The 58194-nt window shown below is 49.8% G+C and overlaps 1 long non-coding RNA gene and 6 gene segments (V, D, J or C); all 7 read left to right on the top strand.

Annotated features, from left to right (window-relative positions):
- The first annotated feature begins 843 nt into the window (after positions 1 to 843).
- On the top strand, positions 844 to 1747 carry LOC119050714 (immunoglobulin lambda variable 5-45-like). The segment is given in 2 exon segments: positions 844 to 928; positions 1046 to 1747. Coding segments are annotated over 2 exon segments (546 nt in total).
- A 2006-nt stretch (positions 1748 to 3753) lies between these two features.
- LOC119064877 (probable non-functional immunoglobulin lambda variable 11-55) lies at positions 3754 to 6732 on the top strand. The segment is given in 2 exon segments: positions 3754 to 3859; positions 5774 to 6732. Coding segments are annotated over 2 exon segments (516 nt in total).
- A 7190-nt stretch (positions 6733 to 13922) lies between these two features.
- LOC128627637 (immunoglobulin lambda variable 8-61-like) lies at positions 13923 to 14474 on the top strand. The segment is given in 2 exon segments: positions 13923 to 14036; positions 14140 to 14474. Coding segments are annotated over 2 exon segments (366 nt in total).
- Positions 14475 to 22982: 8508 nt separating this feature from the next.
- On the top strand, positions 22983 to 46033 carry LOC128627633 (probable non-functional immunoglobulin lambda variable 5-48). The segment is given in 2 exon segments: positions 22983 to 23041; positions 45654 to 46033. Coding segments are annotated over 2 exon segments (426 nt in total).
- Positions 36060 to 36888, top strand: LOC128627635 (immunoglobulin lambda variable 8-61-like). The segment is given in 2 exon segments: positions 36060 to 36133; positions 36238 to 36888. Coding segments are annotated over 2 exon segments (384 nt in total).
- On the top strand, positions 41388 to 41983 carry LOC119050721 (immunoglobulin lambda variable 1-40-like). The segment is given in 2 exon segments: positions 41388 to 41499; positions 41607 to 41983. Coding segments are annotated over 2 exon segments (420 nt in total).
- A 3409-nt stretch (positions 46034 to 49442) lies between the features above and the next one.
- Positions 49443 to 52266, top strand: LOC128627639 (uncharacterized). Its single transcript, XR_008391887.1, has 4 exons — positions 49443 to 50448; positions 50814 to 50921; positions 51453 to 51569; positions 52013 to 52266. It is a non-coding gene; the product is annotated as an uncharacterized LOC128627639 (long non-coding RNA).
- The last annotated feature ends 5928 nt before the right edge of the window (positions 52267 to 58194 follow it).

Genomic DNA, 58194 nt, shown 5'->3' with positions numbered 1-58194 from the left:
GAGTGTGAAGCCTTCGAAAGCCATTACTGTTGCCCATCACTTAGTCACATCAGATCTATGGAAACTGTACCTGCATCACGTGACTGAGCCGTTTGTTGGTTATTCCTCTGCACCGGACCCTGTGTGTGCTCCTGCCAGGTTCTCTGCGCAGCCCTTATGAGCCTTCAAATCAGACGAGTGGTCCCCTCATCTTTGACACTGGACATCAAGGTCACTGTACATTTACTTTTGCAATATCAAACTGGGGGGGGGTGAGAAACCAAATTAATTTGTCATTTAGGTACAAGTTTGCCCCTCCCACAGTTGTGGATTCCTGGGAGTGAGATGCACCACTAACCAGTACAGTGTATCAGCATCATGGTATCTGGGAACCAGACCCTGGATGTGTGAATAGAGTCAGTGACCTGCTGAGCTGCAGAAACCAGCTGGGCTCTCAGGGTTTTGGTCCAGAAAGACATGTGTACCTTGTGACCATTAGGGGGCACTGTGGGGCTGCCCTGTTGGGCTGCCCTGTTGGGCCTACTCAGTTGCTCAGGAAGGACCATTCACTAACAGGAACCTGGGAATGGGGGCTGGGCCCTGTGTTCACAGATGGGGACTTCACCACTGGGACCTCTCTGGTTTTATATGGTCCCCAAGCTGGGAACTTGTGTTTTCTCAGCAAGTACTTCCCCTGCAGGGCTCACTCAATGGGTAAAGCAAACCCTTCACACCCTCAGTCTGGGTGTGAGCTGAGCTCCAGCACCAGGGCTCAGGGAGGGGCTGGGCAGCCCCTGGATGGACACACATTTGCATACGCAGCCCCTCCCCTGGCAGGGGGTGGGGAAGAAAAGGAGGCCTGGGCAGCCCAGCCCCACTGTGGGCTGAGGGGCTGTGTGCACCATGGCCTGGACCCCTCTCCTCCTCGTGCTCCTCTCTCACTGCACAGGTAGGGACAGGCCTCAGGGACACAGGGAGCTGCTAAGGTTACTCCCCGCTGACTCAGAATTTTTAGAGAATTTTTCTGTTTCTCATCCAAAATAACCATGAATGTTTGTGTCTGCAGGTTCCCTCTCCCAGGCTGTGCTGACTCAGCCGCCCTCCCTCTCTGCATCTCCTGGAGCCACAGTCAGACTCACCTGCACCCTCAGGAGTGACATCAATGTTGGCAGCTACTACATCAACTGGTACCAGCAGAAGCCAGGGAGCCCTCCCAAGTTCCTCTTGTGGTATAAATCAGACTCAGACAAGGGCCAGGGCTCCGGGGTCCCCAGCCGCTTCTCTGGATCCAAAGACACCTCGGCCAATGCAGGGCTCCTGACCATCTCTGGGCTGCAGCCTGAGGACGAGGTCGACTATTACTGTGGGATCTGGCACAGTAGTGCTCCTCACAGTGACTCACACACATGGGGAAGTGGGACAAAAACCTTAGCCTACCAGAGTTTTCTTTCAAGACAATTTAACATTTTTTGTATGCACGAACATAATTTGTGTGTATATAAATATACTCGGAGGTACCGTCTGGTTTATGATGGGTCTACTCCCAGTTTTCCATCCCACTTCTAGAGTCTCAGGGACACGGAGGCCAAACTGAACACACAGTGGTCACGGTGACACTGATATATGCTAGTACCTACGCATCTGCAGTAAAAGAAAACATCGATAAAAATATTTTTGTGTACTTTTCAATTTCACTGTGACACTTAATATTCCATATGACTCTAAATAAACCCCATTCCTCCATCCCTGGTGCTGCTTATAAAAACTGCTTCTTACTTCCCCCTGATTTGAGAGAGAAGCAGCACCTGCTTTTTCAACAAATAAATCCACGTCTGACTGCTTCTTGGCTTGTGCCCTCTAGTGAGCTCTTTGGGAAGGACCTCAGTGGTGCCTGCAGTGACGGCCGCCCTGGTCGCGCCTGACTCTGATTCTCCATTTCTCTCACTGACACTGGCATGCAGTGACACCTCTCTGTCTGTATTATTAAGTCCTGTGTCCTACTCTGATTCACGCCACCAATTCTGACTGAAAATCAGCAGATAGTTCCCATGTACTAATATTCCTGCCTGTGAACTAAAAGAACCTTGAATTCATATTTTGTTATTTAGATATTTCAATTACCTCATAAGAAATGTATGGCATTTATAAAGCAGAGACAGCCTGGCCTGGAAGCAGAGAGAATTCAGAAGGGCCTCGCCCATCAGATGTCATCGGTGCTGAGACATGGAAGAATGTGTAGGCTCAGCCACAGGGTCACAGTTTAAAGAGTACAAAGTGGCCCATTGAACCACACTTTTAAGTTCCTCACAGATTTCAATAGTATGGTGGTTATTTGTAGTGTGCTCTTCAGAGGTATATGTTTAGTAATATTTTACTTGAATCTATTAATAAATTTGCCTACTTAGCATCTGTATTCCAAAATCGCTGCCTCTCTGAACCACATGTGCAGTGTCCCTGAGCCGTGAAATAGACCGTCTTGGGTTGTAACCTATTTTCTAGGTTTGGGAATTCTAATTGTAAAAAAGAAAAAATGTCTCCATAATTTACAAGATAATCACGGGAATTTCTAATATATTAGGTGTGTTTCAATTGTGTATTTAACACTCGATTGATGTTTTCAATGCCCTGAGAATTTCTATAAGGCAGGTAAACCCCTTTATTTATCTAATTTACACATACAAACTTTTGTTAATAAAGGATACACTGCTATAATCCAGAAAAAAGAATCAGTTGCCCAACCATGGAATAGGCCACCTTACTGTGAAACAGTGGATTCTACATCAGTAGACATTTACATTATCATCCGTATGTTTGCATATGTTGCATTTTCCTCCTTCTCTGAACTTCCTTGGCATAGACATGTATGAGCTCTCCATGGTATTTGAAAACCCTTTGTCAGTAGAGAATTAGACACACTGGTTCCCTTCCTGGGCACCTAAAGACAGTCATTCACTGCAGGTGATTTGGAAAAAGGACGGACCCAACCACACACGCGGTCAGGTCCCCATTGCTCACTGTCTTCCCTTTTCCAACTGGGAGTTCACTCCTGCTGGCTTCCTGTGCCCGGTTCCCCCACTCCCACTCCCAGCCTCTGCAAACACCAACCCATTCTCTGTGTCTGTGAGGTTTTCATTTGTTTGTTAGTTTGTTTGGTTTGGTTTGGTGGTGAGTCTTTTTCATTTTTTGTTTTGTGTTATTGGCTTTGTTTTAATTCAAAGCTCCTTGGACATGGGCTGCATGTATCTTTTTGACGTAGTGTTTTCCTTGCTTCAGATAAATCCCAGAAGTGGATGATCTGCATCATACGTTAGCCCATTTTTAGGCATCAGAGCACGGGTGTGTGACTAGAAAGAGCGACCTGGTAAGAAGCAGGAACCAGCTGGAGTCCCAGGACTTTGGGGCATGGGGAGGTATGTGCCCTATGACCAGGAAGAGAGGCTGTACAACTGTCCTGAGCCCCCCTCTCAGCTGCTCACTGAGGACCATTTATTTACTCAGTGGAGCTTGGGTCTCAGAGTGTGTGGTTTGTGCTTCCAGATGGGGACTCAGCAGTTGTTCTTACTCTGACCTCGTAGAGCTTCCAACACAGGGACCTTAGTGTGGTCTGAGCAGGCGCTTCCCCCCTCCCCCTGGTTCTCCCAAAGGGTGAAACCAAACTCCACCCCCCTCTGTCTGGGGTGTGAGCTGAGCTCCAGCACCAGGGCTCAGGGAGGGGCTGGGCAGTCCCTGGGTGGACACACATTTGCATGGACAGCCCCTCCCCTGGCAGAGGGTGGGGAGAAAAGGAGGCCTGGGCAGCCCAGCCCCACTGTGGGCTCAGGGGCTGTGAGCACCATGGCCTGGACCCCTCTCCTCCTCGTACTCCTCTCTCACTGCACAGGTAGGGATGGACGTGGGACACCTGGGAATCCTCCAATATTACCCTTTTTTGCCCAGAATCTTGATAAACTTTACCATGGTGTCTCAGGCCACCAGGGAAGAATCGCATACAAGGAGAGAACCTGGTCCTGCACAGGAGAAACAGGCCTCCAAGTACAGTCACTGCTCTGGACTTGAACCTGATCTGAAAGGAGTTTGTGGAAGAGACAGCACATCAGTGCTGGGCCTGTGGTATTAAATGAAAACATTTTGTGTGAACATGAATGTGTACACTTATCTGTACATATTCATAAATATATGCATATGTAATAAATATGTGTGTACCTGCATACAAATATGTGTACATATACATTAATGCAGTAAGTCAATTTTTAAAGTATATACTTTTAACTGAATAAATGAATAAACGCATTGACTCACTATATCGATGAACAAAAGATCCATATTTTTCTAGTGGATTGCTTTTGTCTCTGACCTGGAATTTCTTTACTGTGCAATCTGAGAGGTAAAGGACAAAAAATGAGTGGAGAAGTGACTTTGCAGGTGAGAACTCCAGTGAAGGCAAGACTGGAAGGGATGGAGGAGGGAGAGCCATCATGGACAGGGCTGCTCCCGGGAAGGGGAGAGAAGGAGGGATGGGGCAGGAAGAGCTCCGACCACAGCCCAGGTCTGGGAAGGGCTCAGGCAGGCTGAGTGCCTGCAAGTCTCCTGCAGGTGGGGGCCCTTAGAGGACACTGCTTCCAGCAGGAAAGGCTGATCCCTGTGCTCTCAGCTGCCCCTCTTGGCCTGGAACCACAATGAGGCTGTGGCACTGCAGGTGGCCTCTGCTGCCCTGCAGGGTCTCTGGGAAGGAGGTCTGAGTGGTGCACTTCCAGGGCCACCACCAGGGCCTGTGCTGCTGTGTCCCACCCACAGGACAGGGGCTGTGCCCTCCTCCTAACATGGGCTCCTGCAAACATGGGGATAATTCATGCCTTGCCCTAGGTACATGCTTGGGGGGCAGGCTTTGTAAGACGGCTACTGTCTTCCCAGTTGACTCCTGTGGGAGACATCGGAAAGCCCTGAGGCTCAAGGAATCCTCTGGAGCCCCCCTCCTCTGCTGCAGGGTCCCAGGGTCCTCCTGCTGCAGTGATCAGGGCTGTGGCCTGGCCTCAGTCCCATATCCATTCTGCTCTCTTTCCTGACGTGACCTCACACTAAGGCAGTTGTCAGGCTCTCCTGGGTCTGACATGTGTGCCCAAATCCATGGTGGTCACACCAGGATTGCGCCTGCATCATTCCCTGTAAGGATGACTCTTGACCCCTGTACCAATGACTGTAATGTGCTGGAAACACAGGAGCCAAGCAGACGGTAAAAACTAGACTTGGGATCAACGTGAAAGAGGAGCAGTTTAGCTGGGGACCAGCAGAGGGCGCCATGAGACCATCTCTGCCAAACAGGAGCTCCTGGCTAGGCAGCCCTCCAGTGACAGGAGACCTCAGTGCTGGACACTTCGATTCCTGTGAGGACAGTATGGGGACTGTCTTCTCTGGACCCGTATCAGCTCCATGCACATGGCCTTCCATGTGCTCCCAAGAAAACTTACTCCCAGACTTACGCAGGGGGAAATGAATGTGTCAGTCTGGCTTCCCACAGCAAGAGCTCACACCCTGTGGGGGAACCTGGGAAAGAGGCAGGGGATGGGGACTCATTTGCATAAGCAGCCCCTCCTCCATGGGGCCAGCTGGGAGGGGATAAGAGGGGCCTGGGAAGCCCAGCCCCAGCTGTGTGGACTGAGGAGCAGCCTGCTCACCATGGCCTGGGCCCCTGTGCTCCTGGTGTTGCTCTGTCACTGCACAGGTAGGGACGGGACCCAGAGACCCACAGCACCTGCACCCTGACCTTCTGTTGAATCCATCTTGTCTGTTTCTGCAGGTTCCCTCTCCCAGTCTGTGCTGACTCAGCCGCCCTCTGTGTCTGCATCTCCTGGAGCCACTGCCAGACTCACCTGCACCCTCAGCAGAGACCTCAGTGTTGGTAGTAAATACATGTACTGGTACCAGCAGAAGCCAGGGAGCGCTCCCAGGTATTTTCTGTACTACTACTCAGACTCGAACAACAAGTTGGGACCTGGGGTCCCCAGTCGAGTCTCTGGATCCAAAGACACCTCAGCCAACGCAGCACATTTGGTCATCTCGGGGCTGCAGCCTGAGGACGAGGCCGACTATTACTGTGCTGCATGGGACAGCAGTGATACTTACACGGTGCTCCAGAGTCATGGGGAAGTGAGACAGAAACCTCCCTGTGCTCTTTCTGCCTGTGGTTGTCACTGCTTATCTGCCTGGGACCAAGTCGAACTCAGGTGGCATTTGTTGTCACTTTTCAGTGAGCAACTCTTTTCCTAATACCCATGTCTGCACAACTATTTTCCTATTGTCCGTAGTTAAAAATTTTATTTTTCCATTGTTAATATCTTTTCAGCCTGCTCATGTCTACACAGGCCTAAGTTAGGTCTCAGGGCTGCGTAATCCTACAGGGGCATGATAGACAAGGAAGGAGGGGGTTGAACTCACCTGTGCTCACCAGGTATGGGCCTTAATCAAAGGCGTGTGTGGGCTGCAGGCTTCTGGTGCATCATGGGGTTGAGCGTGTCCCAGGTGCACCTCCCGGGACACTGCTGCCCCCATGAGAGAGTGAGTTCCCATTCCGTCTGCCTGCGCCCACTGCGGCCTGTTTCTGGGACCGCGTCTCTCCTCCTGGGTCTCAGGGGAAGCAGGTTTCTCCAGCTCCAGAGATTCTGAGCTAACAGAGTGTCATCCACACTGGAATATGATTGTGTGTGACCTCTCTGTGCTCACCAGGACATCAGCCAAAGGCTGCCTCAGGTCCTGCCCAGGTGGCTCAGTTGGTGGAGCATCATCTTGTGCCACCTGCTACTCACAAGGCTCGAGAGAGCTTAGCAGGACTGTGGATCTGCAGAACCCACTGCTGCAAATTTCTCCAATAAAGCCTCATTGGGCGGCATCCCAGGACATTGGGGAGTTTGCATTTGTAGGTGGTGCCAAATGAGGATGATCACACCTCTGGATTCTGACTTTGGGAAGCTGGTACCAGCTGAGCCTTTCTGAGGATGGGAGGTACCTTTCTTGTCTTGGAGACACTGTGTTGGCAGCAACTGACACGGATCATGTGGTGATGAGCTTGCGTCCAGTATCACAGGATTCCCGCCCCCTTAGTAATGCTGGGAGACACTGGATAAAGAGTAGCTTTGACATCTTTACTGCTCCATATGATTAGAAACACCTTTTGGGTTTTTAATTTACAAAAACATTGTCAGAACCCTTTTCTGCCTTCCTCAGTCTCCCAGCTGGAGCAGTGAATGGTTCAGGGGATCCCTGGAGAATGTGGGGGTGAAGCCTGTGTAGCAGGTCTTGACCAAAACCCCAACACCACCCTCAGAGTGGCTTTTAACTGGATGTCATTTTGTGTGACATACACACTTGGAAGGGTAGTCAGTGCTTTAAAAAACATGACTCCATCACGGGCACCAATAGGCAAAGCCCAAGGAAGGAGAGAGTCTTAGAAGACAGACAGGGGTGGGGTTCAGGGAGCCACACCCCTGTCAGGTGGATCCACAGCCCCTCACAGGGGCCACTCTGAGTCTCTATGAGCCACTGGTCTGTGTGCACGTTTAGGATCCACCTCCTTTTGTTTTAAGCTTTAACCTCTCTCTCACGTCAAGAGAGGGATTCTGTTGAAATAACTTGACATTGTTGTGAAATCTAAGATTCCAGACCCTCAAGGTTTTGCAGGCAAATAAACCTCACCATGGTGCAGACAATCAGTACTACGATAAGACAACAAGAAACTCTCACGGCCATGAGAACCCCTTAGTTTCTTGTGGTACCTGTGAAATGCAGTGAAAAGGTGTTTCCTGTGACTTACTCAGAGGGAAGTCTTGAAGCTTCAAAAGAATACAATGTGCACCTTTGAAGGTAGTAAGTGAGAGTGGACATGACTGTACAGAAAAATGTATAAATGTTTTTATATTAAAGTATATATAATTCATATTAAAAGCATTGTTACCATAGGCATTGATTAGGTAAAGGCACTGGGGAGGCATCTGTGTTGACATTCTGCACATGAGTGGAATATGAGTCTCTCCCACAGTAGGGCCTGGAGAAGGTGTGGTGAGTGAACAAATAGGCACTGTGGGCAGTGAGGGAGGCTTCAGCTGGGCCCCTGGGGACGTCAGTGTCATCATACTGAACACTCTTGTAGCAACTTCAATGCTTCTGCACATCCCCGTGATCCAACCCTGTCCCGATGCAGGCCACATGTGGAGCGAGGGACCTGTTCTCCCTGGTGGACCACTCAGGGGCTGAGGGGACCTGGCTGCATCCTGGGAGGGAAGTGCTGTGACCGTCTCATGTGGATGCTGTCAGAGGGGTGGGCAATAAGTATCCAGATCTCGCTTCTGAATGATTCTGGTCTCTTAATGGAGACGTCTCCTGTGACTGATGATCAGTGGACCGAGGCCCCGTGGCAGGTGACGATGGGACAATTGAAGAGGTTTATGGCACTGGGACACCTTGGTGGGAAGTAAAGTGTGAGGAGAGAGAGAAGAGCCAGTCACCTCCGGCCCTGAAATACCAAGTGTGCAGGGGTCTGCATGCCCTCGGTCCCTCTGTTCTCTGAGTGGAGGACGCGTTCACTCTGAGGGCTCAGGCACCTATATGGTGTCAACAATGTAATTATATAAATGGAAGGAGGAGCAGGAAGAAGACCTTGTGCTGAGGAGGTCATGTGTTTAGAGTAAGGAGTGAGGGGTGGGGACACCTGCAGCACAGCCAAGAGCCCAAAGAGGTGAGAAGCCCCTGCCTAGTGTGGGGTGGGTGGGGTGCCAGGCAGGACTGCAGTCCAAGCCTCACTCTCTCTCTGCTAAGCTCCTGCTTCTCCATTCCAGTCCTGAGTGAGTCTGGACTCTGAAACAGCAGGGGGCGCTGTGGGCCCATCCCTGAAGGTCTGTGGGGGGGTCTCAGCTGGAAACCAGGCCAAGAGCCCAGTGCCCTTTGCTCTGTGCTCCCTGGGGACCACCAGCTGTGACCCCCCAGGGTCCCTCCCATCTCCAACCAGAGAGTCTCCCACAGGCCCACCCCCTTTCAGCTTTCACCAGTTTTATCCCCAGGGGCCCAGGAGGAGGAAACAATTTGCATGAAGGGTCCTCTCTGCCCTCCCAGGAGGGGAGAAGATAAGACACTTTGTGCCCTTCTCTTCCTCGTGGGCTCAGAAGCAGAGTGTGGGCACCTCCACCATGGCCTGGACCCCTCTCCTCCTCGCCCTCCTTGCTCACTGCTCAGGTGACTGACTGAAGGGAACTGGAGTAGTGACTATGGGACACACCTGGGTTACTTTTTCCTCTCTGACTGAGAACACGCTGTAGGAAATAACCTCATCTCACGTCTGTGTGTCTCCACTCTTCTGTTCCAGGGTCCTGGGCGCAGTCTGGGCTGACACAGGAAGCTTCGGTATCAGGGTCTGTGGGACAGAAGGTCACCCTCACCTGCACTGGAAACAGCTACAGTATTGCAATTTTTGGTGCAGCCTGGTACCAACAGGTTCCTGGTGCTGCCCCCAAAACTGTGGTGCTTGGAAGTACTCGGCCCTCAGGGATCCCAGATCGGTTCTCAGGCTCCAAGTCCGGCAGCACAGCCTCTCTGACCATCACGGGCCTGCAGCCCGAGGATGAGGCTGATTATTACTGTTCCACATTAGACTATAGTAGGAATCACACTGTGCTCCAGCCCCATAGGGAACTGAGACAAAAACCTGCCCTGTTCCCATGATCAACCCATCGTGCCTGTGACAGATGAAGGAGGTGATGTGGCAGCCCCTAGGCAGGGGTGTCCGACATTTTGGCATCTCTGGGCAACACTGGAAGAGGTGGAGTTGTCTTGGGCTGCACATTAAATACATTGAGACACGTAATCACACACACAAAATCTCATAACATTGTAAGTACATATATGATTTTTGTTGGGCCACATTCATAGCCATCCTGGCCGCATGCAGCCCACAGGCCCAGGTTGGAAGCCTCTGCCCAGAATGTCTGACTCCAAGGGTCTGACTTTGTGAGCAAAAACCCACCTAGAGAGTTGGTGGCAGCTGATTCTCCTCATAATGTTCTTCATAACTTTATTAAGATATAACTTGCATTCCATAAGTTTCACCAGTTCATTCATACAATACAACATCATTTAGCATATTTACAGAGTGGTATTACCATCCCATGTTCTAATTTTAGGACATTCTCATTATCTCTCAGAGAAAGTCCCCACCATCAGTAGTCACCCCTCATCACACCTCCATTGGTGCCAAGCCACTCCCGACCCACTTTCTGCATTTACACGTTCCCTCTCCCAGACACTCATATAGACGGAAGCAGAAAATTGGTGGTCCTCGTTGACTGTCTTGTGTCCTTTACAATTCTTTCGAACCATGTGCTTGAGGTCTCATCTGTACCGGGGCATGGGTCAGTATCCTTGTTTTTGGTCAAATAATACCACAATGACTGAGCAGGCTGGTGTTTGTTGTCCGTCACCTGCTGATGGGCATGGAGTTGTTTTAGTCTTTGGCTGCCATGCACAGTGCTGCTGGGAACATCTGTGTCCGATTTACTTTGTTTTGACTGGATGTGTGCTCTTGTTTCTCTTGTGCAGACACTTAGAAGTGGAGTTACCGAGACATGTGACAATGTTCTGTTAAGACTGTGAGAGTCTGTTAAGACTGTGAGAGGCTGTTAGATGTTGGTCACTACGGCTGGATGGTTGAATTTTCAACCCGCCAGGTGTCTGGGCCTGATTTCTTCACATCTCCCCAACAACTGTTAACCTGTCTCCCTTTATTACAGCCCTTCTAGTCTGGTGAGTGGTACCTCACAGCAGTTTCTGAGAGCAGCACTGATCGACTGCCTGCGTGCCTGTCCCACCCAGGAATCAAACCTGCAACCCAGGCACGAGCCCTGATCAGCAATCACAGCAGCCACCTTCTTGCTCTGCAGAACGACACCCAACCAACTGAGCCACACTGGTCAGGGCTCTTACTGAGTTTTGAATTGTATTCCTCTAGTGACCAATGACATCTTTCCATGTGCTGTAGTTATTGCTTTTCTCAAGTTTTGAACATTCAAGGCTCTACCATATTTTATCTGAGTTATTGCTAGAATGACTCACTCAAACTGTGTTCATCCCTACACAGCAGGAATTAAGAAGAGAATCCCTCTTACAGACAGTGGGATGGGCAGCATTCCCGGGTGAGGACCACAGTACAGGAAAGTCCTGTGGAATCTGCCTGTGATGGGCACTGCATCTGTAGCGCTCTCAGGGGCCCTGTGAGCTCCGGGCTCTGGCTCTCACACCTGCCTCACGTTCCTTCCTTCCCAGTTCCTAGAATTCCTTCTCCAGCCTGATGTCCAGGTGTAAACAGAGAGACTGCCACACGTCAGCAACAAATCTGTGTGAAGTCTTGCTGGGCACAGGACAAGAGACAATTGGTGATGAGACAGTTCCACAACTGGGCCTGAGCAGGCAGAGGGCTGGGGCTTCCCCATGTCATGACCCAGACCCTTCTGCTCCTCACCCTCCTCATTCATTGGACAAGGAGCTTCATTGTGGGGGAGTGAAGGATGTCCCTGGGGGACAGTCTCACTGCCCTTTACTTTTGTCATCTGGACACAAGAAGTGGGTTATTTCAGTCTTCCTACCACCTTCTGTCCCCAGTTCCAGTGTCCTGGATTAGACAGTGCTAATCCTGCCTTCATGCACGTTCTCTGGGTCTGTGTGTGTGTGTGTGTGTGTGTGTGCATGTGAGTGTGTCAGGAGGATGATCTCTGACACTGAGTCTGAGCCAGAAGCATAATGACACATTTCTGGGAAATACTCAAGAAGGTCTTTCAGGATGCTTTTTCTATGAGTGGCCATTCTCTGTCTCCTAGCTTTATTAATAAACTCACTTTCACTTTACTCTTTAAAAAGGAAGGTATTTCAAATACCTGAAATAGAGGTATATAGTCTAATCTAATGCACTAATTATCAAAAAAGGAGAAACCCCCCAAATAGGAACAGTCTGAGGTTTCAAAATTACAGGACATCATTTATGAGCATAGGTGGACAAATACCTCAACAAACCAGTAGAACCCATGTTATATCAAGAAAGACTTCTTTGTCCATGAGGGAGGACATGGGCTGAAGCTAGGGCTTATGGGATGTTACTGAGGAAAGGGAGCACGGATTTTGGAGGGAGAACAAATATGAAGAAGTCCTGAACCACATGGGAGATGTGCCACTCAGAGCTCTCACTGGTGTTGCTGTGACCCATCATAAGAGAACAAGATGGTGTAACCAGACATGATGTCACGGACTCACTGATACTGTAGCCCATGGTCCATGAAGTGCATCAGCAGGGTTCTTTCAGATGCACAGCTCAGTCCAAAGGAAAGCTCTTAGCTGGGTGAGGCAGCATCACCCCAGAGCCACCAGGGGGCGCTGCGCTCCACCTTCCTGCCTTGTGATGGGTTCCTGGGCCCCCTGGGTTCCTCTCCCATATGCGTTCTAACAACCCTCAGTTCAGCACTTCCTCCCAGTTGCAGCCCAGGTTTCCCCACAGCAGAGAACGGCTTTCAACCCTAGTGTCTCAGACAATTTCCGAAGGAGGCTCAGAGCTCCCTGCAGAGGTCAGGAACCCTGCAAGCAGTGGCGAGGGCCCAGTGTGTTCACCAGGACACTCATGGTCAAGGCTGTGGTCCTTCACTGTCATATATTCTGATTACATGTCTGGCTGGTCCAGTTCCCCCTTATTTTAGGGACAGTCATTCCTACTAACTTCTGGAAACTGATGTTATTTATAATATTGAGATATTTCAATTACCTCTCCAAAGATTTATTTTTACCTTCAATTTTAGATTCTTCTCCTTTCAAGATGTAACCTATATACTTATATAATTGTCTCTATTGCATCCAATACTCATTTGGTTACTATACACATACAGTATTTTAGTAGGAATCATTTTATCTTATGTAAATTGAGCATCATGAACACAATGATGAGAATAAAAAGTACATTTAAATTTCATTATCAGTTGACTGTCAATTAAGAAATAAATATGAAATTACACTTTTGATTTCATAGTGTGATGAAAACAACAGAGGGCATTATCTTCACCAAATACTGAAACAATGTCATCTCTTGCCACCTTCCCTCCCCCCAAGTCTCCCTCCTTCCTGTCCATTCCCTCTGCTCCACAGGGGACGGTGGGGACCCCGGTGGTTAAATGCCCCCTGGTGTTCACACCAACTAGTCTAGGCACCATGTGAATCTCTCCTTTTGTTTCTAACTATCAGGCATATTTTTCTTATTTTGTTATAACCCTTGTTTGTTGGGATAAATCTCGTAATTTGATGGCGATGCTGTTGCCTTTCTCCTCAAAGCCTGCAGCCATGTGGAGGACACTCTGGGCACTATGACTGCAGGGAGCTGAGGGGAGCTGGCACCCACACCTGGGGGACAGCTACTGCCCTGGTCCCCTGACTGCTGCACCCAGAGAGCTGACAGGGCTGTGTCAGTGGGAGACTCCTGTCCCTTCACACCCCTGACACTAGCTTCCTAGTGGTCTCAGTGCTGGAGGCAGGAGACCTGCTCAGAACCCACAGGGAGGGCAGGAAGGGGTTTTACCAGAGAGGCCAGAATATGGTCAGATGGATGGGGTTAGGTTCGGAAAAAAGAAAGCCTCTGGGGCTTGTAGGTGAGACTGCACACAGGTCACTGCTCAGTCCTCCCGTTTTCCAGAGGGGAAATTAGGACTGAGGTCCCTGGTGACTTAGGGAAGCTGCTTGGGTGGAAGACATCCAGCCCAGTGCCTCACTCAGTGTCTCAGTTACTGTGCAGTCACTGCTGTGTGGAAGGCGCCAGCACCTACCTCTTTCAATATAACCCCCAGGGGACATCAGGGTGACACTGGGGCAGGAGGATAGAGGAAGCTGATTTGCATGAAGCACATTCTCCTCTTAATGGGTCTGGGAGGCAAGAAAAGGCCCCAGGGACACCTCCTATCACCCCAGGAGTCTGAGGAGGCCGTGTCCTGTGAGTGTCCCCACCATGGCCTGGACGGTGCTCCTGCTGGGACTCCTCACTTACAGCTCAGGTCAGAGGAAGGGACTCTGCACTTTTGGGGGACACACCAAAGCGCGGTCTCAGGGTGATCTTGTCGCTTATAACAACACCCATGTCTTTTCTGTTGGTTTCAGGTGTGGATTCTCAGACTGTCGTCACCCAGGAGCCATCACTGTCTGTGTCTCCAGGAGGGACAGTCACACTCACCTGTGGCCTTAGCTCTGGCTCAGTCTCTAGTAGTAACTACCCGGGCTGGTACCAGCAGACCCCAGGCAAGGCTCCCCGCACGCTCATCTATAACACAAACAGCCGCCCCTCTGGGGTCCCTGAGCGCTTCACTGGATCCATCTCTGGGAACAAAGCCACCTTCACCATCACGGGGGCCCAGCCTGAGGACGAGGCTGATTATTACTGTGCTCTCTACATGGGTAGTTACACTTACACAGTGATGTGACCCCATGGGGAAGTGCAACCAAAACCTCCTCCTGTGCTCAGAATGGCTCAGCTTTAGTGACAAGGAGAGAGAGGGTGGGAATGCTCAGCACACCGAGGGGAGGGGCTCCAGGGCCCCATTCCCATGTCCAGTGGCTCTTCTTCAAGTTCTTCCTCCAGGCTCCCCAAGGGTGTGCCCATCTGTCCCAGGTGTGACCCTGGCAGAATGGGCTTCCTGTCTTCCCCTCTGCCTAGAACCATGAGGGGGCAGAAAGCTGAGTGCAGACACATTAACCATCAGAGGGACTCAGAGCCCACACTGGCCTTTGTAATCCTGCCTGTGTTCCAGGAGCTTTAACAAGTCATCCTCTCATGTACTGATTTCACACTGTGTTTGCAGGAATGTTTTATTAGCATTTAAGTGAGAGTGTCACTGGGAGCTTGCAGGTCATGCTGGTCCCCTGACCAGGCCTGCTGGGTCAGAACTGTGTGTGTGTGAGCAAAATCTGTGTTTAAGCAAGTCACTTACACTTTTTAAAGAACACTAAAGTTTGAAAACGGCCTCTACCTTTATTATTATGAAATTATTCCTGAACACTTTTGTTTGAATTTACTCAAGTTAAATTTCGGGTCACAATCTTTCCTATATCAACCTTCCTAAATCTGGAACGTTCAGAAACAGGTTTAAAATCTCAGGTCATCGATGAAAACTGTGACTTGATTTCCTTTATTCTTGTTTTTAAATTGAAAACTACAACCACAAGTTGAGTGGATTTCCATGACTTAGGTGAATATTGATGCTCTGAGATGACACCTGTTTAGAAGGGCCTCCCAGGAACCCCCTTCCAGCCCCCGGGTCCCCCCGCTTGGCACAGGGACAGGTGAGGGGCCACAGGCGGGGTCTCCACACCAGGCTGCCTCGGGTGCCTGGCACTGGGCAGTGAGGAAAGATGCGGAGAAGGAAACTGTCCTTTTATTTACTGTTCTGACCTTTGTTAAAAAATTCTCAGAAAAACTTTAGTTCAAGTCAACACGAAATAAATTTTAAAGAAAAAAGTGTAATATCTAGCATGTTAGAAATATATGTAGTTATCTGTGATTGTTTTCTGTAGTACTTAGACATTAGAGATTCCTGAACAGGTCCTAAAAATCTAAAAGTATATATATACTGGGAATTTTATAAAATTTAAATCCAACCTGCACTTTAGTTAATGTTGTCTCACCAATGTTAGCATCTCAGTTTGTAAAAACGACACTAGTTTATCAAGACTGTAATGTTGGAAAAAACTGGGTGATAGTTATGGAAAAGTTTTATTTGCTAACATTTTGTCTGTAAGTGCAACATTTTTACAATGCTGAAAGTTTGTGAACACACACAGAGGAATGAAAACACACTCCCTTCTCCCCTGGGAGGGTGGAAGTCCAGGGCCAACCCCCAGGTAGTGCAAGGCTCCTGGGCAGAGAGACAGCCTTTCACATGCAAACCACGGCCAACTGTTGTATGTTCATGTTCATTTGTGCTCAGGAAAAAAATACAAAAATATGAATCATGTTTACCAGCCACTTTTTTATATATAAATACTCTCTGCAGAACCAGGAAAGAAAAGACTCTCATTCATCCAAGGGCTGAAAAAAAACATTAGGATTCCATTCCATGAGGATTTCAGGATTGAGTCCCTGTGAAGAGCCCCATTGTTCCCAGAGTCTCTTTAAGCATAAACTCCTGGCTGTGCAGCCAAAGCAACTCCATCTGGAACCCAACCTGCCATTTTGACTCCTGCTGCCCCTGCCCCCCCAGTAGACACAAAGACTTTGTGATCCTCTCTTGTCTTTATCTGTCTCTACTCCAGCTCTGGTGACAGAGCCCGGGTCACCTGAGAGTGATCCACCATCAGATTAAAGACACATTCCTTTCCCAGGAGGTAGGCTCACCAGTGCAGAGAAAGAGCACATAGTCTGGGGGTGGCAGTGGAAGGCACCGAGCAAATCCACGTGGTCCTGTCTCTGCCCGAGATGCACCTTGGGTGGGACCTCCCTTCATGAGCTCCTGATGGAATGATGTTGTCAGTCTCCTTGTGTGGTCTCCTGGGCCAAGGAAATGTTACATACACTGGACCTAGTCAATCAAAGCAGAAGTAGACTTGAAACCTGACAAGAAGGCAGACTTCCTACGTAGTCAAACTGGGGGAACAGAGTGGTTTGGAGTCCTTGGGTCCTTATTACCTCCTTGTAGACAGAGCAGACAGGTGAAGAGAACTCCATATTTCCAACAACTAATATACAGACAAAATGGGAGATAGATAGAGAGATAGATAGATAGATAGATAGATAGATAGATAGATAGACAAATGCTCCTAGGAGACCCTTTCCTTCTAGCAGAATAACCTGGTAATCAGATGTCCACTCAGAGAAAATCTTTGAGACTACACCCACCCATTGCCCTCCCACACTATACAATCCTGACCTACACCCCCATCCAGGGATGTCAGCTATAAGGGCCAGGGTGTGGGTCCCCATTTCCTCCCAGCACAAGCTGGCACTGTCCCTTTGCCACCTGGGACAGTGTGGGTGATTCAGGGAAGGCTGACTCCCTCCCATTAGAAATTCAACAGGCCTCAGCCAGGTAGAGCCAGTTGAAGCTGGTTAGCACTCCAGTTCTCCTACCCATGATTCTGGCCACCAGCAGGGACCTGAACTTGAACCTCACCCCTCAGCAGTGAGACTGGATGAGGGGATAGAGGCCAGAGCTAGTGTGCACTCCTGTGCCCCTTGCTTGTAACTGTGGGACCCAGTGAGGAGCTAAGCCTTGACAACCCAGTTGCATTCAGAGATCTGAGTAAGGGGTGGGAGGCAGGGGAGTGGGCCATGCAGGGACCCCCAACCCTCCTTGTGTCAGTGATGCCCGAGAGACCCAGTGGGGAACTGGGCGGCCAACCCACTGAGCACAGCAGCTCCCCTCCTCCCTGTGCTTCCCTCCCTGAGTCCACGGAGCCGGGCTGTGGGACTGACTCTCTCTAACTTGAAGGGAACCAACTGGTGACAGTCAGTGCCCCACTGTCCCCAGGAAGGTGTCAAAGCAGGGGAGTCAGTGCTCCAGCTTTGGTGGGGCCAATGGGAGCTGAACACCCGCCCATGACCTTCTCTGCTGTAGCTCAGCAGGCAGGCGGCCTGATGGAAGACAGAGGAAAGGGGACTCAGGGGCCCCTGATGTGGTCTCCCAATGGCCTGGACCCTGTAAGGAGTAACACTGGTCATACCCAGAACCAGGAAAATGAAAACTTGAAGACACCAAGAAAGTCTACAGAAACCAACGCAGAAATTATTCAAATAATTAAATTATATGACAGTTTTCTTTGGGAATAGTCATAAAATCCATGTAACCAGCAGCTACAGACATTCTTGTAAGAAATGAAAAATGAGAGAAACTCAAATAGCAGAAGACATGATAAAATGACACCAAATGGAAGTGTAGAAATAAGAAATAACAAAGATGAAATTTTATAAACCAGTAGAGGGACCAACGATACTTAAAGTTTATCAATTGTTTTATTTGTTTCTTATCTGTTTATAGATTGATTGATCATTGAAATGAAAACTGGGCTCCCATTCCTACTGCACAGCTCCCAACACCATGAGTAATCTGTGGAGGACGTCACCAGGGGGCGCTGTGGGTCTTCTCAGAGATGCAAGGCCTGAAACCAAACCAAATGCTTCTAATTCAATGGGCCCTGTGCCCACATTCCTTGCCTGAGTTAGAGTGCCAGCAGGTGCTTCCTCTCAAGGGACAGACTCAGAGCTCACAACAAACCCAGCCTCCTTCTGAGAGTAGAACTATTAACTGGGCCCAGGACCCAGATTTGGATGGTGTTTTGCGCTCCAATTTGCATAATGTCCCACCAAATACACCCCTCACCCAGGCAGCAGAGGAGGAGATAAAGGGACACCCAGAGACCAGCACCAGCCTGAGGCCAGGGGATTGGGAAAGTGCCCACCATGGCCTGGACTCCTCTCCTCCTGCTCCCCCTCCTCACCCTCTGCCCAGGTCTGTGGACGCTTCAGAGACCAGACTTTGGAGGGATCCCTCTGCCTTCACTCTTCATTCCTAACATGTGACTGTTTTCATTTCAGGGTCCAGGTCTCAGGCTGAGGTGACTCAGGAGCCCTCACTGACTGTGTCCCCAGGAGGGACAGTCACTCTCACCTGTGCCTCCAGCACTGGAGCCGTCACCAGCAGTAACTATCCACACTGGTTCCAGCAAAAATCTGACCAAGCCCCCACCACACTGATTTATGATACAAACAATAAACTCTCCTGGACCCCTGCCCAGTTCTCAGGCTCCATCCTTGGAGGCAAAGCTGCCCTGACCCTGTCCGGGGCCCAGCCTGAGGACGAAGCTGACTACTCCTGTATTGTCTGGCACAGTGACCATTGCCACAGTGTCATATGCAAAGGAGGAAGTAAGACATAAACTCTGGTTCAGCCACAGCTTTGTTTCTTCCTGTGGGTGCAAAGCTGAACAGAAGCCCTAGAAAATGTGTCTGGTGAGTGAAAGGTGTGAACCTCTGGATGTCAGAAGGCAGACCACCACCGAGACAGCCTTTGCCCCAACTCCTGCTGCTCATGCCCTTGGGTGACCCCTGCCTTGAGTGTGGGCTGCCCTGAGTGGGGACAGAGACAGAGGCTGTCAGGGGACAATGAGAAGGCATGAGCACATCCTGGCCAAGGCCCAGCAAGAGCTTGTTTGGCCTGCACTTGGACAGGGTGGTTGACAGACAAACCCTCAGTTGGAGAGCTCATCCAAACACTGTCACCGGGATGCAGAGAGCACAGGGACTTCCTGGAAGGGGGACAGAGAAGGAAATGAGTGCTCTGGAGATGTCACTCAGCAGGTCAGTGGGCGTCCCTGGGTCAGAGAGCTGCAAGGGCAGCAGCCCTGTGAGGATAGTGGCGGCCCCAGGGCTGGTCTCCTCAGTGGTGAGTGGGTGGGGAGCACAGGTGACAGGGTGTGCAATGCAAGGTGTTTCACCTTGTTTAATTTTTTTCTCTCCACTTCCCGTATTCCACTTGTCAAGCAAATTCCTTCACTCCGTCCATCCTCCCTCAGGACCCACCTCAACAGAACACGCACCACAGTGGCTGGACAACACCTGTGATGTAGAAACACTGGACCCGTGACTATGGGCGTGGGGCTCTGACCTGACCTGGAGCGTTGTCTGGACCCCAACACCACAAGGGGCACAAAGGAGAGGCTACTCCCTCCGTCAGTGTTGAGGTCCATGAGGGGCACCTCTGCCTCCATTTCCCGCAGTGCTGTCTCTGTGGGTTCTCATGTTGCTGCAGGGAGATGAGGAATATTTGTGCCAGGGAAATGAGAGAAATAAATCCTAACATTTCCGAGGCCAGCTTCTCTGGGACCTATACATGAAGAGAAAAGTCACCAAACTGTCAGGGACAGTGGACTCTGGTTATCAGCATGTGGTGGGGCTGCTTTCACAAAAAGAGGTTGAGAAATGCTGAGCTTGGCCTTGGAGATTCTCTCCTCCCTGCTTGAAATGGGAAGAGAACAGCTACAGCAACATCAAACACTTGTCCTCAGAAGGAAGTGGATTTGAGCACAGACCCCTGGAGAGTGAGGTTCTGAGCCACCCTACCAGGTAGCCACCTGGACCTGGTGATTGGAAAGGGCAGGGGAATCAGCATGGGAGGTGAAAGGAGGGGACAAGTAGCATCCTGACAGCTTGAGACCAACTCTAGCAGCAGACATTACAGTTCATCCCACAGATGAGCCCTTGCTACTTGCTCAAAGGTCCCGGGAAGAGCTGCCCGTGAAACAGATGACAGAAGTTCGTGGATCTAAGTGGTACAAGGGCGGACCATAGGGGATGGAGCACTGTCCTGCTGTGATTGTTTCTTCCAGAACTGAGTGTCCTTGCCCCATGACAGAGGGTTGCCATCCAGCAGGTCTGAGCTGACAGGTCCTGTCTCTCAATTTGGATAAGAGCCCCCCTATGATCTCCTGGGGAAAGGACACTCAGGATGTGAGCTGAAAGATGTGAAGAGTGTAATTGAATGAGACTCAGATGTTCAGGGTTAAGAAACATTTGCAAACAGGAGCCATTCGTGTTTTTTACAGACTACAGATGGGGAAGGTGAGGCAGGAGATGGGCATCAGTTCATGCTAGGAGCCCGGATACCTTGAATGAGACACTAAAGATTTTTATTTAATCATGAGGAGGCAACGATTAGGAGTTTTATAAGCAGAGAGGGGCTTCATCATATGCATACATTTAAACTATCACTGCGACAATAATGCAAAAAATTAAATGAAGCAAAGGAAACGGTGCACAGTACCAGAGGGAGATGCTGTGCAAGGCCCTGGTGAGTGAGACGGGACGTGCACTGAGCCCCCTGGGGCACTGCAGCAGGGACAGAGGACGAGGACACGCTGTGGGAGGCCCTTGAGACCAGCACTGTCCATCCTTGTGAGGCTCATGTGTCTCGTCCCTCAGGGGTCACCTCCAGATCTGAGGGAGATCACAGGTCAGTGGGGATTCCAGCCCCACAGGGACATTTGTGATGACAGTGACTCTGTTCACTGTGGGGTTTCCCACTGGTGTAGATGCTCCATGGGACCTGAGATGTTAAACGTTTTCATGTTTTGTTGCCAATGTATCTACACATTCAGAACACAGGCTGGCATGAAGGACAAACTCAAATATGTTTGTTGAGTGAATATATCTGGCACCTAAATGTGTAATATTGTAAAAGACACAGACCTGAGGCCCATGGAAAGATTTCTGCTTTCTGGGCATTTTGACATGGAGGTTCTGAGTTAGTTCTAGAGGAAGTGTGAATAGTTTGACCCCAGGTGTCAAAAGCAGGAAAGTGCCACGAATTTGAGTCCTCATGTTCTTAATTAACCATGTAGGTGAGGTACTGGTCCCAGGGCTGCACAAGGTGATGGTGCAAGAGACCAGGATCCAGGGGCCTCACACAGGGAAAATGGAGAAGCTGTGATGAGTGGTCAGGAGCTGAGTGAAGAACCACAGGGACAGGGACACAGCAGGGGAGACTGTGAGGACCACAGACAAGCTCCATGAGCCTATACAGTGCTGAGTGCGGGTCAGGTGGGTGAAAGTGCACTGGTGCCTCCCTTCACTAAGGTCCTGTGATGTCATCATTTGTCCACGCATGTTCCATAGAGAGAACCACATGGCCCATCAAACTCTAGTATCCACCTTCACATCCCAAACCCCACAAACTGCCATGATGTGAAAATTCTCGAGAAAAAGGAAGATGGGTGTGTGTGGTCTGAATCCACAGAGGAGAGGCTTTTGCAAAGCGAGGTGAGGGCAAAGCAGCCTTCAATGATGAGGTGAGAATTTCTGTCACAGTCTGGACGTCATTCCACCCAGCGTGTCGTTCCGTGAATCACAGAGCTGCACAGTGAGGACCCATCGTCCGTCCCCCACTTTCCATCAGCTCATCGATGACATCAGCCAGCCCTTGGGAACATGGAACACAAGTCAGTGAGGAGACAGTCATTGGAATTAACTGCTTTAATGCACAAGAGTTTCAGAACATTAAAAGGTATGTGCATATTGAAGAGTACACATATAGTATATGTATGACTGGGACAAATGTGCAAAATAAATATGGCAGCATATGCAGATGCTACAAATACAGAAGGAGAGCAATCAACCCTTGATGTAAATTCTTGATTTACACTGGTAAATGCTAAGTACACCCACGTGTTAGTTCCTCACAAACCCCTGGATATTCTCTGTTCCCTACCAAAATTCTAAAGCCTTGCCCTGATTTGAACATGTCACCAAGCTCACTTTCTGAAACATTCTCTACACATTGGTTTCACTGCCTCCCTCTTGTCTGACTCTGAACCTCGTGGAACCTCAGGGGGTCACTTTTTCTACTGTGTATTCTGAGGATGCTGACATCTGACATAGCTATTTGCACATGTTCTTGCTTCCCATAGAGCAGAACTCTTTCTGGCAGTGAAAGAAAGTAGGGTAACTATGCACCACATGATTTATCAACAATATCTACACATGAGACCCTGGATGTGTGAATAGAGACAGCCACCTGGTGAGCTGCAGAAACCAGCTGGGCTCTCAGGGCTTTGGGCCATGACCAGCAGGTGGTGCTGGTGGACCACCCTGGAGCCTCTAAACAGTTGCTCAGTGAGGATCATTCTCTCAAAGGAATCTGGGCCTGGGGTCTGGGCACTGTGATCACTGAGGAGACTCACTGATGGAGATACAGCCACTGTGTCCTCTTAGGCCTTACAGAGTCTCCTGAGCTGGGATCTTTGTATGATCTCAGCAGGTTCTGCCCCCCAGGGCTCTCCCCAGGGATGAAGACAACCCCCGTCTCCTCCTTGTAGCCTAAACTGATCTCCAGCACCAGGGCTCAGGGAGGCACTGGGCAGCCCCTGGATGGACACACATTTGCATGGACGGCCTCTTCCCTGGCAGAGGGTGAGGAGAAAAGGAGGCCTGGGCAGCCCAGCCCCACTGCGGGCTCAGGGGCTGTGTGCACCATGGCCTGGACTCCTCTCCTCCTTGTGTTCCTCTCTCACTGCACAGGTAGGAACAGGACTCTGGGTCCAGGACTGCCATTTAGCTTGTATCTTCCTTCACTTGACAGAGTCCTGAGGAACTTTAACCTGAGGACCTGCTCCATTAACCATGAGTGTGCCTGTAAATAGGTTCCCTCTCCCAGCCTGTGCTGACTCTGCCCCTTCCTCTCTGCATCCCAGGAAATATCAGTGAGATCCCCATGCACCCTGAGAAGTGGATTTAATGTTGGCGGCTACCACATACCATTACCAGCAGAAGTCAGGGAGCCTAATGAGCACCTCCTGTCTGACCTTTCAGACTGAGACAAGCACCAGGGTCCCAGCCTCTGCAGGTGCTTCTCTGGACCCAGGACCCTCATCCCTGGGCTGCAGCCTGAGGACGAGGCTGGCCTTGCTGCTGTGCCCAATACAGCAGCTATGATGCTCACACTCTGCTGTGAGTCACAGGTTGGTGAGACTGAAGGCAACTGTGCTCCCCCTGCCTGCAGCCTCACCCCCTGCTCAGCCTGGGATCATGTTTCCCTCAGGGGTGACATCTGTTGTCACTTCTGTGGACAGGACCTGAGATTCCTCAAACAGCCACCTGACCTTCCCCTCATCTCTCATTTGGACTCACTGTCACCGCTAAGTCTCAGCTGTCCCTGTCCCAGAGGCAGAGAGTCCTTTCCAGGAGAAACATGTCCCAGTGGAGACACTGCAGGTGGGCACCGTGGTCGGCACCGGCCGTGCCCGGCTCTGAGTCCAGGGGAGACTTGGTGATGTTTCCTCTCTAACTGCTTTAATTGGAGCTCTGAGATACAAAAGCAGCAGAAATGATACCAGGAGTCACAGTAGCAGGAAACCACCAATCATTGACAAAGAAACTTATAAATTAACAATATATATTTAAAATATTAAGACACCCAAAAATAAGAAATACTTAAAAATAACACTAAAACCTGAAAGTTCTGTAAAAATTAGAGGGACAACCAATTGCTGTTATACATGAAGAAGACCTAAATAAAAGAACACACATCTAGTTTATGGTCAGACTCTGAATATCAATCATCCCCACACCTATTTATACATTCTCTGTGAGAATGTGAGTGACATACACTTGCAGTGAATGAACAGGTAGGAAATCTCTGCAAAGACGTGGAAACTGTAAGAAAATCATGGAGGACGTTAGAGTCCTGGGAATACACTGCTCCATGTCCACGTGACCTGCCTGCATCTGAGGGAGGAGAGGCCTTTGGAGTTGGCTTGAGGTTAGGAGACCAAATCAGGAGGTTGAAGCAGAGCCAGTCCCTCCCTCTCAGTCCCTGAGCTCAAGGCTGCCTGAGCACCCTGGCTCCCAGGGACCCAGTACAGGGCGGTGAGATGCCCGATGATGACCCAGGTGTGAGAGGAACTCCAGGCACAGAGTGGCCCAGACCTGGGGCTGGGAGCCTGCGCCTTCAGGTGTGAGGTCATGGGGAAGAGGGTTCATACAAGGGCAATCTGGGCCCTGAGATCAGGAGGCCTCTCAATGGGACAGGAGAGGAGGGGGATGGTCCACATTTCCCAGGGAATTGCAGAGCCTGCTCTGGGGTAAAGTGGGTCCAGGGATGAGACAGTCTGACACCTGACACTGCGCAGGACCAACGGAGACTCCAGAGAGTGGACCCCTGAGTCTGTGGGCACTGACTGTGCCCCTGGCCCTCCCACACCTCCTGCAGCTCTCCAACAGCCCAGGGTAGGGGGGGGCAGTGGGGCAGCAGGAGCGGGTGCTCCCCAATCTGTTCCTGTGTCACACCCCGTGAGAAGCTCTCAGTGAGCCCAGATTTGAGGTCACCTTCTCCTGCACTGGGAGCCGCAGACCCACTGGAGGTTCCATGGCAATGGTCCCCAGGGTCCCCATGCAGGGCCCCAGCCTTTCTTCCTGACACAGCACAGAGGGACCTTCCAGAGGCTAGAGCCTGATTGTCCTGATCCAGGTGCCACCAGTACCTGTGTGATCACCTCTGGGCTCCAGTCTGAGGCTCAGACAGAAGCTCATCATTGCAGAGATGAACACAACCCCATTGCCACAGAGAGCTCCTGTTCCAGGGGATACGTGATCAAATCTGTGCCCTCCTCTCCTGTCTGACCCATCACTCCCCTGTCCCTGCCTGTGACCAACACCAGCTCAGTTTTGGGCATGTGCTGTCCCTTGTGATACTAAAGCTGGGGGCCGGCCCTCGACTCAGTTCATCCTTAGAAAGTAAATGGAAATATCTGCTTTGGGGTCACTGGTCTCCCAACACAAACACAATTGTTACCACAAGTGAAATGCTAGCTCAGTAGCTGGGTGGGGAGGAGGACAGAAGAGCATCGTGTGTGACTGAGAGAACCAGGTGGCCCGTGCCCAGTGCCCTGTGAGTCTCCTGGTGCCAGCCTGGACTCCACTGATAACCCCCTGAGCCCTGAGTCCTGACAGAAGCTGAGTCTCCTGTGACCTGAGGTCAGAGCTGTGCGGAGCCCCTGCATCCCCGGGGCTGGGCAAAGCCTCCCAGTGAACACAGGCTCCCAGACCGCTGACGCTCAGCATCCCAGCTCAGCGTCCTGACCTCCAGTGCATTTCCCTCTCCAGTAGTTTTGGTGGGAGGATGTGGGAAAAGTGTCAATTTATTCGGCCATAAATCCTGTAAACTCCACCGTCATCACCAGACAGAAACTTCTTTCTTCATTTTTTATTAACCTTTCACTGAGGAAACAATTATTTAGACTCTAATGTCTGACATGTGTTAGACAATCACAAGAAAATAAGGCATCACCAGGCTGACAAGGAGGGACAGTGGAGACCCAGAGCAGGAAGGAAGAGCAGAACGCGCGACCCCAGACAATGATGCATCTCATGCACAGACAGGGACCAAAGCCACAGCCTCTACAGTGGGGGCTGGGGACTGACGGGAGACCCTCAGGAAGGACATAAGTTAACTTGTAAGAATGAACAGTGTATAATGTTCCCAGGTAACTCTGAAATATCTAGTAACAACCTCTGTGCTCCACGTCCTGGATTTAACTCTTTAGAGGTCATTGGTGATGTGGATAATCGGTGTCTGGGTCCTGTCCACACTGCAGGGACCTACTCAATGTACTGCCTTAGTGATATCAGATAACATTCAAAGGCAAAAGTCATCGCTCCCCACCCTCCACCACCACCCACCCCTTGCAGGAGAGCTGGGAGGTGCCGGGAGGACTTGACAAGGTGGGCTGTGAAGACAGCAGGGGTGCTGTTGACTGGTCCTGGAGGGACTGGGTTCTCAGGTAGGAAAACTAGGAAAATCCTTTCCTGATCTTGCCCACTTATGGAAGCAGCATCCTCACAGTATGTGACTTGCCATCACCAGGGTCCACAGGAACTGCATGAGCCCTGAACTCTGAATCACACCCTTGCTTCACATTTACCTTCCGCTTCAAGGAGTAGTTCCCCTCTGATGTGCAGACAGACAGTTTCAAGTGGACTGACGTACAGCACAAACAAAGCTGCATGCAGAAACTCAGCCCATGACTCTTGCTGGACACAGGACAAGAGAACCTTGGAGATGGGAGAGTCTCAGATCTAACAATGAGACCTAAGCAGGCAGAGCACTGGGGCTTCCCCATCAGGACCCAGATCCCTCTGCTCCTCACCCTCCTCACTCCCTGATTTGGTGAAAGACGTAGAGTCTGCCCATTCAGTGCCCGAGTCACTCTATCTTCACTGGTCTGTGTGAGGTCCCAGCATCTGCCTCTTTCCACATCTCCCCAGGGGACATCAGGGTGACACTGGGGCACCAAGAGAGGAAGCTGATTTGCATGAAGCACATTCTCCTCCTAATGGGTCTGGGAGGCAAGAAAAGGCCCCAAGAAGACCTCCTTCCACATCAGGAGCCTGAGGAGGCCGTGTCCTGTGAGTGACCCATCATGGCCTGGACAGTGCTCCTGCTGGGACTCCTCTCTTACCGCTCAGGTCAGAGGAAGAGACTTTGCATTCCTGGGAGACACTGCAAAGTAGGGTCTAGGGTTCATCTTGTCTCTCTTCACAACTTCTCTGTCTTTCCTGTTTGTTTTAGGTGTGGCTTCTCAGACTGTGACCCAGGAGCCATCACTGTCTGTGTCTCCAGGAGGGACAGTCACACTGACCTGTGGCCTTAGCTCTGGGTCAGTCTCTAGTAGTAACTACCCCGGCTGGTACCAGCAGACCCCAGGCAAGGCTCCCCGCTCGCTCATCTACAACACAAACAGCCGGTTCTCTGGGGTCCCTGAGCGCTTCACTGGATCCATCTCTGGGAACAAAGCCGCCCTCACCATCACGGGGGCCCAGCCTGAGGACGAGGCAGATTATTATTGTGCTCTGGACATGGGTAGTTATACTTACACAGTGATGTGACCCCATGGGGAAGTGTGACTAAAACCTCCTCCTGTGCTCAGAATGGCTCAGCTTTAGTGACAGAAGGAAAGAGAGGGGGTGGGAATGCTCAGCTCACCAAGGGGAGGGGCTCCAGGGCCCCATTCCCGTGTCCAGTGGCTCCTCCCCACGGGCCTCCTCCAGGCTCCCCCAGGCTGTGTCCATCTATTTCATGTGACCCCGGCAGAATGGGCTTCCTCGCCTCTCTCCCTACAACCATGACGGGGTGAAGGCTGAGTGCAGAGACATTAACCATCAGAGGGACTCAGAGCTCACACTGCCCTTTGTAATCCTGCCTGTATTCCAGGAGCTATAACAAGATGTACTCATGTACTGATTGAGCCTGTGGACAGTGTGAATATTTTATTGGCATTTAAATGAAAGTGTCACTGGGAGCTTGTAGGTAATGCTGGTCTCCTGACTAGGCCTGCTGGGTCAGAACTGTGTGTTTGTGAGCAAAACAGTGTTTTAACAGGCTCTCTCCAAGAGTATTTTAGGAAGACTAAAGACTTAAATATAGCTACACTTCTATTATTATAAAATTATTCCTGAACACTTTGGTTTAAAATTTAATCAAGTTAAATTCCAGGTCACCCTATCTCCTAAATCAACCTGCATAAATCTGGAACGTTCGGAAACAGATTTCAAATCTCAGGTCATCGATGAAAATTGTTAGCTGATTTCTCTATTCCCTTGTTTTTAAATGGAAAACTACAACCACCAGTTGAGAGGATTTCCATGACTTTGGTGAATATTGATGCTCTGAGCGGACACCTGTTAGAAGTGCCTCCCAGAAACCCCCTCCCAGCCCCCAGGCCTCCTGCCCTGGCGCAGGGACAGGTGAGGGGCCACAGGCGGCATCTCCACACCAGGTTCCCAGGGGCACCAGGCACTTGGCTGTGATGGGAGAAGCAGAGTGGGAAATTGTCTTGTTACATACTGTTCTTACCTTTGTTAAAAAAAATCTTAGAAAACTTTACTTTATGTAAACACAAAATAAATTTTAAAAAAATAGCTTAATATCTACCACGTTAGAAATGTATACATTTATCTGAATTTGTTTTCTGTAGCATTTGTGCATTAGAGATTCCTGGACAGGTTCTAAGAATCTAAAAAATATATATTTGGAATTTTATGAAATTTAAATCCAACCTGCACTTTAGTTAATGTCTTCTTGCCAATGTTAGCATCTCAGTTTGTAAAAACGACACTAGTATATCAAGACTGTAATGTTAGAAAAAATATGGGTAAACTTTTTATGGAAAAGTTTTATTTACTAACATTTTGTCTGTAAGTGCAACATTTTTACAATGCTGAAAGTTTGTGAACACACACAGAGGAATGAAAACATACTCCCTTCTCCCCTGGGAGGGTGGAAGTCCAGGACCGACCCCCAGGTAGTGCAAGGCTCCTGAGCAGAGAGTCAGCCTTTCACATGCAAACCACGGCCACCTGCTCTATGTTCATGTTCATCTGTGCTCAGGAAAAAAATATGAAAATATGAATCATGTTTACCAGCCACTTTTGAATATATAAATACTCTCTGCAGAACCAGGAAAGAAAAGACTCTCATTCATCCAAGGGCTGAAAAAAAACATTAGGGTTCCATTCCATGAGGATTTCAGGACTGAGTCCCTGTGAAGAGTCCCATTGTTCCCAGAGTCTCTTTAAGTATAAACTCCTGGCTGTGCAGCCAAAGCAACTCCATCTGGAACCCAACCTGCCATTTTGACTCCTGCTGCCCCTGCCCCACCCCCAGGAGACACAAAGACTCTGTGATCCTCCCTGGTCTTTATCTGTCTCTACTCCAGCTCTGGTGACAGAGCTCGGGTCACCTGAGAGTGCCCCACCCTCAGATTAAAGACACATTCCTTTCCCAGCAGGTAGCCTCACCAGTGCAGAGAAAGAGCACATAGTCTGGGGGTGACAGTGGAAGGCACAGAGCAAATCCACGTGGTCCTGTCTCTGCCCGAGATGCACCTTGAGTGGGACCTCCCTTCCTGAGCTCCTGATGGAATGATGTTGTCAGTCTCCTTGTCTGGTCTCCTGGGCCAAGGAAATGTTACATACACTGGACCTAGTCAATCAAAGCAGAAGTAGACTTCAAATGTGAGAAGAAGAGGGCAGACTTCCTACGTAGTCAAACTGGGGGAACAGAGTGGTTTGGAGTCCTTGGGTCCTTATTACCTTCTTGTAGACAGAGCAGGTAGGCGCAGAGACCTCCAGATTACAAAAAATGTAATAAGATACAGACCAAATGATAGATACATAGATAGATAGATGCTCCTAGAAGACCCTTTGTCTCTAGCCAAAGAAACTGGGAACCAGATGCCTAGCCAGAGAAAATCTTTGAGACTACACCCACCCACTGCCCTCCCACACTATACAACCCTGACCTACACCCCCATCCAGGGATATCAGCCATAAGGGTTAGGTTGTGGGTCCCCATTCCCTCCCAGCACAAGCTGGCAGTGTCCCTCTGCTACCTGGGACAGTGTGGGTGATTCAGTGGAAGGCTGACTTCCTACCATTAAAAACTCAACATGCCTCAGCCAGGTAGGGCTAATTGAAGCTGGTTAGCACTCCACTTCTCCCATCCATGATTCTGGCTACCCAGCTGGGACCTGAACTTGAACCTCACCCCTCAGCAGTGAGACTGGATGAGGGGATAGAGGCCAGAGCTAGTGTGTACTCCTGTGGCCCTCGCTTGTAACTGTGGGACCCAGTGAGGAGCTAAGCCTTGACCGCCCAGTGGCATTCAGCGCTCTGAGTAAGGAGTTGGATGCAGGGACCCTCAACCCTTCTTGTGTCAGTGATGCCTGAGGGACCCATTGGGGATCCAGGAGCCCAACCCACTGAACACAGCAGCTTCCCCCTTCCCTGCGCTTCCTTCTCCGAGTCTGCAGGACCTGGTGGGCTCAACACTCACCCTAACTTGAATGAAACCAACTGGTGAAAGTCAGTGCCCCCACGGTCCCCAGGAAGGTGTCAAAGCAGGGGAGTGAGTGCTCCAGCTTTGGTGCGGCCAAAGGGAGCTGAGCATTCGCCCCCTGACCTTCTCGGCTGTAGCTCAGCAGGCAGGCGGCCTGATGGAAGACAGAGGAAAGGGGACTCAGGGGCCCCTAATGTGGTCTCCCAATGGCCTGGACCCTGTAAGAAGTAACACTGGTCATACCCAGAACCAGGAAAATGAAAATTAGAGGATGCCATGAAAGTCTACAGAAACCAACACAGAAATGACTCAGATAATAAAATTATGTGACAGATTTATTTGGAAATAATCATAAAATCCCTATAACTAGCAGCTACAAGCATTCTTATAAGAAATGAAAAAGAAGAGAAACTCAAATAGAAGAAGACATGATAAAGATACCAAATGAAGTGCAGAAATAAAAAATGCCAAAGGTGAAAATTTATAAACCAATAGAGGGACCAATGATATTTAAAGTTTATCAATTATTTTATTTGTTTCTTATATGTTTATAGATTGATTGATTGTTGAAATGAAAACTTGGCTACCATTCCTACTGCACAGCTCCCACCACCATGAGTAATCTGTGGAGGACGTCACCTGGGGGCGCTGTGGGTCTTCTCAATGATGCAAGGCCTGAAATTAACCCAAATGATTCTAATTCAATGGGCCCTGTGAGACATTCATGGCCTAAGATAGAGTGCCAGCAGGTGCTTCCTCTCAAGGGACAGACTCAGAGCTCACAACAAACCCAGCTTCCTCCTGAGAGTAGAACTATTAACTGGGCCCAGGATCCAGAATTGGATGGTGCTGCGGGCTCCTATTTGCATAATGTCCCTTTAAGCACTCTCCTCACCCAGGGAGTTGAGGAGGAGATAAAGGGACACCCAGAGAGCAGCACCAGCTTGAGGCCAGGAGATTTGGAAAGTGCCCACCATGGCCTGGACTCCTCTCCTCCTGCTCCCCCTCCTCACCCTCTGACCAGGTCTGTGGATGCTTCAGAGACCAGACTTTGGGAAGGGTCCTTCTGCCTTTACTCTTCATTCCTGACATGAGTCTGTTTTCATTTCAGGGTCCAGGTCTCAGGCTGTGCTGACTTAGGAGCCCTCACTGACTGTGTCCCTAGGAGGGACAGTCATTCTTACCTGTGGCTCCAGCACTGGAGATGTCACCAGTGGTCACTATGCATACTGGATCCAGCAGGAGTATGGCCGAGCCCCCACCACACTGATTTATGGTACAAACAGTAAACACTCCTGGACCCCTGCCCAGTTCTCAGGCTCCACCCTTGGGGGCAACGCTGCCCTCACCCTGTCGGGGGCCAAGCCTGAAGACAAGGCCATGGACCACTGCTGGCTGGTGTACAGTGGTGCTGGGCACAGTGGGAGAACCAGAGGGAAAACCAGGACGTAAACCTCCTCAGCACTTGTGATAAGGGGATTGCATGATCAGACATATCAGCTCTCAAGATACTAAATGTGGGCCATCCATTGAAAAGGGGAAGGCAGGATAGAAATTAATTCCTGAAGGTACTTGAGGCCTAAAGTAGAGGAAACATATGATTTTGGAGGAACTTGTTCTGGAAAAGGAGCACCCAATTATTTCATAATCCAGAAGGAATAGGAAGAACTGGGTCAGACCTAAAGGGCTGTGGTCAAACACCTTCCCATCAGAAAGGAACGCCTCCCGTGATCTACTTTGGTGGCTTCTTGTATATATCACTAAAGGGTATCTCACTGGCTTGTAAATAATGCAACATACATGGGTTATATAAAAGCAAAAGTATTGAATATCAGCTCTTGCTTGTGTGGCTCTGTGGATGGATGCTGGCCTGCAAACCAAAAGGTCACTGGTTCAATTCCAAGTCAGGGCACATGTCTGGGTTGCAGGCCAGGTCCCCAGAAGGGAGCCCACGAGAGGCAACCACACATTGATGTTTCCCTCTCTTCCTCCCTTCCCCTCTATTTAAAACTAAGTAAATAAATAAAATCTTTAGAAAAAGTATTAAATATCACCAAGGTCCCCCAAAAGTTGTCTATTCCAAACCTTTATTAATATCAATATACTATTACCATAATCTATCAATATAACTGTAGTTCTGAATTTGAATGCACACTTTCACTTTTATTCTCAATTTATCCAAAATCATGATCAAACATGGTGCTGAAATTTCACCATTTTAGATACTGTTCATGTCATATAAGAGTTATGCAACTTCTTGTTGGGGACCGCTCTGCCTGGTTTCAGGAGTCGTAACTGCCCCCCATGGCTAAGGATGAGTGAGCGACCTGCAGAATGGGAGCCACAGGAGACAAAGGCTTGTCTCTGGTAGCAAATGTTGCCTCAGTTTTCTCCCTTTGCCCCCTAAGCATGGTCAGGAGTCCATGATGGGTAAGTCTCCTCACAGCGGGGGGCAACCTAAGCCAGACTTGACACTTGGGAAGCCTCCATGGAAGGACTCAGGGGACTGCAACAAAAAGCGAGCAATAGACCCTTGCCCCCCCAGCTATGTGACATAGCCTGAGTCCCCGTGTCCTCTGGGAGAAGTGCCTCGTGGCTCTAATTCACTTAAGCCTGAAAACCTGATGGGAAGGGGTGCAGCTTCTTGCCTTGACAGAGTCAATCCCAGGAAAAAGTCTGGCATTTCAAAGAATTTCTAAAAATCCTGTGTAACCTGCTTTGCTAAGAGTGTTTTCACTCATATGTTAAGGGTCCGAGCAGGAAACCCTAAATTTTCTGCAAAACCCTTTCTTGACAGACTCTGACTCAGACTAAGTCCTCAGATTTCTTTGAAATGTTACCTACTGTTTGATCCTTGCCGCCCTGTATTCCTGTGTATTACAACCCAATAAAAGCCCCTGGAGGAAGTGACTTGAAGCCTTTTCCCTCTGAGAAACTGGCCAACTCTTCTCCTCAGGCAGATCATGTCTTGGTAGTGTTTACTTTTACCCGTGGCAGACAGGCAGAAGGAAACTCAACTATCACGTAATCCTTTAACATCTGGGAAGACAGCATTTCATGTAGCTCCATGGAAGTCATTAGTGACCTGAAAAAATTAATGGCTCAAGCCAGAATCACAGAGGGGATCTGCTCATTCTACTGCCCTGGGTGCCCACAGCAGAAAGACCCAACTGCAAACAGCAGAACCCTCCCAAGAGAGCTGAAGGCTTGGCATGAGCTGGAGGATGTGTCTTCTGGGACCAGCAGGGGGCGCTGGTGGACTGCACCTGAGAATAAGGGCTCTGGGTGAGGGAAGCTGGAAAAGGACTTTACTGGGTCTTGCACACTTGGGCAGGCAGTGTCCTCAGTGAGGTGTGACTGTCCTGCACCTGGTCCCCAGGAGCCACATGAGCACTCAGCTCTGACTCACACACTTGCTTCATATCTCGCCCTCCTCCTCTCATGTAGTCATTGTCAAGGCCTGATTCACAGGACAAAGTAGGTGGACAATCATACAACAAAAATTAATTTCCTTGAAAAAAATGTGCCCTACAGTTGTCCCTGGACATAGGGTAGGAGATACCTAGACAGGGACAGTCTCGATGTCAACAATTAGGACTCAGCTAGCAGAGCTCTGTCCCCACCATGGCCTGGATTCCCCTGTCACATCCTCACTCACTGCAGGAGGAGTTGGCTTCCATGGACCCTGAGGGATGTCGGGGGAGAGGCCCTGGCCCTGCCTTTTCCTGCTGCCATGGGGGCACAGCTGGTGGGTCGTCCCATTAATTCTGCCTCCTTCTAGTCCTGCTTCTGGTCTTGGATTACACAGTGCTGCCTCTACCAGAGAGAGAGAGAGTGTCGCCTAAATGAATGTTTTCCTTCTAGCAAATCAAAGGAGCTTAATGCAAAAGAATTATTGGAGAATTACCCAAAGTATCTCATGTGTTATTATAATTGATGTTTTCAGAAATGATTCCACATAGGAGCCAGAAGAACCCATGGCTCATCAAGACAGTTTCTCTTTGATCATAGGGAGGATTTGGGCTGAGGCTACAATATGTTCACTTCTCTGGGTGACCTTGGACCTGAAATTTGGGGAGAGCAGATGTGAAGAGGCCAGGTCAGCCTGCAGAGGGCGTCTCTCAGAGGTGAAAGCACAGCAGGCAGGAAGTGCTCCCTGAGTCAGGCTGTGTCCCTCAGCACCCACAGGGGGCGCTGCTACATCTCCTTCATATGTGGGATGGAGTCCTGGGTCCTGGGTGAGTCCCCCACCCAGCCTATCATTCCCTCCATCCCACACTGGCTCCTAATCCTTAAAGGCAGGGGAAGTCCTTAGTGTCAGGGGAAAGCCTGAGACAGTCTGTACCCATGGCAAACCTCAGGGTCACTTGCTGCTACACTTGCAAGTGTACTGATGAGGAAATTGGTAATAATTGCATTCTTCTTTTCCCCTCATCCTTTAACTTGTTTCTTACTAGTCTGTCCTTTCTCTTTCATTTCAATGGTGTAATGACCTATGGGACTGGTAGTAATCACACATTCAACTGTCTGTTTTTCTTGTGTCTTGACACTCTTCCCAATCTCAAAGTACAATGGGTGTACACTTAGACAGGGCATCTCTCCACACTATCACAGATACAGTCAAATAAGGGACAATAATTCGGTGTGAGCATCTTGTCTCCTGTGAGCTCAGGTCTCAACACCTATGAAAGGAAAGAAAAATGAGCATTCAAGTTCTCTTCCACACACAATTTACTTGGAATTTTAAAATGAACCCCAAACAGAATTTCACTTCACACCGATGCACCCACTGTGTGTCATCTTCCCAGAAGGCAGGAGACGCTCTGTCTCCAACTCGTCCCCTCACATCCCAGATCCCTGGTCCGCCCTCCCCTCCCTCTGCCCCACAGCCCAGTGCAAGGGAAACAGAGCTTTCAAATGTTCCATCATGTTCACACAAAAGCACAATGAACAGTTATTTTTATTTCTGACAATGAGACACGGTTTCCTACTTTGTGTGTCTGATGTTGTGAAGTATCTCAGGACTTCATGGTGATGCTATGACTTTTCTTACTCATGATCTCCAGTTAAAATGAAGCTGCTCCATGTATTGGATTTCTCACCACAGAGGAGAGTTGCCCTCCCTGCCTGGCGGTGCAGCCCTGTGTCCACTCTCAGGCTTGGTCGGCTCCTTCAGGGCGGCTGCTGGGTCAGGACTGAGACAGGGGAGACCCGATGTCTCCACCTCCCAGACATGAACTCTGTGGTTTCCCTGTGGACTCCCTGCAGGAGGAGAAAGTGCCTGCTACCTCCTTCCAATAAGACAAGAGTGGTTTTCCCTGAAGAAGAAAGAAATGTTCTAATCTAAGGAACAAGTGAGATTGGAGATGAACTAGATCACTGGGACCAGGAGGTAAACACAGTCATCTCTTGTGTAGGCCACAGCCGATTCACAAAGACATTTAGCACTAAGGCCACCAGGGGCAAGGGGGAACTGATATGGTGACAGAGGTGAACACTCTTGTTTCAGGGCCTTGGTTACCATGCAGTCATGGGTGTTGTGAGGTAGCACACCCCCCAGGGACATCCCCCCAGGGACATCAGGGTGACACTGGGGCAGGAGGACAGAGGAAGCTGATTTGCATGAAGCACATTCTCCTCCTAATGGGTCTGGGAGGCAAGAAAAGGCCCCAAGGACACCTCCTTGTACCTCAGGAGCCTGAGGAGACTCTGTCCTGTGAGTGTCCCCACCATGGCCTGGACGGTGCTCCTGCTTGGACTCCTCACTTACAGCTCAGGTCAGAGGAGGGGACTCTGCACTCTTGGGGGACACAACTAGGCAGGGTCTCAGGGGTGATCTTGATTCTTATGACAGCACCTGTGTCTTTTCTGTTGGTTTTAGGTGTGGATTCTCAGACTGTTGTCACCCAGGAGACCTCACTGTCCGTGTCTCTAGGAGGGACAGCCATACTCACCTGTGGCCTTAGCTCTGGGTCAGTCTCTAGGAGTCACTATCCTAAGTGGTTCCAGCAGACCCCAGGCCAGGCTCCCCACACACTCATCTACAGCACAAACAACCGCCCCTCTGGGGTCCCTGAGCGCTTCTCTGGATCCATCTCTGGGAACAAAGCCGCCCTCACCATCACGGGGGCCCAGCCTGAGGACGAGGGGGACTATTACTGTTGCCTATATTACAGCAGCCCTTATAGCTGCACAGTGCTGCAGAGTCACAGGAAGTGAGACTAAAACCTCCCTGGGCTACTCCTGCCAGGGAACCTCACCCCTGCTCTGCCTGAATCCAAGCCTAATGCAGGGCTCACACCTGGTGCCACGTCTGCAGACACAACCTGAGCCATCCGGCCTTTCCCTCATTCTCACTGAGACTCACCATCGCCACTAAGTCACCTGTCCCTGTCTCAGAGGCAGAGAGTCCTTCCCAGGTGACACATGTCCCAGCGGAGACACTGCAGGTGTGGACAGTGGTTGTTACCGACCATGTCCGGTTCTGAGTCCAGGGGAGAATCAGTGATGTTTCTTCTCTAAGTGATTTCCTTGGGGCTTTCAGATACAAGAGCACCATGCAGAAATGAATACTACTGGACATGCTAGCAATAAACCATCAAAAATTAACAAAAAAAACTTTGAAATTAACAATAAAATTATAATGGCATCAAAAGAAAGAAATACTTAAAGATAAAACTGAAAAACAAAATTGGCATAAAATGAGAATGACAAACTATCTTGAGATACATGAAGGAGAACTAAACAAATGAAGACATGTTTAGTTTAAGGTCAGACACTCAATGTCAATCATCTGCAAATGTATTTACATATTCGTGGCAAGAATTTGAGTGGCAATCACTTGTAACAAATGAACACGTAGGAAATCTCAGCAAAGAGGTAGAAACTGTAGGAAAATCATGGAGGACGTTAGAGCCCTGGGAACACACTGCTCCATGTCCACGTGACCTGCCTGCATCTGAGGGAGGAGAGGCATATGGAGTTGGTTTGAAGTTAGGAGACCAAATCAGGGTATCAAAGCAGAGCCCGTCCCTTCACTTTGAGTCTCCGAGCTCAAGGCTGCTGAGCACCCTGGGCCCCAGGGACCCAGTACAGGGCGGTGAGATGCCAGATGAGGACACAGGTGTGAGAGGAACTTCAGGCACAGAGTGGCCCAGACCTGTGGCTGGGAGCCTGCACCTTCAGGTGTGAAGTCATGGGGAAGAGGGTTCGTCCAAGGGACAATCTGGGGCCTGAGATCAGGAGGCCTCTCAATGGGACAGGAGAGGGTGGGGGGGGTCATCTACGTTTCCTGGCGAATCGCTGAGCCTGCTCCAGGGTAGTAAAGTGGGTCCAGGGATGAGTCAGTCTTGGGGACAGAGTCCACGGTGGTCAAGGCAGAACTGGGGACACAGAATCCAGTGTACCTGAGTCAGAAGGCATCACAGTGTGTAGAATGTGTCCCAGTACCAACAGTTCTGGGGAAAGTCCCTCAGGTCCTTGACTATTATGATAGTCGTCAACCCTCAAGGGCTCTGACTGAGTCTCTGGCACAAATGTGCCAAGTGGGACTCCTTGCCCATCACCTGGCTGAGGCCTAAGGAAGAGGCTGGTTCTCAGAGCCACTCCTGTGACAGCAGCCCCCACCTGTCCACGGAGCTGCCACCTGTGGGAAGCTGCCACCAGTGTCCCCCCTCATCTGCTGGGAGGGGAATGCCCCCACAGCTGCCTGCTCAGCTCGGCCTGGGGCTTCGTCTGCGGCAGAAGCTGCTGCCACTGTGTGTCAGGTTCATCTGGGGCAGCCCTTAGAGTGAAGGTTCCTCCTCCCTCCATGTCCTCCAGTCACTCACCACAGCCCAGCCCTGGGCAGGGGACCTGGGGGACAAAGGCCTATGTTCCTGTCAGGCATGGACACAGAGTGTCCTTGCCCTGAAGCTCAGGGGCTGAGGTGGGGATCCCGCTATGGTCCTGTCAGCCCTGAACTGTGACCCCAAAATCCGGTGTCTCCATCTGTATGTCCAGAACTTACCCACAGAACCTGCATCTGTGATCCTGGAGGGAAAATTCCTAAGATCCTCCTCTCAAATCAGAGTTCATTTCCAGAGCTGCCTGTGCCTGTCCTGGGGCAGTGTGACACACCCTTTGATGGACCAGGTGGGGCAGCCTGGTCTGTGGGGGGGTGGGTCAGGACCTCTGATGTGGGGGGAATTTCGTTTGCCCAAACCTGTGGTCCACCTGACTCTGACCCTTTACACCCTTTGCAGGACCCAGAGCCCAGTGGTCCATTTGCGCCACCCTGCGTCCCCATATTAGAGGTGGTTCCACAGAACAGGATCGTCTGTAGCAACAGAAAAAGCTGAAGTAGGACAGATATTTGAATAAAGGGCTGTGTGTGTTAGTGTGTCTGCAGGGCTGAAGCGATAGGGCAAACACCTGTCTCTCTCTCTTCATATATATACATAAAACCATATACACACACACAGACACATATATACATACACACATATGTAATCTCAAGAAAGTAATAAATGTACACACACACATATATACATATCTCAAGGAAGTAATTCTAAGGGACTGTTTCACATGACTGGAGATTCTGGGGGACCCCAAACCCTCCCTGTGTGCTGGCTGGTTGGAGGCCTGGGGAGGACGAGGACGTGTGTGGTTTGACTCTGAGAGCCGTCTGCTGGCAGAGCTCCGTCTTCCTGGGGAAGGTCTGTCTTGTCTGTATCAGCCCTTCCACTGACTGGATGAGGCCGTCTCACGTTATAGACGATAGTCTGCTTCCATCAGCCTAATGGCTGCTGGATTAACACACTTCAGACATGTTCACAGAAACTACTAGAATAAAGTGTGTTGTGGAAGCTGACAGAGCATTAACCTCCCCAGGCCCCTCCTTCTCCTCTGACTGTGGAATGGGACTGCGGGTGAGAGGCTGCTGGGCCTCAGCTCCGGGACTGAGGGGCAGGGATTCCGACTGCCTGCCCATGTCAGGGACTCCCCTTCCCCGACGTTACACATGAAGCAGCTGCAGCTGAAGCTCCCCGATACTCAGGCTCAGACAGACGCCCCTCCCTGCTCTGCCCCCTCCCTACAGTGTGGTCCCTGCCCTGTGCACACAGGTCCCTGCATCTGTCCCTGCTCATCCAGCCTCCCTCAGGGACTGGGGCCCAGGAAGAAAGCAGAGACCTCCCGCCCTGGAAGAGGCAGCGGCACTGGATGCAATGGTGTGATAGTGCTACATGGGCCCTTGTGATGCCTCATGAAACTCCGGGCCACTGAAGCAACCACATCCTGGGGTTGTTGGTGCTCTGTTAGTGTCCATGTCACCTGCGGCAGAAGCCCCTGAGGACAGCGGGAGGATGAAGCTGAACATACCGACCAGCACACCCCAAGGCCCTGTCTTCCCCTGAGCCCCAGCCCCAGGGGAACGCGAGTCCACCTCTGGGGCTCACACAGCCTCTCTCCCCTGAACAGGGCTAACGGGAGGGTCAGTTCTTATGCTTATTGTCACATTTGGAGGTTATTTTAACATTTTATTAAGTGAGGAGAAAGAGTTTGTAACTCATTGCTTATATCTTCCCACCCCCACCTCACACAGGGGTGGACAGGGCTTCTTTCCTTGTTTATATTCACAATGGAACTCCCACACTGAGGACTCTCTCCTTTCAGAAACCCCTCGGTCACTAAGCTCACTTCCCAGCCTTTCTGCTACTCCCAACATCTGTTTTTGATTCCTCCAGTGAACTAAACTGTGTGCAAAGTGAGCAATGACCCCCAGATCCTAGCTTCTCTGTTTTATATCGTTCAGGCTCCTGTTTCCAGGCTGTGCTGGGACACGCACCCACCATGCGGGGCCGGTTCTCGGGAACTGGCAGCACGGTACCAGCACCGTAGAGGTGGACAGTATGGCCCAGGGACAACAGCAGCCCTGGAGTAGGTGGCCTGGGAGACCTGTCTCAGAGCCACCATTTCAACCAAGATCAGCATTTCCAGTGCTTTACTATGGGTATTTGAACACAGTTTCCATCAGTATTTATCATCATTGAATTTTCAAACCTTATTGAGGTGACTTGTATATCCAATAACATACTTGTATTTAAGTTGTGTAAACTGTGTTAATAAAACCTATGCCAGCAATATAGATTTTTCCTACCTATTTCTGCATGTTTGCCCTTTTTACTCGTAGAGACAATATACAAACTATGCCATAGGACAAGAACCCGGCCAAATTTCGACCGTGAGTTTGATAAGTGACTCCCAGGAGGGATCCTTGCTCACAGTGTGGGGGAACGAGTGTCTCCGCAGGTGGGATAATGACAGACAAAGATGTACAGTGTCGCACACTAGGGGTGAGCAAGAGGGCTCTCCCCCACAACCTCCTCATACATAGAAGAGGCCCTTTCTCCTCAGTTCTGCTGGGGACCCACAGGGAAGGAGACCTCTAACACCCACTGAGGAAGGAACCTTGTGTCCTGCACAGAAGGGGACATGCCTGCCTTGGGCCGGTCACTGCTCTGGACATGATACTGGCCTAAGGGTTTACGTTAGAGAAACCATGTCATTTCTGAGCATGGACAGCCCAGTGAGGTGAGGAAAGGCTCACCCTGAGGTCTCTGAGGACATCACTGATGTGTCCTGGAATGATGGGGAGGCCACAGAAGGGGACAGTTGGCCTGGCCCTAAGGCAGGTTTTAGTGGCCAGGAAGTGGAAGTCTGAGGCTGTGTCTGAGATGTTCTGGTGACCACACATAATGGGAGTCTGGGCACTAGAGGGCGCTCGGGTGTTGTTCCTGAGAGAACTGGGGTGATCTGAGCTGGGAGCAGCCTCCTAGCAATGCCTAGAGACCTGTGCTCAGTTGTGGCTTTAGAGATGTGACTTCCCTAATGCACAGGTCTCACAGAGCCCCACCCCTGCAGACACCCATGGCATCTTCAAGCCAAGACACCTTGTTTGGGCCCAGAGAGGAATCAAATAGCTGAGAAGGTGGGGTGGGGGGACATTTGCATAAATGGGTCCTCCTCTCTCAGAGTACAAAGGGAGGGGAGAGGTTTTGGGAAAACCTGCTTCAGCTGTGGGGCTACAGAAGGCAGGACCCAGGGATGGTCTCCACCATGGTCTGGTCCCCTCTCCTGCTCACCCTCTTGTCTCACTGCACAGGTGACTGCACATGGGGACAGAAGATGGACCCTGGAGAATCTCACGCTGTATTTTCTTCTTTGTCTCTAGACCCATAATTACCATCTGCATGTGTCTTTGTGTTGCAGGATCCTGGGCCCAGTCTGTGGTCACTCAGCCACCCTCAGTGTCTGGGAACCCAGGAGAGAGGGTCACCATCTCCTGCCTTGGAAGCAGCTCCAACATTGGGCGTAATTATGTGAACTGGTACCAACAGCTCCCAGAAAAGCCCCCCAAACTCCTCATCTATAGTAATAGCAATCGATACTCAGGGGTCCCTGATCGATTCTCTGGCTCCAAGTCTGGCAGCTCAGCCACCCTGACCATCACTGGGCTCCAGGCTGAGGATGAGGCTACTTATTTCTGTGGAGCATGGGACAGCAGTGCCAGTGGTCTCACAGTGCTGCAGGCCTGTGGGGAAGTGAGACAAGAACCCCTGTGGCATCTGTGAGCTGGGTGAACACTGCAGCAGCTGCTGCTCAGGCTCAGCCTGTGCCTTGTGACTTCTGCTTCTTCTCTGGCTGCTGTACTGACCCAGGTTCCCCCAGGGACACTGTCTGGGATTGAAGGCTGCTCTGTCCTTTTTGTCCTCAGAGTCACTCACAACAGCCCTTTCCCAGACTAAGTATCCTAAACAAAACTGAAAGTTCATTTTCCCACAAGGTGGAGACAGTTTACTTCCAAACTGGTTTGTATTCAGTTTTTATTGTGATGTTCAAATAAATAAAACATTGTGTTGGGCCCCTGAACCTACCATGGGACCTGAGCACTGTGTGTGCTGTGTGTGCTGTGTGTGAAGGATGAGTCAGCCTGGTCTGCATCTCGTGTTACAATGTTCTTCAGTGTAATCACTGCTGACTGCTGTATCGTCTTCTGAGTCTCAGTGTAAAATATGTCCATGTACAAGTGTATAAATGTATAAAAGTATTGGTAGTGTGAAGAGGTAACAGATGAAGGAGGTGGCCCACGTGTTCAAAGGGAGGCAAAAGGGGCCAACTTTCAGGTGGGAAATGAATGGTTCTGGGGACATCATGGACAGCATAGGATGAGCACAGAGATGCTATGATCATGCAACCTATGAACTGCAGCTAAATGTGCAGACCCCAGACATTTGCAACACAAGAAATGATAATAAATTTCTATCTATGTATAATGTCAGATGTCAACTAGACTCACTTTTATGGGAATTTTTTGCAATATGTATCCATATAGAACAATAATGTTGTACCCTTAAAACTAATGTAACATTGTATGTCAATTATACCTCAATAAAAATATAAAGTATAATGATAAAAATAAATTCAAATCTTCTTTCCACAGAAAAACGTGCGTGGAATGTTCAGAGCTGCTTTGTTAACAGTCTCCCCAACCTGACAACAACCATCAGGCCGTGTGTGGGTGTGTTTCACAGCTGTGTGCAGACTCACCCAAGTGGGAGCAGCGGTGATGTTCTCCAACAAGCGGCCTCTTTTTTAAAGACCATGTGATTCAGATTATGTTTCTAATGATGTCACAATTTGGAAGAGGCAACACTCTAGGGAGAGTATCTGTTGTAAATGTGACTGCATGAAAAAAAAAAGGAGGAACAACAAAATTATTCTATATAACAGTGTAATGGCACCTAAATGGCACTGTGACCTTGTCAAATGCTTTGAAAACTGAGAAGCACAATGACAGACCTTAACGTGTGCACATTAAATGCAGCTTAGGAGGTTGAGGGTCCCGTGGTGGGATGCGGAAGTGACAGGAGCCCATCAGTTTGCACTGTGAAGGCAGGAGCCACTGCCCTGACCGAAGTACCTGTGACAGTGAGGGCGCCTGCCACACTAACAGCAAAGGAAATGCACATGAAACTGTGCTCCAGGTGACAAAGTGGATTCCCAGGGGGTCCAGGTAAGAGTGCAGGTGTGGCTGTGCTGTGCACTGTCATAGTGGGTGAGCACCCGTGGGAGCCAGACTACTGCTTCGGGAATGGAAATCGGGATTTATCACCAGGGGCAGGAGGCGTGATGCTCCAGGCAGTGACAGAGCTTCAACTTTCAGATACAAGAATGAACTCAGGAGTGGATTCATGGGCATGGACAATTGCGTATGGAAATATTTACAAATGTGTGTGTTCCTGCACTAGTTCACTCTAAATATTGTATTGTTTTGTGTCTTGAGTGGAATTGCATAAGATGGTGTCCAGTGTGATGAGTCTGCCTTTTCCCAGATATTGGCTTCTAGAACATTCTAAAAAATAATGATGGCTTCTTTGGAGAAATGACTTTAGAGAGAGAAAGTGGAAGGGGGTTGGGAGGGAGACAGTGAGAGAGACACACACAGATGTGGATGCTGTTGTTCCACTTGTTTCCACATTCATTGGTTGCCTCTTGCATGTGCCCTGACCAAAGGTAGAGCCTTCAATGTTTCCTCATCGAGACGTGTTCTAACCAACTGAGCTGCTTGGCCAGGGCCTGATTTATGCTATAACTGCAAATTTGTACCTTTGAACTTCTTCTCTCATTTCTGTCCCACCCTACCTCAGCCTCTGGAAACCACTGATTTGTTCTCTGTATCTTTTGTTTATTAGGGTTGTTTTGTTGGTCAGATTACACATGTAAGTGAGATCATGGTATCTGTCTTGCTGTTTGACTTATTTACATGGCACAATGTCATCAAGTTTTATTCATGTTGTGTCAAATGACAAGATTCCATTTCTCTCAAAAGCGCTTTTGTACATTGATTTAACATTATGTATTATGTATGACATGATCTTTAGCCATTGACCCATCAACAGATTTTTAGGTGATTTCCATATGTTGGCTATTTATAATAATGCTGTCCTGGACCTGGGGTTGCACCTGTCTTCTAGGGATGTTTTAGTTTTCTTCAGATAAACACCCACAAGTTGAATTCAGGATCATAAAGTCTTTCGAGTTTTAGGAATGAAGCCCAAGGGACCATGCGCAACCTGCTGAGCTGCAGAGACCAGCAGGGCCCTTAGGGCTTCAGGCCTTGGTGAGGAGTGTGTGCTGTGACCAGCAGGAGGCGCTGTGGGACTGTCCTGTTGTCCCTACACAGCTGCTCAGCTAGGACCCTTTACTCAGTGGAGCCTGGGACTGGGGGAGGGGCTGGAACTCACTGACTGTTACTCTGCAGGTGGGTCCTCTCTGGCCTGGCAGATCCTCTGAGCAAAGACCTTTGTGTTCTCTCAGCAGGTGCTTCCTCCCCAGGCTTTTTCTTTCTTGAATTATATTTTTTCCATTACCATTCATTCTCTCTTAATCACCTCCCCCCACCCCAGCCATCACCCTACTGTTGTCCATGTGCATGAGTCCTTTTCCCTTTTTGTCTCAGTCCCTCCACCCTCTGACCCTCCCCCTTAGCTGTCACCTTGGTCTGTATCTAAGAGTTTGTCTCTATGTTCCTTGTTAGTTCAGTTTGTTCCTTGGATTCCACATGGAGTGAAATCATATGGTATTTGTGTTTCTCTAACTGGCTTATTTCACACAGCATCAAATTTTCTCAGGTCCATCCATACTGTTGTAAAGGGTAAAGTTTTCTTTACTTTTATGGCAGAGCAGTATTCCATTGTGAAAATGTCCCATAGTTGTTTTATCCACTCATCTACTGATGGACACTTAGGCTGCTTCCATATCTTGTAGACTATAAATAATGCGACCATGAACATAGGGCTGCTAATGTTCTATCAAAGTAGTGTTTGAGGTAAATTCAGATGCTCTGTAAGGCAGTGCTACCCTGAATGTACCTGATCTTCTCTGATGGATGTTATTTTTAAAGGGGTGAAGCCAACCTCCATCCTCCCTTGTCTGGGATGGGAGCTTAGCTCCAGCACCAGGGCTCAGGGAGGGGCTGGGCAGTCCCTGGATGGACACACATTTGCATGGACGGCCCCTCCCCTGGCAGAGGGTGGGGAATAAAAGGAGGCCTGGGGAGTCCATCCCCACTGTGGGCTCAGGGGCTGTGTGCACCATGGCCTGGACTCCTCTCCTCCTCGTGTTCCTCTCTCACTGCGCAGGTTGGGACAGGCGCGGAGACCCTGCTCATCCTTTGTATTTCTCATTTCTTGCTCAGAATTACGTAGAATGGTACAGTTTCTTGACCAAGTATTCTGAGTATGTCTTTGTTTGCAGGTTCCCTCTCCCAGCCTGTGCTGACTCAGCCGCCCTCTGTCTCTGCGTCTCCTGGAGCCACAGCCAGACTCACCTGCACCCTCAGCAGTGGCTTCAGTGTTGGTGGCTACTACATAAAATGGTTCCAGCAGAAGCCAGGCAGCCCTCCCCGGTATCTGCTGGAGTATAAATCAGACTCAGAGAAGCACCAGGCCTCTGGGGTCCCCAGCCGCTTCTCTGGATCCAAAGACACCTCCGCCAATGCAGGGCTCCTGACCATCTCTGACCTGCAGCCTGAGGACGAGGCCGACTATTACTGTAACATATGGTACAGTAACACTCCTCACAGTGACTCACACAGATGGGGAAGTGGGACAAAAACCTTGTACTGCCCAGGGTGACAGTGGGTGAAGGTGGGTGGACGTTAGTGTGGGTATCGAGAGACAAATGAACATAGAGAAAACATAATAAGAAATGAACAATTAGAAAAAAACCTCAGCCTTCTCAGAGTCTTGTTCAGGATGATTTAATCCTTTAAAGGTGAATTGCATGTACACAGACTGTGTTTGGAAGCATGGCTGGTGCACAGTGTGTCCACTAGTCTGACCCCCACACCACAGACTGTGCTCCAGGGATCGGGGCAGAGACATCCCCATCCCTCCAGGTCTGGTACACTCAGGTGGGCCCAGGAGAACTGCCTCTCAGGGACCAGGGCCTCAGATAGAAGATGCCAGTTGAGATCGCAGGCCTGGGGAGAACGGAAAAGGAGAGAATCTCCCAATAGATGGGAAGTCATAAAAAGAAACCAGATGAAAATGTAGAACCAAAAATGCAATAGATGTAATTTAAACAGAAAGCTCTATGGAGGGAGCAGGAATAAGGAATGCTTATTTCTTACTGTATTTATTTGTGTGTTACAAGTTTACAGATTGATGGTGGAAATCATTCACATCTTCATCATTATTCTGAAGACAATGTCAGCAGGGGGCGCTGTGGGTCTTCTCAGAGCTACAATGGCTGAATCAAAGTCTAATGGTTGTGATTAAATGGGCCTTGGGCTGATGCTCATGGCCCGAGTTTGAGGTGACAGCAGGTGCTTCCTCCAAAGTAAGAGACTCACAGCTCAGAATGACCCCAGCCTTCTCCTGAAGGTGAAAGCTACAAAGTGGGCCCAGGACCCAGGATCAGATGGCCCTGTGAGCTCATTTTGGATATGGCAACACCGGAAACACCCTTCACCAGGGGAGCTGAGGGGAAGATAAAAGGACACCCAGAGACCAGTGCCCGATGCAGGCCAGGGCATTTGGAAGGTGCCCACCGTGGCCTGGGATCCTCTCCTCCTGCTCCCCCTCCTCACCCTCTGTCCAGGTCCATGGACTCTTCAGGGCCCAGCCTTTGGAGGCATCCATCCCTCTGCTTTTACTCTTCATCAATGACATGTGATTCTACGTATTTCAGGGTCCGATTGTCAGGCTGTGAGTCTCAGGAGCCCTCACTGACTGTGTCCCCAGGAGGGACAGTCACTCTCACCTGTGGCTCTAGCACTGGAGCATTTTCCAGCAGTCACTATTCATACCAGTTCCAGCAGAAGTCGGGCCAAGCACCCAGGAACTTCACTAATTTATGATACAAACAAGAAGCAATTCTGGACACCCTGACCCCTGCCTTTGACCTCTGGGACCCTCCTCATCAATACAACTACCCTGACCCTCTTGGGGGCTTATCTGAGGGACAAGGGTGGAGTTGTACTGCCTATTACTCTGTGGTAGTGACCAACACAGTTACAGTGTCAGAAGAGGTACCGAGGCACCATCTGCCCTTCAAAAAGCCTGAGCACAGACATAGTTACCTGATGTGAAATCACATGTCCCGACATCTGAACTAGCAGGGCAGCCACAGACAGTGGGGGAGTTACTGACACGGCCTCCAGTGACTTCATTTGTCCCACTGCTTCTCCTGAAGGTGCTGCTCCTGGTTTGCAAAGTGTCTTCCAGGCACTTGTTGAAAACGGGAGTTTGTTCTTTGACGTATCTGGTTTTCCACGTTCAGCTGATGGTCAGCGTGTCTCCATCTTTCCCTGTTCAGATTAATGTGGGGACAGGGGTAATGAGGAACCTGCACCTCACAGGGACGGTGTCCTGCAGAGACCATGCCATGAATTCCTTTCTCTTTGTTGCAAGCAACATGTACTCAAGAAACTTAAAAAATATATTAGAAATATACTGATTTTTGCCCAGCAGAAAATTAATGACATTGTTGAAATACTAGATTGGTGCCAAGAGGATGGCACTGCAGGTTGGGGAACAGCATTGTAAGGTAGGGAACAGCATGCCCCGTTTTGGGAGCTGGAGGAAACCCGGTGTCGTTGAAGCAAAGGAAGGTGAGTGGCGGAGGCAGGAGGAGGGGAGCCGGCAGAGGGAGGCAGAGAGAAGTCACGCCTGTACTGGAGCATGGACACAAAATGCGGAAGCCCCGAAACGCAGCTGCTTAGTGGAGGTAATGCGAACGCCCAGCCAATACCGTGTCCCTATTTTATTGGACACAGTGTAGACTCTCAGCCCCGCCATAGCAAGGGGAGTGGGGACGACTGCAATTAGGAAGGTCAGAGAGGGCATCTCAGGGGCTAAAGATCTAAGCGTGTGGACAAGCTGGGATGCTGCCTTTGGGATGAATGCCAACTCAGTCACACACATGTTACCATCATCATCATCATTATTATCTAACTTTAATTTGTGAAAATGAGAATGCTCTCTTTTTAAATCTTGTTAACACAGATCATTTGTGTTTTGTAAGTCACGACTGATGTGATTCATAAATAAAATTAACAATAAGGAAAAGTTCCAAAACATACAAAATAGACAATAAAACAAGAATCCCCTGAATCTATTAATTAATTTTAATAATTATTCAGTTTATGAGTGACCTTGACTTTGGTCCCCTCTCCTATGCATAGAGGGTAGATTATGAATTAAAAGAAATTTATAGCCCTGGCTGGTGTAGCTCAGTGGATTGAGCATGGGCCTGTGAACCATATAATCGCGGTTCGATTCTCAGTCAGGGCACATGCCAGGGTTGCAGGCCGGTTCCCTGCAGGCCAGTTCCCAGCAGGGGACATATGGAAGGCAAATATACATTGATGTTTCTCTCCCTCTCTCCTTCCCTTCTTTTCTAAAGATAAATAAATAAAATATTTAAAAAATTAAAAAATATTTAAAAAAATTTATAATGGCTTACCATTTATGTAGTTATTTTTGGTTCATAATTAATTTAAATGCACTTAAAGGAAGAGGGAGGGGAGAAGTGTCACAGATTACAGTGAGTTTATCTTTACCGTAACTAATCTCTGACCTTGTGGGCAGCAGAGGGAAGGAAAGACAGGAAAACATCAAAGCGTGACCCTGAAATGGTGACCCAGACGCCTCGGTCTGGGGACAAGGACTCTACAACCCTGGAGGCAGGGCCTGTGACCACGACTGGGTAATGAGAACAGGCAACAGTTAAGAACATTAAAAAAAAAATCAGAGTCTCTTTTTTAAAATCAAGCACAGAGACTGAGAGTGGAATACAAGGTAAGGTGGGCTCCTGTCCGCTCTGAGTCTTTCTGGAAGCCACCACCTGGCCTGGCTGGTCTGCCGTCTTCCGTTTTAGCAGCACGCCCGACCCTCCCAGCAAAGGGCTGAACCTCATACTTGAAGGGGTGCTCCTTCCGCGTGGTGCCCCCAGATCCTCAGCTCCCCCAGGGACATCTTTGGAGGCGATGTAGAACCTGTTGGGGGCGTACTTGGCAACGAGCACCTGATGGATGGGCTTCCTCCAGATGTGAGTGTGTTCTGAGTGTGTCACACTCCAGATGTGAGTGTGTCATCAATCACTTTGATGATTTTTATATCTTAGTTATTGTAATAATGTTGCCATGAGTATGGGGTTTGCAGGTATGTTTTCAAAATAGTGTTTTTCTTTTCTGCAGATACATACCCAGAGTTGGAAAAACTGGATCATGAGGTTGTTCTATTTTGAAAATTAGACCACGGATGTGTGAATAGAGACAGAGACCTAGGGAGCCACAGAAACCAGCAGGACTCTCAGGGCTTTGCACCATGGGGAGGAATGTGCTCTGTAACCAGCAGGGGGCGCTGTGGGACTTCCCTGGGGTCCCCACACAGCTGCTCAATGAAGACCATTCAGGCAAAGGAGCTGGGTGGGGGTGGGGCACAGTCACAGGGAGACCCGCCCTGTGCTCCCTGATGGTAACTCAGCAGCTATGTCTTTTATGGCCTGTCAGAGTCCTCTGAACAAAGATGGTTGAGTTTTCTCAGCAGGTGTTTCGTCTAAGGGCTCTTTCACGGGGTGAAATCAATCTTCATTCTCCTCACTCTGGGGTGTGAGCTGAGCTCCAGCACCAGGGCTCAGGGAGGGGCTGGGCAGCCTCTGGGTGGACACACATTTGCATGGACTGCCCCTCCCCTGGCAGAGGGTGGGCAGAAAAGAGGCCTGGGCAGCCCAGCCCCACTGTGGGCTCAGGGGCTGTGTGCACCATGGCCTGGACCCCTCTGCTCCTCGTGTTCCTCTCTCACTGCACAGGTAGGGACAGGCCTTGGTATCAGGCCTCTGTTCCTATTTATTCTCTTCATACTCCATCTGCTAAGAAATCTCCCCTGATTTTTATCTCATCACTGAAAAGTATGTACTTCCCAGGTTCCCTCTCATACCCTGTGCTGACTCAGCTGCCCTCCCTCTCTGCATCTCCTGGAGCTACAGCCAGACTCACCTGCACCATGAGCAGTGGCTTCAGTGTTGACAACTACTACACAAACTGGTACTAACAGAAACCAGGGAGCCCTCTCCAATATCTACTGCAGTTTAAATCAGACTCAAGCAAGCACCAGGGCTCTGGGGTCCCCAGCCGCATCTCTGGATCCAAAGACACTTTGGCCAACACAGGGCTCCTGCTCATCTCTGGGCTGCAGCCTCAGGACGAGGCCGACTATTACTGTGGGATCTGGTACAGTGGTGCTCCTCACAGTGATTCATACAGATGGGGAAGTAGGGCAAAACCCTCCCATGGTTTGTTTTATGACAATAGAACATATTCAAATAACTTGTAAATAGTTAAAATGTACTTGAGTGTACCATTTAATCCATTATGAGTTATTCTCACTTTTTTCTCCTATGTTTCTAAAGTCTCAGGAAGCAGAAACCAAACCAAAACAAAACATTAATGACACAGCAGTGCTGCCATGTGCACTACAACCAGAGCCTGTGGAACTTCCCTCTTTCCCTTGGGATAAGGTAACGGCCCTTCCTGCCTTTCCCCTTGGTCCGAGCCCAGGACCATCCCAGCAGGGGGACAGTTGCTCACTGCACAGACTGTGTGCTGTTAGGGCTCAGAGCAGAGACTGTCCCATTCCCATCCCTGCCCCTGAGCACCGGGCAGGCCAAGAAGTGCCATGTCTCCGCCTGGAAACTCAGAGGTGAGTGAAGACTCAGGCCCAGGAGGAATCCAGAGGTAGAGCTACCCTGTTAACCTTGTAGGGGCCCTGAGTCTTAGTTGTGAAGTTGGGGGTAGAAGACGACAGTTCCCTGAGGAAATTCCTCACATGGGGAAATAGGGGGTCTTAGGCCTACATATCTCTTCGGGTCACAAGGTGGTGGGGGAGGCTCCACAGCAGCTGTGGAAACTCTCTTCCTGCTGGAAGGCTCGTGGGGGAAGTGGGTGCATGGAAGAGAGGCTCTCACAGCTGCCACCACTCAGGATCATGGGGTCATTGTGAGTGGGTTTCCTGAGCCCACAGGCTCTGACTGTGTCCCCTCTCCTCTCAGATGTAGTTGGAAATGTCCATCACTCCAGGGTGTGGGCCAGTCTATGGGCCAGCAGAAGTAGGACATCCCTGAGGTGTTCCTGAGTCACTGCCCCTGGAAAGCTCTTGATCGGCCCAGGTAACCATCCCTTCTTCTGCAAAGGGAGTAGTGAACTTTCTGGTCCTCAGGGCTCCAGGGCAAGTCTCTGACCTCGTAACCTAGGGCAGAGGTCACTGACCCTCAGGGGTTCAGCCTCTTCTCTGGCTCCTTCTTGGTGCTCAAGACCTCCCTGCCCACCTCCGGGTTCCATCTTAATCTGGAGTCTGATTATCACTGTCACAGGACTCAGTACAACCTAAAGCCACCAAAGGCTCCCATTACCTGGGGAAGGGAGGGGAACATCTGCCCAGCTCTCCCCAGTGACCCATCACTGCCCTGTCCCTGAGTGTGATGAACACCAGCTCAAGTTTCACTTCTGCTGCCACTTGTACTAGAGATTAGGAGACCTCCTGTTCTTACCTGGGTCTCTCTTTATGGTGTCAAAAAAAACCCTGTCTTTCTGTTTTTCCTGACACAAACAGAATTACCATGTGACCAGCTTCAAAAACACTCCTCAGAGAGGCTTGTTAGAATGACAAGGGAGCAGAAGTGCAGCTGCTGTGACCTGTTTCCCCAGAACCTGCTGCTCCCAGGAAAGCGCCTAAAGACCATGGGATGGTGGGAGACAGTGGGTTCGCTGTCAGTGCTGCACTTGTGGTAAAGTCAGTGTAACAGTCGAAATGGGATTCGGCCAGCTTCCAGTATTTTTTTTCCCAAATACATGATCTGTATTAAAATCAAGAAATAATTTTCTTCAAAAGATAAAAATGCAGTTTATTTTCCACTCACAATGATACTAACATTGAATGAGAAACCACACCTATTCAAAATGTTGCTTCTTTGTTCACTGTGGTTGGTGCCCAAGGAAATGAGAAATCGGTTCTGTTGAATCCCGGGTGTGTAATTACATCATTTAAGTGCTTCATCAGTATAGTTTTACACCTCCAAAGTCAGGTTACTTTTTTGCTTAATTTTATCAACAATGAGGAATTAACTATTCTGTAGCAAATTTTTTACTAAAAGGGGGAGGAAGGAATGGTTTCCAAAATATACCACGAGGCCTACTGCTCTCTGTTCAGAGAACCAGAAATAACAGATGAAAGTGAACACCCGCCTCCCATCTGTGATTCTGGTGGCCCAGGGGGAAGCTGATCTCCATTCAACCCAGGGCCCTCAGCAATGACTGAATGAGGAGGTGCAAGGCAGTGCTAGTCTGCAGCGTTGCGCCCCTGCTGGTGACCGTGGGATGAGTGTCTTGATTCCCCTGTGTTACCAGCACTGAAAAAGAGGTGGGAGGCAGGGGAGTAGATCCACAGTTGCCCCCTTGCTCCTTGGTGTCAGTGAGGACAAAAGGTCCCAGTGGGGAGCTGAGTGCCCACCCCCAGTGAGCCCAGCACCTTGACTCAGCCCTGTGCTTCCCTCCCTGAGGCCAGCAGTGCCAGAGCAGGGCACTTGTCTCACACCCCACTTGAAGGGAACCAGCCTGTGACAGACACTTCCCCAGGGTCCCCACAAGGTGTCAGAGCACAGAGCAGTGGAGTCAGGGCTCCACCTTTGTCCGGGTCAGTGGGAGCGGAACACACACCCTCCTGACCTTCTGCTCAGCCCCACGGGGAGGGCGGGCTGATTAAAGGAAGAGAAAACGGGACCCAGGGGATCCTCCTGTGGTCTCCAAATGTCCAGATTCCAGTAAAAATACACCATTATATATTGAAAAAGCAAAGAGAAAAGTCAAAGTTTGAATGAGAAATGAAAAATTAATTGATACTAACACTGACTTGACTCAGATGAGGAGAACTGGGACAGATATTATTTTGGCAATGATCCTAAATGCATGTGAAGAGCAACAGTGAGCATTCTTGGGACAAATGGGAAAAGAGAAAAACTGAATTTAAATAGGAGTCATCAGACAAACCAAATGAACATTATATTGTAGAAATGAAAGGCACAAAATGTGAAATTGAAAAAGGATACATTTGGCAGCGAATCAGGACTATTTCAACTATTTTTTTCTCCTGGCATCTATCTTTCCTTTTTTCCTTCTTTCTTTTGTCTCTCTCTCTGTCCTTCTTTTTCTCTTTTCTTTCCTTCCTTTCTTCCTCCCTCCCTTGCTCCCTTCTTTCTACTCTCTTGCCACCATTACTTTAATAGTTAGTAACACCATGAATGTTCCCCAGAGGACGTCACCCGGGGGCGCTGTGGGTCCTTTCAGAGGTGCAAGGTTGACACCAACTGGAATGGCTCTAATGGAAAGGGCCCTGTGCCCACATTCATGGCCTGAGTTAGGCATGACTGACAGCAGGTGCTTCCCCTCAAGGGACAGACTGAAAGCTCACACACCCACTGCATTCTGCTCTCAGGAAAGCTAAGAACTGTCCTGAGGACCCAGAATTGGATGGTGTTGTGTGATCATATTTGCATAATGCCCCACCAAACACACCCCTCACCCAGGGAGCAGAGGAGGAGATAAAGGGACACCCAGAGAGCAGCCCCAGCCTGAGGCCAGGGGGATTTGGAAAGTGCCCACCATGGCCTGGACTTCTCTCCTCCTGCTCCCCTCCTCACCCTCTGCCCAGGTCTGTGGACGCTTCAGGAGACCAGCCTTTGCAGGGATCCCTCTGCCTTTACTCTTCATTCCTGACATGTGACTGTTTTCATTTCAGGATCCAGGTCTCAGGCTGTGGTGACTCAGGAGCCCTCATTGACTGTGTCCCCAGGAGGGACAGTCACTCTCACCTGTGCCTCCAGCACTGGAGCTGTCACCAGCAGTCACTATCCAGACTGGATCCAGCAGAAGTCTGACCAAGTCCCAGTGACACTGATTTATGATACAAACAGTAAACACTCCTGGACTCCTGCCCGGTTCTCAGGCTCCATTGTCGGGGCAAAGCTGCCCCTGACCCTGTCGGGGGGCCAGCCGAGGATGAGGCCCAGTACTACTGTGCTCTGTGGTACAGCAACCATTACCACAATGACACAGGCAGGGGGGAAGTGAGACAAAAACCCAGGGGCTCAGTGCACCCCTCTGCTCCTCCCATCCCCCACCTCCTGCTCACAGAGGCTGTTCTAGCCAGTGTGGGATCAGAAGATTTGTTCTCCACGGCCCCAGGGGTACATTCAGATGGACATTTCTAAGCTGTGACATGATTTAACCCACCTTTTTAAGACAACAAATTCCTCTTTAAAACAGGAGTGAATGTCATCAACAATTTCACAGGTAATGGACAGGATAGCAAAGGAAAAGTTACTCCCATGAGGACACATGTGCACACAGACAATCAGGTATGAAGGTGTGCTGGCCGGCATTTAACAACCGAGACACACCCCATAATCTGGTGTGAAGAAGCAGAGGAGGCAGAGACAGTGGGAAATGGAGCTGGAGCTGCCATCCCAGAGGAGTGTCCTTGCCCGTCTTCCTTCTCCAGCCTCTGTGGTGCTAGAGGGCAGGAATGCCTAGACTCTGTTCTGGGTCAAAGCAGCTGCCTGTTCCAGACAACTGTTTGCACAGCTATGGGGAGAGCAGACAGACCAACCACAGGGCTCACCATTCAAGACGTTCTTTAGAACTGGCTCCACTGTGTTTATTTAAAGAACAACTTCACTTATTTTCACTGTAGAAATTTCTTTGTAGGCTCATTAAAATACTTCCACAGAAACATGTTCCTTCTATTCATGTAATTTTTCTCTCCCCATATGGGGTGAAGGCAGTTTTGGGGTAAAGGCAGTGGTTTACCTGCCTTCATCCCGTAATTGGACACATTGTGGCTTTATGCATGAAACTATTTCCCAGGCCTACAATTATCCTTTATCCCAAATAAACGCTTGTAGTGTCTCACATTGGCTTTTAATTTGAGGGGAACATTAGTGATATTATACAGCTATTATATATGAAGAGAAATGCTTGAGTGAAACATAATATAATAAAAAGTAGCCCACATCTTGAGAAGGACATGGGTTTGGAGCACATGGGCATATGGAACTGATTTCTGATACTTGTTACCAGGTAGAAATCTGGAGCAGGTGCTAAGCAAAGAGGCAGGACATCCAGAATGGAAGGTGGAAGAAGAGAACAGTGAGCATCCTTATAGCTTAAGACCAGCTCTACCAGCTGAGCCTGTGGTTCTTCTCAAGCACGGCATCTTGCAATCCCACCTCCCTCAGGAAAACAGGCCAATCAGATTCCTAGAACACATCCCCCTGGGACTTACATCAGAAGGTACAGGGTCCAACCAGAACCAGCGGTGACACCAGCAGATGCAGGGGTGCCCTGCTGTGAGCTCTTTCAGCAGTGGTCCTGCCTTGCTGGACGGCAGAGAGTTATCCCCCAGTAGGTCTAAGTTGACACTGCTTCTGGATGTGCAGTAGGGTGAAGGGTTGCTCGTGTCTCCTGTAAGGACAGTGCTAGAACCTGGGGGTTGGGAGGGTCGGACAAGTATTTATCCCAAAATGGTCCAGAGGTAAGTTTCAGTTTAGCCTCCAGGGTCCACGTGTGCTCGTTCACAGGCTACAGAGGGGAGATGGGAGGGAGGAGATGGGCCCCTGTGCTGACTTGACCCAAATACCTTGAATGAGGCACTAAAGATTTCTGCTTAATTATTATAGAGAGGCAGTATGTATGAGAGATTTATTTTCAGAGAGAGGGCCTCACCAGATGTGTATATGTGTAACATAACTTGATAACTATGCAAAGAATACAACAACAAGTGAGGACCAATTCTAGCAGACACGGGAACCTGAGTGGTCCTGGAGAAAGTGTGAGGGAGAAAGAACCCGTAACCACCAGGAGTGGGACAGGGAGGTGTGGGACTGGGGAACATACTGTGTGCAAAGCATTGAGAATGACAGTGTCTTAGGGGTTTGAGAGGCATGTGTATCTCAGCAGTCAGGAATGAGGCATAGGCAGGGCCTTCATCCTGGAATTAGGGACTGTGCTCTGACTTTACACAGTCATTAAAAATCACGGTATTCAGGAGTCCCACCACAGTCATGGGGCACATTCAGTGATGAGCCGCATGGGACCAGCTGGGCTCCACAGCCTTTCTAGGAACATAGAGATGTGTGTCCTGTAAACACCAGGGGGCGCTGTGGGACTTTGCTGTGTGGAGCTGATCAAGAGGACTGTTCACCATTGGGGCCTGGGTTTGCAGGCTGAGCTCTGTGCTCACTGCTGGAGACTCAGTATCTGTGTCCTCTGTGGCCTGGCAGAGTCCCCTGAAGGAACCTTTCTGTGTGGTCTCAGCAGGTGCTTTGTCCCAGGGCTCTCCCATGGGGTGAAGCCAACCTCCACCCCTTCAGTCTTTGGTGTGACCTGAGCTCTGGACCCATAGGAGGACTCAGGAGGGGCTGGGCAGTCCCTGGATGGACACATATTTGCTTGGATGGCCCATTCTGTGGCAGAAGGTGGGGAAACGAAGGCGGAGGCCTGGGGCAGCATAAGAAGTTGGTCTGAGGTTAAGGAATCAAAACTCAGGGTCATAGCAGAGCCGTCCCATTCCTTCCAGGACCTGAGGCACCCTGAGTCCCCGAGACAAGGCACTGCAGGGTGCTCCAAGATGCAGGCCCAGAAGGCCCAGAGCTGTTCTGCCACTTACGCAGGTACCTGAGTTGTTGTCAGAGAAGGGCACGAAAAGAAGAGTGTGCGTAGACTGAGGGCCTGGAGGACATGAAACTCCTATATGGGACATGAATGAACAGACCCCAGTGTTGCTGGGAACTCAGAGCCTGCTCCAGGAAGGTGGGCAAACTGGGTCCCTGGTGTGAAATTCTACAGCTCTATCTCCAAGAATCCATAAGAATTGACGTGAGGGGTGTTTCCTGAGTCCACAAGAACTGGAGTGTGTCTTACGCGTTCTCCTCATATCCCATTGTAGCTTTTAACCAAGCCTACAAGTTCACAGGTGACGTTGTAATATTTGTGGAGCACAGCTCTCCCCAGGGTGTGCACCAGGGAGACCCAACAACGTCCTGTAAAGCCTCTCACCAGGGGAGCAGCAGAGTCACTGTATGCCTCTGACACGGGCCCAGACCCCAGCAGACAGAGCCCCTAAGTAGCATGACCTCGGACGCATTGCAAACCCTCTGTGCTTCACAGCCTGATCCCCAGAGTCATTTCAAAGTGCCACCCTCCATGACCATTAGGCTGCAGCCTGACAAGGAAATCCAGGCTGGTGGTCATGGTCAAAGGAGCTGAATACAACCCAGTGACCTAGGAACAGGCAGCCCAATGGAAAGTGCTAGAACATCTGTCCTCCATTTCCTCATTAAAATTGCCAAACACTGCCCTGCCTGTGGGCAGCACCAGCTCAGGTTTGGTTTCCTCTGTCCCCGTGCTAGTGAAGCTGCAGTGACTGGGATGCTTCACTCACTCCACCTTAGGAATGCCACAAAAATCACTCCTGTTCTTCCTGCTCGTCCAATGAATAGAACATTTCTTTGTCACCAGAAGCTACAATACCTCCACTCATGGCGACTGGGAATGCAGGCAGAGACAATCCCTGCTTGTGAGAGAGCCAGGTGTTTCAGGACCCCACAGCCCAGTCCCATATCTGTGCCCTGAGTCTGGCCCAGGATGTGCTGATGAGTCCTTGAGCTCTGACATCTGCACACAGCAGAGCATCCACTTTCTCCTTGAGGTCACATCCTCTTCAGTAACTTGGTTTCTCAG

The sequence above is a fragment of the Artibeus jamaicensis genome, unplaced genomic scaffold (genome assembly GCF_021234435.1).
Source record: "Artibeus jamaicensis isolate MK-2021 breed Jamaican fruit bat unplaced genomic scaffold, CSHL_Jam_final contig_1255, whole genome shotgun sequence".
NCBI classification, from domain to species: domain Eukaryota; kingdom Metazoa; phylum Chordata; class Mammalia; order Chiroptera; family Phyllostomidae; genus Artibeus; species Artibeus jamaicensis.
This window is presented reverse-complemented; position numbering and strand designations above follow the sequence as displayed.